The sequence below is a fragment of the Acipenser ruthenus genome, chromosome 1 (genome assembly GCF_902713425.1).
Source record: "Acipenser ruthenus chromosome 1, fAciRut3.2 maternal haplotype, whole genome shotgun sequence".
In the NCBI taxonomy this organism is placed as follows: Eukaryota; Metazoa; Chordata; class Actinopteri; order Acipenseriformes; family Acipenseridae; genus Acipenser; species Acipenser ruthenus.
The window spans coordinates 111,920,033-111,992,121 of NC_081189.1; the positions used below are offsets into that span (position 1 = coordinate 111,920,033).

Genomic DNA, 72,089 nt, shown 5'->3' on the forward strand with positions numbered 1-72,089 from the left:
AACAGAGAGACCGTTCCAGTGCTGAATAAGCGCAGACCACATTTTAATGTCTTTCCTAGCTTCTGAAGAGATATTTAAATAGGAGTCCAGATTTTTTGCTGTTGATGCCAGCGCTAGCAGCCGAGATATAAACGTCCTCCCCTGTGGAATGATAAGTATTGCAAAATTAAAGTAACCCAGCAATGAAAGCAGTGCCCGTTTTTTAATTGTTTTACTGATCTGAAAATCCTGAATGAGCAAACGAATATGGTTAAGTTTAGACTCAGGCAGGCGGGCTTCAAACTTTTCTGTATCTAGAATGATTCCAAGGAATTCCAAAGAATGAAGGGGACCGATTGATTTTTCTTCTGAAAGCGGAACGCCAACTTCAGAAAATAAGCTTTTAAGATTGGAAATCGCTTCTGCTGGTGCATCTGAAGTAGAAGAAATTACTAAAAAATCATCCAGCAAGTGGAGCAAGAACGGGACATGATAGACATTAAGAAGGATCCAGCATAATGCTTCCGACAGGGTATCAAATATCTTCGGGCTGCTGCGGCAGCCGAAAGTCAATTGAGTGGCAAAATAAAACTTCCCTTCCCAGCATATACCAAACAGGTGACGGAGAGAAGGATGGATTGGCATTACTTTAAATGCGTCTGATATATCTGCTTTTGCTAACCAGGAACCACGACCTGCTAATTTAATTGAATGTATTGCGTCTGCAATAGTGATGTAATGCAGGGAAAATTGATCTTGGAATTAATGAGTTAATGCTGCTGGTGCTTGACCCCCGTGGTGCTGATAAATCAATAATGAGACGCTTTTTTCCTGACATTTTCCTCATGGCAATGCCGATAGGATTAATTCTATATACTGGAAAAGGAGGAGCTAAAAATGGACCGACTATAAATCATTTTTAAATTTCTTTTTCGATGAGAGACTGCACTGATTGTGGATCGTGAGTTGCTGAATAAAGATTTTTGCTTTGGAACGAGGAAGAAGGAATTTGAGTAAGACCGGTTGAAAAACCATTTTTTAATCCGTCGATCAGGTAATTAAGTTACTGTCGGGATGATTCTGTAATTTACATGTTAACGCCAGGATGTTTATAGGAGTAAAGACGGTGAGCATCGGGGAAAGTCACTTGCGTTTTAAAGGGCAGATTGTATTAGAGTGAGCGTCACCGCAATTGCTGCACATGTGGATAAAATTGCATTGCCTATTCGAACAGAAGCCAGTATTGAAATTGTTGCAGATTTGTCTTCCTCCTGAAAATCTGATACTGCACCCGTATTTGTCTTTCCTTGTAGATTGATCGAGGGGAGCTGAAGAATGTATAGGATTAGGTACTGAAAATCTGTATGAATTAGCGGCGAAACCGGGTGCTTTAGAAGTTGATGCAATTGCAGCTTTAGGGCAGAGGGCTGTTGAATGAGCTGTTGAAGCGCAGACCCCACATGCATTAGCCCTTAAACCACTGAAAATTCTATTAAATAGATCTGGATCAGGTTTAGCCCAATTGACGATGTGATTATCTGCTGCCAATATCACTGCTGCTTTTGCAGAGAATGCTTTATGATACTCATAAAACAGTCCCTCCGTATCTGACAGACAGCTCCACGATGTAATATTCGTAAGATTCCAATTCAGCTCTGCGGTTAGGGTATACCGAGCATAACACATCCCTGAATATGGAGAAAGCAAGGACAAACTCCCATAATGTAAGATTTTTAAGCAGTCTGGGATCTCTGGATTTTAGAGTTACCGCCAAATCTCCACAATCGACTACTCTATGGTCCAAGAATTCCGAAGTCGTCATTAATAGTGAAACAAGATTAATGTCCTTACCTTCGAGAATGACACGTCTGATTTGTGGAGATATAGTGTGACGTCTCGCTGCAGTTGGAGAGGAGGATCCTTATGTAGATGCAGTAGCGAGGTTGTATATTGGAGGATCTGCTTCGCTGGCTGAAATTAGGGCTGGACCGTAAGAAGCTGTAGGTGGCGCTGTAGTATTTGATGCTGAAATTAATGACTGCGCTGTAGATTGTTTTCCCTGTTCCATAAGACACCCTTTTCTCTAAATCCGACAGTTGAGAACTGACCGAAGATAGAGTATCGGAAAAAGGCTGCATAAATGATTTTATCTCGTTGAATATTTGCGAGTGTTGGGTTTCAATGGCTGGCTGCTGGTTAGCGGTGCTAGTTGTGGGGGTGGTTAGATCCGGAATAGACTGCCTACTGTCTGTTTTAGGACGCTGAATGGCTGGGCGCGGTTGATTATGTTTTTTCGGAGGAAAGACTGGTTCTGCTGAGATTGAATTGCAATAGAGAATGAAATGAGACTCTCTATCAGTATCACTCCCTGCCGGAATCGCATTACCATTTTTAAGGAGGGTTTTTATCAATTTATTCATGGGCCAGTCCTTCCAAAACAATCGATCCGGAGGGGGTCCTGAGGCCGAAGACGCTTGGATCGCCGCAGATTCGATGTTTGGGTGGCAGGAACGGTAGGCAACATTTGTACTGGAACCTGGTCGAGAGCCTGATCAGGAGCCTGATCAGATGTAACTGAAATAGCAGAAGGGGAGAAAAAACGGAGACTGGATGGACCCTGGATTGAAGCTGAAGGAGAATGATCTGTTAATGACAGAAAATCCTGGGAATCCTCAGAATCCGATGACAACTGCTGTAAGTACTCCATTATTGAGGTACGGAAATGTAGATGGGTCTTGAAATCGCTTAGGTTTAAGCCAAAACCGAAAAAACACAAGACAGCGAGGTAGAGGTGACTAATGTTTAAATAAGGTAGGTTTAATTGGTGACAGCAGATGATAGGTTGTTGGTGCCTAGCTCCGCCCCCTGAACCCCACCTATAGGTTAACATATATTCAATTCTAATTGTGGCATTGAGACCGTCTTGTTCTTTTTGGGGGTCTCAGCCTCGTCCAGTGGGCCAGGCAGTGAACCCTCAAACCAAGTTAGGTTTGATGCCAAATGAATGTGTATATACAGCATACTTTTCTGTAAAATTGCATACTCCGCATTCTCTACAATAAATATTTGTACTAAAACATTTTGTGATTGGTGTTTGTCCCGAACTACTGAACTTTTAATTAAAATAAAAATAAGGGTGCATGTGAAAAAGGTCCTAAATAACAAGGGTATTTAATCAAGAGTAATTATTATGTAAAGAGGGTGATGCCATGATAAGTATGGTGAATTGTGATTTTGCCAAAATATAAATTACAATTCACCTACAACCTATCTGGCACCTCCCACCTTAATATGCAATTATTTAATTTGTACATACTTATTTTTTGGTGATATTTAGTAAAATTAAGTAATAATTTATATTGTTTTGTTAAGTAATGCAAATTTAAACGGTAAGATATGTTTACACTGTGCATTCCGCATTACAATTTTTTTTACAGGGAACACCTGTATCTGAACAAGTCACTGCCACTGAGATATTGGCTTGTCCAGAGGAGAGACTTCTTTTGAAGATGAACACAAACTTGAAAGTGGGGTTTGACACATTAAAGGAATATCTTTCAAGACCCACTGCACAGCCTGAGGAAGAACACAGAACAGAAGAGGGTATGTCAAGACCCAGTGCAGGCTCTGAGATGTATGCTCAGGAAGAGGAACCACCAGAAGATAATCCAAACTGAAATAGAGGCACGTGTTTTCACACACAACACATATGGCCAGTCTGAAAATGATGCCCAGTCACCATGTAATGCTGTTATGGTATGTAAATTGCACAGACCCAAACATTTAAGGCCTCCTACTTTCAATTATAATAAGCTAATGCTGGTGTTACATTTAAAGTATTAATATTGCAACATTTTTATGTAATGTAAAGCCTGTAATGGAGTTACAAGAAATAACTCTTATTCCCCTCTTATTTTCTCTGCAGGCTGAGACATCTTCGAATGCAATATCGTCCACTGACCAGAACTACATCCTTCTTTTAGCTCTTAAAACTAAACATCAGCTCACTAATGAAGCCCTGGAAGACATTTTAAAACTATTAAATCACATTGGTGGTGATGGCACAGTAACAGCTTCCAAGTACTATTTTGAAAAGTACTTTTCAGACTGTAAAGGGATATTTATTTAATCTGTGAAACATGTGAAATGCTTCTAGGGAACAAAGCTACTTCTGGAAATTGTCGTTTTTGTGGGAAAAATGGGTGGCTAGTCACAACATAAGCAAAGGGCAATTTTTCTTCTATATGCCACTCAAAAGTCAAATAAAAGCACTTCTAAATGACATTAGTGTACAGAAACATTTGGCTTTTCACAAAGAAAGATCAACAACCGGCAATTACAGTGACATTCAGGATGGAACTTTTTATAAAAAAGTTTTAAACAGTTGGCGTTCCAGTCTTTAAGTCCTCCCAGTATAGTGTTTGGCCTGTAGTATGTGTTCTGAATGAACTTCCTCCAGTGCAAAGATTGAAATATGTGCTTGTGGCTTCTCTCTGGTTTGGTAGCAAAAAGCCAGATATGAATCTGTATCTTCAGCCATTTGTTAATGAATGTCAGGACTTAATGCAGAGTGGGGTTGACTGGTAGAATGCAGTAATGCAAGAGAAGATCCATTCCAAAGTTGTGTGCACTGTAGCTATTTGTGACTCTCTTGCCAGACCACTTTTGCAGAATATGATGCAGTTCAATGGCCTACATGGATGTGGGTTTTGTACAGATCCTGGTACAAATGTACCAAAAGGCAGAGGGATGACTAGGGCATACCCTTACAAGAAAGATTTTGTACTGAGGAGCAGTACTGAAACCATAGAACAAGCAGAGCATGCTTTTCAGAATAAGAAAACTGTATGTGGTGTGAAAGGACCTAGTATTCTTATGTGTATCCCTAACTTTGACATTATCAGTGGGTTTATTCCTGACTACATGCACTGTGCACTTCTGGGTGTTGCCAGACAAATTAGGTTGTGGGTGGAATCAAAGTACCACAGATACCCATTTTATCTTGGTACACAGGTAGAGCGTATAGATTCCAGACTCCTTCCTATTAAACCTCCATCAAATATATCCCGCATACCACGCTCAGTCACTCAGTACAAGTTTTGGAAAGCGCATGAATGGTTTGCTTGGCTTGTTTTCTACAGTGTTCCAGTGTTAAAAGGAATTTTGCAAGAACAATATTTCTTACACTGGTGTTTGCTTGTTGAAGGTATTGCAGTCTTAACCAGTCAGAGCATTAGTGAGGAACAGCTATACCACTGTGAACAGGTATTCATTCATTTTGTAGTCCTGACTGAAAAGTTGTATGGTACAGAGCATGTGAGTTACAATGTTCACTGTACATTGCATCTTGTGAAAAGTGTACATGACTGGGGCCCATTATTGGCACACTCTGCTTTCCTTTATGAGTCATACAATGGACATTTGCTTGACATGGTTAAAGGCACTCTAGCGGTTCCACTGCAAATGTGTCGTAAGTTTCTGATGGAACAATCGCTTAAGATGTTTAAAGAAAAGTTGCATAACACGCCAGCTGAAAAGTTGTTTCTTTCATTTTGATGTAAACAAATGCCAGTTCAGGGAGCTGATGAAGTAGACAACATTACTGTGCTTGGTACGCCAAAAAGAAAAAAAAAACTGGAAAGGAAGTACTACCATGCTTTACACAGTGTTGCAGAACAGGTGCCGCCTGGTTTATATTTTAAGCAGTACGACAGAATAATTGTGAATGGTGAGATAATTCACTCTGAACAATATGGTAAACTGAAAAAGAGGAACAGTTTCACAGTTTCTCTGAGATGGGAACTTTTTCAAAATAGAGACATTTGCTGTTGTCAATCTTGGGAATGTTATGCAATTGGAATGTAATCCGAAACAGTTTCTGCAATGATGATGTATCACGCATAACTTTGAGCCATATAAAACGCATCCTTTCCAAATTTGGACACCTTGTTGCTGTAGAAAGCCGTGCAATTCAAAGAAAATGTGTACATGTGCATCTTCCTAGAGAAAGCCTTAATTATGTTTGTGAAATGCCCAATAATGTTGAGTGCTGCGAATAAACAGATTTTATTCCAAAGTAGGCAGATACAGTAAAACATCAGATTTTTAAACTTTTACCAGGAGTAAATCAAAACTTTGACTCATCCGCTAATCAAGTATAAACCTGTAGTTAATACCGTTTTCAGTTCTCGTAAAATGCCACTCTCTTCTACTTGAAAAATATTAAATTCTGAGTTGGTTTTGGCCTTTAACGGGTTGGTCAGTTTTTTTTTTTTTCTTGATTGGTTTAATTGTTTAATAAGGTGGATAAATTTATCTAGACCCCCAAATATTTTATAGACAATTTTTGTCTTGAATGAACAGAACACTGTATAAAATACCTTGATAAAACAATTGTGTAAATAGTAATATAAATTACGTAATTATGAACAGACTTGAGAACAGACATTGCTGCCCTTCAGGAATGGAGCTCAGTTACTCAGTACAATGTCTGGAAAGCTCATGAGTGGTTTGCTTGACTTGGTTTCTACAGTATTCCAGTGTAAAAATGGGCTTTTGCAAGAAAATATTAGGCTGGTATCTGCTTGTTGAAGATGTTGCAATCTTAACCAGTCAGAGCATTAGTGAGGAACAGCTTTACCACTGTGAACAGTTTTTTTTTTTTTTCATTTTGTAGTCCTGACTGAAAAGCTGTATGGTAAAGAGCATGTAGGTTACAATGTTCTTTGAGTTATACAATGGACATTTGCTTGACATGATTTAAGGCACTAAGGGGGTTCCCAGGTCTTCACCCAGTTGCAGATTGAAAGGTGTCTATAAAACCTGGTGTAGAACATATATGAATTATATAAATTATATATTTGTAAATATGTTTGATACATGTAGAATGTATAGAATACATGTAGAATGTATGCTTGTAAAGCTATGTATTCTTGCTTCTTGCTTTATCTGTTTAGAAACTAGCACCTATTGGGGAACATAATGACAACTGAAAATGAAAAGTAGTCCAATGATACCTAATATGATATGGAAAGGATTTGTTTAGCAAAAAATAAAAAATAAAGTGTTAACCTAGGTTATCAGTTTTTTGCAGTGTTATGTTTGTCAAAAATGTGCAATATTCAATACCGTTGTATCATATTGCTTGCATCCCAAGTATCTAAAGAGTTTTCAGTGCTAGGAGAAAACTTAGAATAACAAAGGTTTTAACACCTTATCAAAACAATATCAAAAACAATATCAAAACACTAGAAATGCATGTTATGAAGTATTGTTTTAACATTTTTACATAAAATGTAATACATTTTATTATTATTATTATTATTTATTTCTTAGCAGACGCCCTTATCCAGGGCGACTTACAACTGTTACAAGATATCACATTATTATTACATACAATTACCCATTTATACAGTTTGGGTTTTTACTGGAGCAATCTAGGTAAAGTACCTTGCTCAAGGGTACAGCAGCAGTGTCTCCCACCAAAATACATTTAAGATCTTTTCAGAACATATATTTCTAATATATGCAAAATACATTATGAACAAACTTTATTTGAAAATAATAGAAAAATATATTTTTTAAATCGGTGAGCCATGTATTTTTTATATGTTGAAAATATGTTGCAAGTTCAAAAATGTATTATTCATATATAAAAATTATTTCACATATATATTTTATATATTAAACCTATATTTCCTTTCCGTATGGGATGCATTATTTTGCAAAGATAGTTACTGTATATAATTGCATATCTTTCAAAATAGTGTGGATTTAGGCAGATTCTCAGAGAACCACGTTATGTTTGTCTAATTAGATTTTTTAACTTGTGATTTTAGCTGAAGTATCTTGAGGATCACATTATAGAACTCATGCTATGTTGTCAGAATTCTACAAAGTAACTTGATTTTTCAGTATGGCAGGTGTTGTCTGCAAATGTTTGTGGTGTGCTGGATGTTTTTTTTTTAACATTAAACAGTGTTTCTGTCTATTAAGAAAAAAAGAAAATAAAAAAACTATAGTTAAATATACTTTGTAGTTTGTGAATTTCCCCCTCAATGTACCATATTTCCTAATACTGTATGTGGCACCATACAGCATGAAGACTAGGTTTGAGTCATTCTACCTCTACTGCTGCTGTCTGTGCCAGGGAGGTTTTTGTACAGCTCTGTATCACTGTGTGAAAGGGAGTGCATCACTCTGCCCACAGTGGTATTCTGCATCGTCTTCACTCTGGACATTGCTGATGGTGAAAGTGTGGTCAGCTCCACTCCAGGTACCACTGAACCGACTTGGGGTTCCAGTGACAAGTGTATTTCCATCATATATTAACAACTTAGGTGCATGTCCAGGTTTAAGCTGGTACAGCTCCATATCATTATCAATAACCTGGGAGGCTTTACACTTTATAGTGACAGTTTGACCTGGCACAACTGATATGGCAGGGGGCGACTGATCTACTGTAATGTCACCTCTGGAATCTAAAAAAACAAAAGAAAGAAAGAAAATATTAAATACATAAAAATGCCATTGATTGCATTAACATTTAAAATATGGTTATTTCCTATTTTTTTGTATCCTGCTTTTTGAGAATATAACTTTGTACGGCTGATCTACCGTAGAATGATTTATATATATATATATATATATATATATATATATATAAAATAAATCCCTTACCCTTTGTCCAGACAATCAGTAAACAGACCAGAACACTGAGTGAGATCATGGTGACTCTTCTTGTGACAATGTACTGTAGCAGTGACATGTAAAACTAGGTGGGCTTTAAATGCTTTAAAGAAATCACAATACCACTTATGCAAAATATATCACATATGCAAAACAGTTGGCGGTTTCATATCTACATCTGGCATTGTGCTGGGGGATCTCAGTTCCTCAAGTCCACACTGCAAATACAGTACAGTTTAGAAAGGCCCTAGTGGCATTCTGCCCTCTCCTGTACTTCCCTTCAAAAGAAGTCTTCAGACAGGCGCTACCTCCTGTGCTCCTCATTGACCACCCACCACCAGGACAACATCAACACTCACCCTTGATGGGTACTGTAGAGCCTGCTTTGCAGACTCATAGTGCCTTAGAACTGCTATGAATGTATCTCCTGTTTGGATGCGAGGACGCTTTCATTCATGTACAGTATCCATCCCTTATTCCGTTAGACAGTTCAGCACTCACAGGCTGCCTCCGAGACTGTAACATGGTGGCTATGTATTGATCTGCAAATTAGATCTGTCGCTCCTTAGATCGGTAGAATAGGGGCATTAAGGAAATGTAAGACTTTTCAAAGACTTCATGTGGGTTGAAACACTCGTGACACTTCCAGATTCTTATGTTCTTATGTTCTTATTCAGTCTTGGAAAAAGTGACTTTATTCAGAGCCTAACAACATTGTTCAACATTACAGTTCAAACAAAACTGATGTCAGTATTTCCTGTAATTACTGTAATTATGACACAGATTCATAATAAACCTTTCTGACCCCAAGCAGTTTTGATGGGTTGCAATGTTCTACAGGACGCATTGTGCAATGCAGATTGTGCACACCATATTGGGGCTTTACTGTACAGGCTACTTTCTTACTTGTTTAGCCAGTGAAACCTCTTTTATAATAAACTGAATTGTTTAAACAGTGCCAGACTGTATCTTTCCTTTGTTTGGCTTTAGGAGTGATCTACAGGTGTACAGTCAAGTGAAAAAGGTGCAAATCAACAGCCTATAAATGAGTGCAGTCCACTGTTAATGCTGCTCATTAAATCTAGATAATATTGTAGTGATCTGCACTAAGTGTTATGTGTTATATCATTTTGTGTCGCTGTTCCGTGTTTTGTCTATGTCCTGAGTGTCTGTGCATGTGAGCGAGTGCACCTGTGAGGTGGGGGGCAGTGTGATCGAGTGGTGATCCCAGTGTGCTTGTGATTGTTGTGCAATCGTGTTGTGTTTGTGCCTCGCTCGATTTGTCAGGTCCAATAACGTGTCTTGTTATGTCTGCATTGTATGTCTGGTTATGTCTAAATGTTCCATGCTTCCGCAGGGTTTAGTGTATAAAGGTGCAGCTTGCATGCTGCTGTGGGCTGTGTTGTGGTGTGCTGACCTTGGTGAATAAAGTCCGCTGTTTGGTGAATGTGATCTTGCTGAGGTCATCTGGCTCCTTTTTATTTTCACGCGACGTTACAATATCATGAAAAGCACATTTAAACACAACTATCAGGGGGCAAATTGCAATGGAGCAAATTATCCAGGGGTGTATTGTCTACACAGTCAGGTCAGAGGGATTAAACAGTTATTGCTCTATATCATTATTTATTTCTTAGCAGACGCCCTTATCCAGGGCGACTTACAATTGTCATAAGATATCACATTATTTTACATACAATTACATTATTTTTTACACATTATTTTTACATACAATTATCCATTTATACAGTTGGGTTTTTACTGGAGCAATCTGGGTAAAGTATCTTGCTCAAGGGTATAGCAGCAGTGTCCCTCACCTGGGATTGAACCCACGACCCTCCGGTCAAGAGTCCAGAGCCCTAACCACTACTCCACACTGCTGCGCTTTATGCATCAGGAAAGAAATAGAAAAGGGACAGGTTGGGCTACTTGAAGAAAGGGATTGACCGCCACTGCTTTAGGTAATGGTGGTAATTATTTTGCAAAGATAGTTACTGTATATAATTGCATATCTTTCAAAAGAATGTGGATTTAGGCAGATTCTCAGAGAACCACGTTATGTTTTTCTAATTTGATTTTTTATAAAAACTTGTGATTTTAGCTGAAGTATCTTGAGGATCACATTATAGAACTCATGCTATGTTGTCAGAATTCTACAAAGTAACTTGATTTTTCAGTATGGCAGGTGTTGTCTGCAAATGTGTGTGGTGCGCTGGATGTTTTTTTTAACATTAAACAGTGTTTCTGTCTATTAAGAAAAAATAAAATAAAAAACTATAGCTAAGTATACTTTTGTAGTTTGTGAATTTCCCCCTCAATGTACCATATTTCCTAATACTGTATGTGGCACCATACAGCATGAAGACTAGGTTTGAGTCATTCTACCTCTGCTGCTGCTGTCTGTGCCAGGGAGGTTTTTGTACAGCTCTGTATCACTGTGTGAATGGGAATGCATCACTCTGCCCACAGTGGTATTCTGCATCGTCTTCACTCTGGACATTGCTGATGGTGAACGTGTGGTCAGCTCCACTCCAGGTACCACTGAACCGACTTGGGGTTCCAGTGACAAGTGTATTTCCATTATATATTAACAACTTAGGTGCATGTCCAGGTTTAAGCTGATACAGCTCCATATCATTATCAATAACCTGGGAGGCTTTACACTTTATAGTGACAGTTTGACCTGGCACAACTGATATGGCAGGGGGCGACTGATCTACTGTAATGTCACCTCTGGAATCTAAAAAAACAAAAGAAAGAAAGAAAATATTAAATACATAAAAATGCCATTGATTACATTAACATTTAAAATATGGTTATTTCCTATTTTTTTGTATCCTGCTATTTGAGAATATAACTTTGTACTGCTGATCTACCATAGAATGATTTATATATATATATATATATATATATATATATATATATATATATATATATATATATATATATATAAAATAAATCCCTTACCCTTTGTCCAGACAATTAGTAAACAGACCAGAACACTGAGTGAGATCATGGTGACTCTTCTTGTGACAATGTACTGTAGCAGTGACATGTAAAACTAGGTGGGCTTTAAATGCTTTAAAGAAATCACAATACCACTTATGCAAAATATATCATATATGCAAAACAGTTGGCGGTTTCATATCTACATCTGGCATTGTGCTGGGGGGATCTCAGTTCCTCAAGTCCACACTGCAAATACAGTACAGTTTAGAAAGGCCCTAGTGGCATTCTGCCCTCTCCTGTACTTCCCTTCAAAAGAAGTCTTCAGACAGGCGCTACCTCCTGTGCTCCTCATTGACCACCCACCACCAGGACAACATCAACACTCACCCTTGATGGGTACTGTAGAGCCTGCTTTGCACAGACTCATCGTGCCTTAGAACTGCTATGAATGTATCTCCTGTTTGGATGCGAGGACGCTTTCATTCATGTACAGTATCCATCTCTTATTCCGTTAGACAGTTCAGCACTCACAGGCTGCCTCCGAGACTGTAACATGGTGGCTATTTATTGATCTGCAAATTAGATCTGTCACTCCTTAGATCGGTAGAATAGGGGCATTAAGGAAATGTAAGACTTTTCAAAGACTTCATGTGGGTTGAAACACTTGTGACACTTCCAGATTCTTATGTTCTTATGTTCTTATTCAGTCTTGGAAAAAGTGACTTTATTCAGAGCCTAACAACATTGTTCAACATTACAGTTCAAACAAAACTGATGTCAGTATTTCCTGTAATTACTGTAATTATGACACAGATTCATAATAAACTTTTCTGACCCCAAGCAGTTTTGATGGGTTGCAATGTTCTACAGGACGCATTGTGCAATGCAGATTGTGCACACCATATTGGGGCTTTACTGTACAGGCTACTTTCTTACTTGTTTAGCCAGTGAAACCTCTTTTATAATAAACTGAATTGTTTAAACAGTGCCAGACTGTATCTTTCCTTTGTTTGGCTTTAGGAGTGATCTACAGGTGTACAGTCAAGTGAAAAAGGTGCAAATCAACAGCCTATAAATGAGTGCAGTCCACTGTTAATGCTGCTCATTAAATCTAGATAATATTGTAGTGATCTGCACTAAGTGTTATGTGTTATATCATTTTGTGTCGCTGTTCCGTGTTTTGTCTATGTCCTGAGTGTCTGTGCATGTGAGCGAGTGCACCTGTGAGGTGGGGGGTAGCGTGATCGAGTGGTGATCCCAGTGTGCTTGTGATTGTTGTGCAATCGTGTTGTGTTTGTGCCTCGCTCGATTTGTCAGGTCCAATAACGTGTCTTGTTATGTCTAAATGTCCCATGCTTCCGCAGGGTTTTTGTGTATAAAGGGGCAGCTTGCATGCTGCTGTGGGCTGTGTTGTGGTGTGCTGACCTTGGTGAATAAAGTCCGCTGTTTGGCGAATGTGATCTTGCTGAGGTCGTCTGGCTCCTTTTTATTTTCACGCAATGTTACAATATCATGAAAAGCACATTTAAACACAACTATCAGGGGGCAAATTGCAATGGAGCAAATTATCCAGGGGTGTATTGTCTACACAGTCAGGTCAGAAGGATTAAACAGTTATTGCTCTATATTATTATTTATTTCTTAGCAGACGTCCTTATCCAGGGCGACTTACAATTGTTACAAGATATCATATTATTTTACATACAATTACATTATTTTTTACACATTATTTTTACATACAATTATCAATTTATACAGTAGGGTTTTTACTGGAGCAATCTGGGTAAAGTATCTTGCTCAAGGGTACAGCAGCAGTGTCCCTCACCTGGGACTGAACCCACGACCCTCCGGTCAAGAGTCCAGAGCCCTAACCACTACTCCACACTGCTGCTCTTAATGCATCAGGAAAGAAATAGAAAAGGGACAGGTTGGGCTACTTGAAGAAAGGGATTGACCGCCACTGCTTTAGGTAATGGTGGTAATTATTTTGCAAAGATAGTTACTGTATATAATTGCATATCTTTCAAAAGAGTGTGGATTTAGGCAGATTCTCAGAGAACCACATTATGATTTTCTAATTTGATTTTTTATAAAAAAACTTTTAACTGAAGTGATTTTAACTGAAGTATCTTGAGGATCACATTATAGAACTCATGATATGTTGTCAGAATCCTACAAAGTAACTTGATTTTTCAATATGGCAGGTGTTGTCTGCAAATGTTTGTGGTGTGCTGGATGTTTCTTAACATTAAACAGTGTTTCTGTCTATTAAGAAAAAATAAAATAAAAAACTATAGCTAAGTATACTTTTGTAGTTTGTGAATTTTCCCCTCAATGTACCATATTTCCTAATACTGTATGTGGCACCATACAGCATGAAGACTAGGTTTGAGTCATTCTACCTCTGCTGCTGCTGTCTGTGCCAGTGAGGTTTTTGTACAGCTCTGTATCACTGTGTGAATGGGAATGCATCACTCTGCCCACAGTGGTATTCTGCATCGTCTTCACTCTGGACATTGCTGATGGTGAAAGTGTGGTCAGCTCCACTCCAGGTACCACTGAACCGACTTGGGGTTCCAGTGACAAGTGTATTTCCATTATATATTAACATCTTAGGTGCATGTCCAGGTTTAAGCTGGTACAGCTCCATATCACTATCAATAACCTGGGAGGCTTTACACTTTATAGTGACAGTTTGACCTGGCACAACTGATATGGCAGGGGGCGACTGATCTACTGTAATGTCACCTCTGGAATCTAAAAAAAACAAAGAAAGAAAATGAAAAGATTGAATACAGGAACATGACATATTTTGCAGTAATGTTTAAATTATATTTGTATTTCATATATTGGCATCCTCTTTTATAATCATTTTCTACTACTGATCTACTGTACATTGATTTAATAAGAATATTAAATAAATCCCTTACCCTTTGTCCAGACAATCAGTAAACAGACCAGAACACTGAGTGAGATCATGGTGACTCTTCTTGTGACAATGTGTGAACTGTGAAATGTAACAGGTTTGTTTAATGTTTTAAAGAAATACATGTTCCAAATACCACTTATGCAAAATATATCATTTATGCAAAACTTTGCTCTTGTTTCATATCTACATCTGGGAGGTTTACAGGTGGGGTGATCTCAGTTCCTCGAGATGTGCCAGTCCCAGTTCAAATTGGTTGGCTCTATTTGCTGCTGATGAGAACTGTTTTCAGATGGAAGATGAAATACTGGCATTTAATAAAGATAGATTGCTAACAATACAAGTCAATACAAGTAAGCAGGACACATTTCTTTGCCCTATTCAAACAACCAATTGTGTGGTAAATTACATGTGATCAACAAATAAGGGGGAGTATTATCAAAGTTTGTTTTACTGTGGCTCTTAATTAACAGAGAAAAACACAAAAAAGAACCAAGATGTTCAGATGATTCTCAAAATCAGCTTTAGTTTCATACTTATGTCTTATTTTTTATTTAATTAAATTTTTGGTATTTGTCCGCAATTACATGCAATTCTAAAATTGACATAAGATGTACTGTATACCTGGTTTAGCCACCTGGCTGATTACGTTGATGGTCCACGTCCAGGCAGACATTGAGGGCAAATAAAAAAATCTATACAGCTATAAAATCCAGTTTCAAGATAACACAAGCAATTTAGAGAAGATACAAACTTTACTCCACTTGATACCCATAATCCAATTGACCTAATTTTAATGATCCTTTCGCAACTTTTGTTTCCCAGCCATCAAGTGTTCATATCCTGATTCAATCATTTGTGCTTAAATGATTTAAATGATTCCATACATACAATGTTTGTCACTTCCATAGCAAACTTTCAACATGGTGTCTGGTACTACATTAGGTTAAAGAAAGTTCTTGCCTTATCTCAGGAAATCTGTTACAGTTACAATTCCTTGGTCATTTCACCTTGGTAGTGTCTTCTGGGTCAAAGCATGTCATTGGCTGGAGGCACGTCATCCAATAGGTGAAGCAGCTAGTTGTTTAATGACAGTAAAGAAGTCGTTGAAGAGGTGGGAACAATTTCACACCCCAGGGGAAATGAGCAAGGAAGTGCAGCACTATCTGAAAGCATGGCTTGCAAACAGAGATATGTTTAACTTAGTGTAGTACCAGCTTTTTTTAGCATGTTTACTATCACATGTTTCTTTCAAAACTACACATGTACACAGCAGAATTGCACAGCAGGGCAGATGTATGCAATTATTGTGTTAGCAGCAATCACAGCAACAGCATCCTGGCAATGGTACGGTATATCTGATTATCGGATTTTCAAAGTAATGTAAAAAGTGGTCTGTCAACATTTTATTAATGCAGAAATATTGTATGCTTGATACCCCTTCCTGTCATTCATGATGATTCATGATATACATAAGTACTGTATCGTTCTCTGTACCACCTGGTTCTTTCTTCTGCTTTTGGACAATCATACCATGAAACAGATTTGTCTTGGAAGAAAAGATAGCCATGCATTGCTGCAATACTACAGCTACTGTACTGTAATTAAAAAGAAATGCTTTGAATTTGACTAAAAGAAGTGCCCTTAATGAAAACAGCACTGCCTATTCAGAAACCTATTCAGCACTGCCTGTGAATCTCTTTAGTGAATTTGAATAGATTGAATTGACCTATTTTCATTATATATATATATATATATATATATATATATATATATATATATATATGTGTGTGTGTGTGTGTGTGTGCGTGTGTGTAAACTATGTCCCATACAATTTATTAAAACACCAGAAGCTGAATTAGATTAATAGGTGACATTACTTCTGTGGATGAATAAATACATATGGGGCCTGTTTTTATTGAATAACTTTAAGAACGATCCATGTAATTAGCATGACCTTATAGATGAACAGCGAGCGGTTACCCTTCATTTTTGAGGTATTATTAAGCTGTTCATTTTTATTTTATTGGACTAGTATTTCTCTTTTCTTCAAATGGTACTGGGTTATTTTAACAATCCTATTTTAAGCCATGCAAATTGTAAGGGGAAGCCCCATTATGGTTATAGCTCAGTAACTTGGCATCCCTTCAAACAGGTGTTGATTGCAGTCTTTTCCCCTGAGGACTACAGGCAGGATATGGAAACTGAACTGTGTGTTCTGATGCATTACACACAGCACGCTCCACTGAGCTGCAGGTCTCTGAGCTGAGCTGCAGGCCTCTGAGCTGAAAAATGTGAATAATTCTCTGGTGCACAAATCACATTTATATGCAACTCAATACAATACATAGCTGCTTATTATTTCAGTAGAATTATGTATCTAAACAAAGCTTGCTATAAAAGGTCTACTTATCCAAGGGGGAATTCTCATTACAAAAAAGGTTTGAATCTCCCATGATTTTGGTTAAATATGTTAAAGCAATGTTGTACTGTACTTGATTTGACTAAGATAAATACTTCTAAATAAATAATTACTGTATAGCAAAAACAGTTAACAGGATTTTGTAAATTTCGTATAGAATGCAGCTGTTGCTGTTCTGAAAGAATACTAACAACACATATCAGCTTTTAAAGTAATACCGGCAATAAAACTAGAAATATATATAGTCAACTTGCAACAAAATGTAGATATTAGTTAAAGGTACCTTTAATCAAACCCCTACTATCAGTGGTACATGCTTTAGTAACCCTGGTCATTTGTGGTTTTGCTTTGGGATATACACTTACCTTCTAGACATTACTTGCTTTGTTATTTAAGTAGCAGTCCCTAAAATCTCGCCATTCCAGGTAATTGATGTCTCAAGTCTGCTTGTATGAGTATTGCTATTATAAAAAAATAAAATCACTTTTTTAAATATTGTTATTGGCAGTCATATATATCTGTCCAAAAGTATTAGAATATAAGATATAGGTTACAATATAAAGGCACAAGCCACAGAAGTCCATCCACATGACATCTTTTTTTGTATATAACTTTTTTAGATGTCACATCTTTATTCGGCTTGTTGTTGTTTTTGCACTGTACAGTACATGTGAAATGCTTTTGGATTTCTTTTTTGTTGAAAAACAATCATATATATATATATATATATATATATATATATATAAAACACAACTGGGATTCAAACCAATGGACTTGGTCACTGCTTTAGATCAAATCAGGAATTTGTCTTCTCAAATTCCTGATTTATGAATATGTTAGATTATTACATAGGTAATTTCAATCATTAAAAAATGGAAAAGTACTACAGAGTTCAAACAAAGTGCATTCCCTAATTCATCTCAATCCATACAAGTATGCTGAGTTTCATGATCTGTCTTTATATATTAGGTAACACTTTACATTAAGTGTCTCTAATTACGGTACATTTACTTAGTACTTCCACATAATTACAATGTTATTATGCATATTTATAATGTACTGAATGTGTAATTATTGTTGCATGATATAGCCTAATCGTAGCCCTAACCCTAACCCTAACCCTAACCCTAGCTCTAAACTGTACCCTAACCCTAACTCGAAACCTGACCCTAACCCTTTTCTGATACAATTGTGTACCAACATATAGTGTGCAAAAAGATTTAGAATTTGTTGTAGCTCTGCATGATAGCGTTGTAATTCTGTGTAAGTACACATGCATTTGCTATGTACTGTAACTACTAGGTAAATACACAGTAATTAGAGACACTTCATGGAAAGTGTTACCATTAAATTAGATTTGTTTTGCTTCTTCAACAACAAGAATAAGAACAGGAAGATTTGTTTCCACATTTTGACTGCCTAAATCTTCTAATAAGCACAGATCTAAAAAATAGTTTTGTATTCGAGTGTTTAGCGCTCCTCTAGAATAATAATAATAATAATAATAATAATAATATTAATAATAACAGAGTTGTAACAGCGGGGCTAGCTATGACAATAACCTAGATTTCCCATAGATTTCGGTCCTGTATAGGTACAGTAGTCACTGTTTAAAATATAGACCTAATTTATGCTGTTGACAGTGTCAGGAAAGTATGGTACAGCATTGTCAAAATGATGATTAACCATAATAACGCACATGCACTGTATGAGAATGGGTAAAGCATAGTAAACTGAAAAATGACACATGTATTACGGTAAATGCTGAGTAGTATTTCAGAGCTAAGATCTAACAGCAGAAAAGTGGTTCATTACTGTCATGTGTGCATTCATTAGTACAGGGGGTATGGGCCAAATGAGCAAACTACAGAAACTGACATCTGTCCAGTAGAAACAGGTGCATCTTGACTATTTACAAAATGACTAATTTGGTCTTTTTTTTTTCTCAGTACGCAAAAAAAAGCTGCAGAGGATCTTAAACAGAGATTCATTGGTGTGCTCCTGCTTCACAAAACAAAGCTTACAGTCATTATTTCATTTTAAATGTCAATGACAATGTTAAAGAAAGAAAGAACAGGACACACACACCATAAGAATGTGGGTGAATGACCCTGACACCAGAGTAATACATCTTACAGCGAGACACAGGAGACGCCACCCAGACTCAGCACAGGAATATAGCCCTTCTAGATTGCTGTGTGTTTCTTTTACTACAGTATAGAGACTTAAAACAGTATTTAATTCACCAAAACAAACTTCTTTAAACAGTTTATTTAAATAATGTAACTTACCAAAAAGCTATAGCTTGTTATGAATAGGGCCCATAATTGATATAAAAAAGGTAAACAACGATTAAAAAACAATTACATTCAAATAGTGCACATTATAAATTAGATTATAATTCATAGGGATGTGCAAACGGAAACTTGTATACTTTTTTTAATCTTTTTTTAAAGTTCCACAGTTAGCTTACAAATGCTGCTGGGCAACCCTTTCCAGGGAGGCGCTGGATGCAATGGATAATTGATGTGCAATGCATTAGCCCTCAAATCTGTAGCCTTAAATTATTGGACTAAAGAAATGCCTCCTTTTCCCAATCTGACTTAATCAGGACCTAAATATGCATTACAGGTACATGAAGCAGCACCAACAGGGTCATGATCAGACGATAGCCCTAAAGATAACATAAAGATTTAAAAATTCGTTTTTCAAAGTATGTTTTTTTTTTAAATAAATAAAATACATATTCATGACAAATGCTCTTGTTGTTGATTTCTTTAACTGTCAAGAATGAATGTTGCTCTATTTTATTCATTTATCATTAAAAAAAATCAGAACTCACTTTGTAAATTACATTCAAAGCATTCAATTTTACTATGGAAAAAAAAGGATTCAACTGTGGAACTGTCCCTGGAATAACCAGGATTGGCAGAAACTGGAACTGAATCACAGGCGACCACAGAGAATAAACCCTGCTTGTCTTTCCACTTGTCATACAGTACTAGGGTACCCTCTGCTGGCAGCTTCCATGTATGCGCTCTTCAGGTGTTCAGTAATGCAGGGGTTTTAAACCTTTTTTTGAAACTGCACCCCTTCTGTCTGAAGGTTTCAGCTCAAGTACCCCTTTACAATTTTCGCTCTACTGAATGACACAACAGTTGCAATAAAATGGACAATAATCTGATTAACAGATTTATTTTCCTCCCCGCTTATTTAATAAACAATGTATGTCACAACAGTTTGGGTGACAAACTGCTGGTGTAGGACAAAATAACAAACAGTAGGCTTAATTCTTAAAAATCGTAAATACAAGTATTTAAGATACACAGAATTAAAAGACAAGTAGTTAGTAATCTCTTTGGAAACAGTAGTATTCGCTTTCTATTCGGTAAAGTTAGTATAAATACAAAATATTGTACATTGTAATGTTTATAACGTCAAAGTTTACTTCCCATCTCCGCATAATTATGTGCCATTTAAAATTATTACCTCTAGATAAAACTATAATAACTACTAACTATGATAAACGTTTTTAGCACAGGGATTCGGTGTAACTTTCTGTCGCTTTGCAAGTAAGCAATTCACGCTATTGCTGTTACTAAAATGCTGCCGCGCCAAATAAATAAAACAAAAAGCGTCTGCTAAATGACTAAATAATATTAATAATAATTAGTATTCAATTATACAACACGTTGAAAACAGCAAAGTCCATGAGCAACACAGCGCGCGCTCCATAGGCACAATCGCAGACGTCTGCTTCACCCACCCTAATGGAAATCCTGTCCACTCAATCGAAATCACGCATGCGTAAATACTGACGTTTAGAGATACTATATAATACTGTTTAAAAAAAAAAAAAAAAAAAAACTCACTTGCATTTCTGAGTTGTCCTGCGTACCCACTATGACCCTTAGAAGTACCCCCGGTTGTAAACCCCTGCAGTAATGGTTTTCAGCTCAATCCCTTTGGGTTTGTAAACTTCAAGGTACAATAATATGTATTATATATTAATACATTATAACAATCCATATATAAAAGTATTATCTTGCTCTCCACATCAGCACACGTATAGCTGCTGCAGTGTTGAAAGAAAATTGAACTGGTGAATGTATCTTTTTTTTTTTTCTTAGCCGATCAGATTATTTCAGCTTCACTCTTAATTATTTAATCAGTACTTTATAAACTGTTATCAGCCAATCACAAACAGTTATTTCTAGAATAATGGAGTAATTAGTAATAGTAAGGTAATCAAGGAGATGCACTTGAATGACATCTGAAGCCCATTACTCTTTTTGAACAATGGTATAGCTCCTCCGTCATCTATTCTGCGGGTTCTGTTTCGGCTCAAGGGGAATTTAGAAATCGGTGTTTTTCCTCGAGCTGTGTGTGCCTTTATCTTGGATTTCCCCTTTTCATTGTTCTGATAGTTTGCTATTCCAATATACAAATAGACAAAACTATTATTTTGTGAATTCTGAATGTCCCAAGGAGAATTTCATATTGCCCTAGATCCCATTCTGCCCTGTAACATGCACTTATGCACATTCTTCCTTTGTTGACAGAATTACCTATTTCACTGATAGGATCGACTCAGGGTTGACAATAACGTTCTCCCCTCTGGCTTTTACCTGAAAATGAGATAGAAATAACATGCAGAACCACTGTAGGTAAGGTTGCTAAGTGTTTTCAAAACCTGATTTTGACCACCAACATAGTTCAAATATTCAATAGTGAGGCATTAAAATGTTGGACCATTTTCTCTCTTTTAAAATATACACATATGCAAGTGACCCTTTAAGATACAAGGGACATATGTGTCCCACAAATACAAATGATGCTAACTTTCTTATTCTTGCAATGAGGTGCACGAAACAGTGTTTAAAATGTACTGACAGGTTGGATCTGGTCATCCAAATTCTCAGTTTCCTTGTGATACTTGAGTCACTCTCAATGTATTTTAAGAAGGACCTCAATTCCTCTTATACCTTAAGGGGCTATAAACTATTTTGCGACCTACTTCTTTTTTTCTCTTTTACTCCTTTTCAAATGACTGAAAAGGTTTTTTTCACAAATATAAACATGAGAAAGTATAAATAAATGAAAAATTTCCATGTGCTCCCTTCCCTGGAGTGTTTGGAAGACTGAGCCAATGGATCGACTGACGTGACCCAGTATCAAACAGTTGTGTTAAGCATGTTCCCCAGGCAATATTATTGCTTCAGTTGGCACCCTATCTAAGGAATAATATTTATTTATTTTATTTATTTATTTCTTAGCAGACGCCCTTATAAATTACCCATTTATACGGTTGGGTTTTTACTGGGGCAACCTAGGTAAAGTACCTTGCTCAAGGGTACAGCAGCAGTGTCCCCACCTGGGATTGAACCCACGACCCTCCGGTCAAGAGTCCACAGCCCTAACCACTACTCCACACTGCCCTAACCTCTACTCAGGGTCTAACCCATAATACTGTATGGGTTAGACCCTGAAGCGCTCTTGAATCTGATAGGGTAGGTAGCACCAACTGAAGAGAATCGGGGAATTACTGTCTCACACCTCCTTCCTGCAGCTACAATAAAATTAATTAATGACATTAATTAGGGTGGAGTCAGTCTCACTATAGCAAAGCACATTTTTGTCATGTGACTCTTTGCTTATATTGTTTACTTAATGAACCACGGGACAATCATAGCAGTGAAAAATTGGTAACGTGTAAAAAAAAAAAAAAAAAAATCTTTCCCTTACCATTCACACTGTATTTAGCTGTCGCGCTGGCGCTCCCTCGCAACAAACTACAATTCCCACTATCCTTTACGGGAAGAGGTCCTCGCGGGGCAGGATTTGCTGCTGCCTTATTAAGTCCTTCAGAGTACTGCACATCTAAGAGGAAGAATATTAGAATTAGTGAAATGATATATTTTATTCATGATATATTGTTGCTGTACGAAAAAAAATCTCTCATCAGTTATTGTTATTTTTTATATTGACATTCAGGCATATTGATATCCCGCCAATTCACTGTAAAGTGTAGGTCCCGCTCTTACCAGTGTCATTGGCGAATGACCCAAGATGTCTCACAGTAGGTTGTTTGCCCGTTTGCTTTGTAAGTATTTCAGGTTTCTTTGAACTTCTGTTTGCATGATTGCAATTCTCGCGGTGGGATTTGCTGCTTTAAGAAGTATAATGGTTGACAATATGCATAATGTTATATGTATTTCAACTGCGTCTACACTTCGTCCCATGCGTAGTAGCCTCTCAATGTTTTTTTTACTTCAATTAGGCCAGATTGAATTTTGACCAGGTGCTTACTTGTCAATGCAATCTTAATGTGTTGAAAATGGTGCGGTGTATAGCGTTAACATGTACAGTGTATGTATTTAAACAAAAATGTATATTGTGTTAGTATACGTCACCATTTTGTACTGCTGATCAATCATATAGTAAACACCTGTTTAAACTATAAATGTCTGTAATATTAAACTTGAAATCAATGCACATCGAATGCACTATTAACAAAAAAGTAACTTTTGCCTTTTAAGTTTATGATTTATTATTACATTAAAGGTCATTAAGTGAATAGTTAACACAGTTAAATAAATTACTGGGTTAACTGCTGATGTTCATGCGCGTGAACTTTGGACTGTTCTTGTAATTTGATGTAATAAAATGAGACCCCAATAAAGTGTGAAATATATATAATTTTTGTTCAAATTGACATTGACAGCCAGAAAAAAAAGGTTTGCAGCTAACTGCAGTAGAGCAGTAGAACTTAAAAGTAACTAACAAACTGCACACTTACGAACTGCAGCACTTGAAACTGGAAACGGGGCTCCTAGCTGCTGTGCAAGACTGTATAATGTAGTGGTCCATCGTGGTAAAAAGTGCTTCACACTAAACTGCAGCACTAAAACACTGCCATGATGATCATGAGTCTGTAAGATTTTGTAAGTTATTTTTTTTTTAATTTTTGGTTTTCTGTGGTGAGCATTTTTACATGTATGTTTATAGTGAAAAATGTATGTGCCACCCCCCACGCAGTTATACACTGTATCTTCTTTAGCAAAACTTTCATAAATTCATTGCCTCACAACCAAGTCTTATTGCTTCGTTTACTACAGGGAGGTTCAGAAGTCACAAATAAGTACTGTGTGTAACACCGTGACCTAACAGATGGCCACAGAGAAGGTCATGGTATGTTTGGCAAGTTGCATCATAGAGTACTTGCTCAATGTGACTATAACAGTGCCCCCATGAAGTAAGAAATAGCCTACATGCACCAATGTACAGTTTGGTCATGTTGTTTTGGTATAGCTTTTCATTCAATATCATTTTTTTTTGCCTCAATAGGTTACATATGGCTGTCTCGAGAGGAGATCTAGATATAACATTATTGTATTCAAGACTGTTTTTGGTAATTTCACCAGTACTTGCATATTTCTAGCTGTATTAGTGTAGTAAATTGAGCCTATGGTTGTGTTACCTTGAAAAGGTACTTGTATTGTCTGATAATCAACAGTTAGTTATATGTACACTAATGTAGAACTGCAACATAAAACAAGGCCACTGTTGTCGATTGTTAGTGACGAGCAGTGTTTTATTTGAAGGAGGAATATGACTCCTGAGTTTCTCTGGATTTCAAATGCCATGCAGCCCTTATTTATTACAGTAGGTTTCTGAAAATGAAGCTGACAGTTGCACAAATCTATTTGTTAAAGGAAGGACACGCAGGTTATTTGCTTCACAGCCTCTGGAATTTGAGCCTCACGTGTGATAATTAGATGCTGGTGTTTCTTTGAAAGTTAGATATATAGCCTTGTAAGCCCTTAACCCCTTTACAGCCAAACGTTTTTGCTACTTTATTACAGTATGTGCTACCTTTAGGAAGTATTTTTTCAGTAAAATTAAAAAAAAAAAAAAAAAAAAAAAAAAAATATATATATATATATATATATATATATATATATATATATATATATATATATATATATATATATATATATATAATATACCATAGGTATGCTGGGGTAAATTTAAAGGGATTTTTTTTTTTTTTTACAATTTAACATTCATTTTTTAATCTGTAGTCACTATACTCAACATAACCAACTTCACCACACAATAAAGTAGTAGACATCTGCAATTAAAATGTCAATTTAAAAATAAACATAGTTGCATGTCCGTACAACAATGTAAAGGCTCTGTCTGAATTGTACCCAGTTCATGTTTTTATGCACTCTCCCTAGTCTTGTGTGCAAGAATGTCAGAGCCGTCCTCAACTCTGTCTTGAGATTCTTCAGGACCTCTGTACAGTATCTGGGTTACAGTCATACCCTGCCCACGAATCGGAATTCAGGAACTCCTGTAGCACTTCCCCATCACTGCAAACGCCATGCCAGGTTTTATATTACAGCTCTGAAAGAATAAATAGACAAATACATACATAATTCCAACCAGCTGCTTACCCTAATGACTGACATGCTTTACAGCCAGTAAGGTGCTTGACCACGAAGGCACTGCCGAGGTGAAATGACCCAGGAAGTGCAAGTGTTTCCAACTTCCTGGAAGGGAAGGCAAGCAAACTGAGAGCTTGTTGCACAATTGAGACCTGTGTCGCTAATGGGTGTGCAAAACGCAGGACTTATGGGCTTTGTACTAACTACAGTTACTTTACCACTTTTACAAGTACATTGAGGATTAGGTTATATAACCAGCGATCGAACTGCAGTGCTAAGAATTGAAATCGAAAGACCCGTGGAAGCTTTTCTAGATGGATTCCGACCTAATCCATTTATTCTGTTTTCTTACATCATCTCTTTTTAAATCTTGAAATATTGTTTCTTGTTCTGTGGTGAAGGGATTTCAGTGTTAAGAGTTTAAGCTTTAAAATCTCTCTCTCTCTCTCTCTCTCTCTCTCTCTCTCTCTCTCTCAGCAGTAGATTATTTAAGGGACTTGCACAAAGCTTCTGGAAACTTACTTGTATTTGACCTGAAACCATAGCACTAACAGCATTTTTAAACTATTCAGTCAGGTGCTATACATGCAGTACAAAAACAGAAATATAAATCTATCTAGTCTGTGTTGTTTGCGTGTCATGTTTATATTATATAATTTTGGCATGGGTATAATATAGTCCTAGGCGCTTTGATAGCTAAGAATTTAATTAAATTCCCCATTGTAATCATACTTGTAGGTTATCATTTCCCTCTGAAATATGATTCGACACATTGTGTTTACCTGATCAGTCAAGAGTGTCGCTTCCCTTGCTGAACAGAATCCAGTACAGCTCTTGTGCCTCTGCAACTCCTGTTAAGAATGAGCACAAATGAAAGTAATGCTCTGATTTTTTCTTATTTGCAGTGCAGCAGAGCGGAGTAAGGCACTGCTACACCGGGTCGCGAAAGCACCTCTACATTAACAAGGACACTAAGGTCATTTGCCAGGGCTTTACTGGGAAACAGGTTTGTATTTTTGCTTTTTACTTTGTCATGCTGTACAAGTCAAGCAATCCAAATAACATTTACCCGTCTATGGTGTGAAGTTCCTGAAACGGAAAGGGTTGTATAAGTAAAGCTGGCTAATTATCATGCAATTTCTTTAGCTGAACAAAATATTATTCTTGCAGTAACTGTTTATTGTTTACAAGGCGATCACCAGAGTATGTATTAGTGGGCTATTCACAAAGGGATTTTTTTGTGCTCACCCTTCAAGGCCTTTTTTTGTCAATCAGCCACTAAGATGCATTGACTCCAACTACACTGGTGGGGTGAAATGACCTAAAATGTAAAGCCGTAACAAACTTCCTGGGAGGCAAGCAAATTAAGAATTTGATTTAACCTAATGTAGTACCAGATGTCATATTTTAAAAGGTACATATGTTTGTTAAAGTGCACATTTCTATAGTGAATGGAAATGCACTACTGATCATTTTTGATGAATATCAAACTGTTTTATTATTGTAAATTAGACTTAATAAATAACTCGAAATATGACTTTCTGAAAAGGGTCAGCTGTGGTATTATTATTATTATTATTATTATTATTATTATTATTATTATTATTATTTATTTCTTAGGAGACGCCCTTATCCAGGGCGACTTAAAATTGTTACAAGATATCACATTTTTTTTAGATACAATTACATTATTTTTACATACAATTACCCATTTATATAGTTGGGTTTTATACTGGAGCAATCTAGGTAAAGTACCTTGCTCAAGGGTACAGCAGCAGCGTCCCCCACCTGTGATTGAACTCACGACCCTCCGGTCAAGAGTCCAGAGCCCTAACCACTACTCCACACTGCTGCCCCTGTCGCTATCTGAACCCTGATAGTCCGAACTAACCTATAATCCCATCCATGCTATTTTAAAGAAATCCAAGCAAACTTCAGAAAAGACTAAATCCTCTGAATTGCACTTCAAATGAATTAATTTGGATCAAAGGCAGGGTTGGGTTGCTCTGCCTTGTAATTGTAACCTTAAATTAGCATTATATAGTCAATATCTAGATGCAATGATTAACCCCAGTGTTAGAAAAACATTTCAACATGTGCTGTAATAATTAACCAGGATTGTCAAAAATGCATTGTGACACTTTAGAGCAAGTCAGAATCTCACGGGACAAAAAAACCCGCAAGCATGCCATTCTGAAATGCCTCGCTTAAACAGTGCCCAACTTGCTGGAAATGTTGTGCAGTGATTTTTATATAGATTTTATATATTATGTATTTTTTGTTGCGACTTTATGTGGAATGTAATAAATGAGAACCAAAACGGTGAGTTTTTGTCCCCATTCATTTTACAACACCATTTCCATGTTTGTTTTATTTGAAGTGTTTAAAATTAAAATTAAGTTTTACGTTTGCTCATGTTATTACTTTATGAAAACGTGTCGATGGCCATTGTTTACTGTGAAGAAACGGCAATGGCAAGGAATGAAGAAAGTACAAAATAAATAAAATGCGGTGTCAACGTTATGTACTATTTATTTTGGGAATAAACAAAACGTTTAACTTGAACTGCTATTTGGCATCCTTTGTTTTGTAGTTTAATTCGCGGGGGTAAAGTAAGCCCTACACAACGTATTCTTTATTCCTGGGATATTTTTCTGCTTTAACGTGTTACATATTATAAGGTCTTGCTGTAAAATAAAGGAACACACACAGGCCACGGCCCCCGGCCCCTGCTGCTGTGCTGTCTCTGTCTGCATTCTGAGTAATAGAATGTCTTTTGTTACTTTTTGAAAATGAATGAATGTCCGAACGAATATTTAAATTGAGCGAATATTCGAACGTGAAAATCCTGTGGTTGTCCCGGCACTAATTTGAAATGCATTAAGGTGAGTAATAAACTGACTCCATTGTGATTTATCAGTTGGTTCAAACAATTTAACAGCAAATGCTGGAGTTTTTTTTGTATAATTCTGTGTAAATAAATATAAAATTATAAAGGGGCAACAATATTAATCCAGAAGTAGGACAACAGGTTCCGCGTCAGTCGCATTTTACTGTCCTGTGTTAATAAAATCAATCCCCATTTTTATATGTAAAAAATGAATGCCCTTACCCATCACACGCGGTTTCTGTCACCAGTTTTCTGATACAAAGCCCATCTTTTCAATATTACAGTTTATTTGATTATCTGTCACGGTCTGGGTTGTTTTTGGGGGGGGGGGGGGGGTTATATATATTTTTGTAATGCGCAAATCTTTTATTGTGCTTCCTCCGGTTCCACCTGATAAAAAATGCAGCAACAACAAAGCGAACGAGACCAGCTACTGTAATGTAAAAGTTCATCATTAAACAGTTTAAGATACTGTGATCTTTATTTGCTTTTGTGTATTTTCATTTGCAAGTGAACTGTTAGGTTAGGGCCTTATCGAGCACTGACTTTGGATACCGTTATTCTGGAGACTTTTTCTTTTTCTTTTGCTAAATTGAATTGCCTTTTATGTTTTACGCAGTTCTGTGCATGGGTAACATTTTGATTTAAATATGCTGTTGGGTCGTTAATGGGAGAATTTTACATACTTTTAAATCTAGTACGTATTGTAGCAGTATGTACTGTGTTACATTTTTGGCAAGTGATATTTTCAGAATCGTGTGTAAGCCTACTTATTTTCAAACAGTACTTTCAGCTGTGTATTTTTGACATCTTTTTTTGTGTTCCCTGAAAAACGGACGAGGGTTGGAAAGGGCCAAAATGAAATAATCAGATATGCATCATCGTCAAACAGTATTTAAAAGATTACATTGTTCTAATGTTCCTGATATGAATCTGGAGCAAGTTCCAGCGACGAGGGGCATTATAACTAAATGCTCTGGCTCCGACTGAGTTCAAACTAATTTTAGGGACTGTCGGAGGATTAACATTTTCTGATCTCAGGGAATGACCAGGGACATATGGGGTCAGCAGATCTTGAAAATATGAAGGTCCAAGACCATGTAAGACCTTATAGGTAATAAGGAACTTTATAATAATAATTATAATAATTATAATTATAATTATAATAGCATCAGTAATAAAACAAACTTGATTGAGCTGCATGCAGTAATGGTATCAATTAAAGATGTGATTAAAATCAAGACTAACTAAAGCCCCTTTCACTGGCACTCCTACCCATGTCACAATCCTGCGTAGTGTGAAGTCACATATCTGGGTCATACCCAGGTTAACCCGGGTCACATCAACCCACCTCAAGATGTGGATCAACACGCTTTGACCTGGGTTGAGCGAGACAAAAGCTTGACGGCCGTTCGTGAGCCGACGCAATAACAGTGAGTGAAGGTTTCACTTCCGGAAGGAACATTTCTGTTTATTCTGTTTAGCCATATTTATATTGCTTGAGACACAGCATGAGGCAGATTGCAGCAGGGATGAAAAAACATTTCCTCTAATCAACGTTTGGGCCAACGGTTCAGTCCAGAGAAGCTTGGATGGAAGCGTCAGTAATAAGCTGCTTCCGGGGCATTGATACACGCATTGTTTTCTTGCGTCTGTCACCCAGGTCAACCCTGCTTAATCGAAAGCAGTGTGAAATCGCGTAGCTGACCCGCGTGATGCCGGGTCCTGCCGAGGTAGGTTCTGACCCGGGTAGATCATGCCAGTGTGAAAGGGGCTTTAGATTAAAAAAAATAATAATAATTGCAAGATTTTTTGCTATTAATTTTTTTAATCACTTGCCAGCCCTAATATATAATGTGTGTGTGTGTGTGTGGGGGTATAGATAGGGTGGGATACATAAGTGGAAAAACATGATTACCGGTACTAGTTTTGAAAGTGTATTTGTTTACATTCCAATCCAGCGGTGTGCTGCTGAAATTCAGAATAGAGCTGTGCTTCAGTGGTTCAAACAATACTAAGACAGATACGCATTTTAGAACATCTAAAATGTCTGAAATAAATAATACTGTATTTCTATTGGCCGCTCTGTGTGTCAATCACACGGGTTGCTCGACCAAGGCTGTTTGGAGACAATTTCCATAATTACCTGTGAAAACAGCTGCTTTTCTATTATGACCAATTCTTCAGTGGTCTCATTACACCTTACTAAGATGAATGCAATATCGTTCTTTTTTGTTTTGTCAGATTTGAAGGCTGTGGTTTTGGACTGTTTCCTACCTGGTGGAATTGAACATATTTTATTGAAGTGTTGCTGAAGACCATTAAGCTTTAATAACCTTTTAATTTCTACTTTCAGAGGGTACAGTCCAGCTCCTCTTTAGAGATAAGCCTAATGTTCTCTGTTCTCTCCCTTTCTGTGCTGTGTATTAAAACATGTGTGTGCAGAATAGTAACAATACAGATTCAGAGTTCTGTCTGAAACACAAGCCTTGTAATGTTTTCTCTATTTGATTTCATTAATATTTAATGGAGCCTTGAAATGTGTTGAACCATCTTTCAATGATGCCTGTAAGCAGATTTAAGTAAACAAGACACTTTTTGAGAGGATTATAGGAGCAAAGCTATTTTCAACTGCTAAAAAAATGATTAAGTTAATTTCGTGCCAGGTTGATGCTGCCTATCAGTATTGAATGTGTTCCATACAGTACGTGCCCTGCACATTAATTACATGGTTTCTTTTGGTAAAAAAAAAAACAACATGGCTCTGTTTTGCTTAATCTGCTGTTTGTTCATTACAAACCAGTTGGCAATAATTCAGACATGTCACTTTTTGTTTAGTTAGTCTTGTTTTTGGTACTTTAGTAAAGCAGTAAAGTTAGTTATTCATTGCCAGTTTGCATTAAAACATTGATTATGTATGTGGTTATGCTAGTACGGTAGATAGCGAACGTTGACACGTTGCTAGGATACAAACCTTGCAGCCTTTGGATTCACTTTAGACCTGTCACGCCAGTTAAAAATATTGTGTTTACATTTTCCTGATTTTCAAAAATTAAAAGCTACACAATTTAAAAATGTTTTAAAAAAAAAAAGGTCATTTCTGTGGATTTCTGTGGTACAGGAAAGGGAGGATGGGAAAGTGATGTGTGTAAATGTGTTGTTTCGTGTAAGATGATAAATGCTTTTGACAAAATGTTAAGTAACACGTGTATTTCAGATCGAAGTAACAGGCCTCTATTGAAGTCTTAAACACGCATGTTTTTTTTCAGTTAATTGAATCAAACCTAATCGAGTTCTCATTTGAATGTAAGTTGTGCACTGTTTTTAATTATTGGATCTTATGATAAAAATCCTAATGTTCTTTGACTTTTGAAAAATAAAATGTTGTTGATGCATCAGTTTATTGTGGATAAATGTGAATGTGATAATCGTTTAAGAAATTAGGGTGCTGATTGCACCACTAACGTGGACCCTTATGAATTGATTGTGGCCGTTCTATCTGTCTGTTACAGTTTACGTGGCGAACAAGATAACTGCATTGATTTTCACCAAAATTGTGTCATCCCTAACCTCCTTTTGACATTTCAGATTGTATTTAGCTGTAATCCAATACACTCTCTTGATTTTATAGAAATATTTTAACCTTTCAGGTATCGTATGATTATCAGGCGATTGACGAGACTCTGTAAGTGTGTGCACTGGTATAAAGTTTATTTGGTGACTCTCAGGTACAATGTACCCTGACTTCTTCTATTTGTGTATTTTTTTTCACCAGGGGACATTTCACAGTCAGCAGTCTCTGGATTATGGCACCCGGCTAGTTGGAGGAGTATCCCCTGGGAAAGGGGGTAAAACTCACCTTGGGCTGCCCGTCTTCAACTCGGTGCAGGAGGTAAAGGAGAATTTGTGTTTTTTACGGTGGAGATGCCCAATCTTTTTGTCTAAAAGAGCTATATCAATGACCAGAGTGCATTTTTGAAAGATGCTACAGTTTGCATAATACTTTACTACCTGCCTTAGTTAAGCTGTGCACACTTCATCTGCACTGGCAAGTTGCTGCTGCTAGCACATATAAGTATAGGGTAGATGTGTTCTTGCTGTTGTGTTTTATATATATATATAATGAGAAGCGTCCCATTCACAGTGCTTGAGGATGAAGACCTTCATTTAATAAGGAAGGATAAAACATGGACAAGCACAATTCTAGGCTTCCACGTGTTTTTTCTGCCAAATGCCCGAAGGCTGTCTCTGCAAAGTGAGGGCTGCTGATCCTTCCCTATGCATCAAATCGCCAGTGGCTTTTTAATGAAGGCAAGAAAAAGAGAATGCATATTGAAAGCTGGCCATGGGTGTTGCTTGATTCCTTGTGTCCGTGACTTGCATTCATTAACTGGAAAGCCCTTGAAATGATACTAACATTATTTGTCATACCCAAGGTCACTAAAATGGAATTTTTCAAAATGCAATGACAATATGTTTTTTTTGTTCAGGCTAAAGATGGAACTGGAGCAGATGCCACTGTTATCTACGTGCCCCCTCCCTTTGCTGGCCCTGCTATCATAGAGGCTATTGATGCTGAGATTCCACTGATTGTGTGCATCACAGAAGGTATTCCACAGCAGGACATGGTTCGAGTAAAACACAAACTGATCCGCCAAAGTAAAACCCGTCTCATTGGCCCAAACTGCCCAGGAGTTATCAATGTAAGTATATGTAATATTATTATTATTATTATTTTTATTATTGTTGTTATAAGGTGTCACTTTATAACACAGAACAGGTTTTAAGGCAGTATGGTCATGGCTCCTGTCTAAGACGTTCTAAAGGGGGAGCACCATTGTTGCTGTGATTTAATACTTCAATTAACATGATTGTTCATGCATTACATTATTTTTTCTTGTATAACTCCAGAGAGTAATGGATACATTACTTAGGCTGGCTATTTGCTTGTTACAGTGGAACAATATTGTTCAAATTTATTTACAATTTCAGTATTGATTTATTATTTTGTTCATGTCCAAAGAAATACATATACTTGGCAGGCTACTGTAAGGCTAAATAAAGAATTGTGTCAATGTTTTGACCTGCACTTACCAAGTTTAAATTTGACTGTTTCGACATTGCAGTCCTGCACAAATCCACTCAAAACTGCAGACCAATAAATTCATTTTCTGAAGGTAATGTTTGCTTTTAGTTGAGAATGGACATCAGATAATGGTATCGTCTTACTAATCCGCGATCATTTTCTTTTATGTTTTTATGTAGCCTTCAGAATGCAAGATTGGTATTATGCCAGGACACATTCACAAGAAGGGGAGAATTGGTAAGCAGATTCTAGGGTGGATACATTTTACCCTGTTTTTTTTAAACTGTCCATTATATTCTATTTTTGCATAGAATAATGACCTTTGACCTTTTTGTTGACTGAACATCTCCTGGTTCCAATGCTTCTGTCTTTTTTTTTTTTTAATGATTTAAAATGAAGTGTTCCTGTTTTGTATTTGTATTTGATTTTTAAAAAATCCGGATACGTGTGCATTTTGGTTTAAAATGTATCTGATCTCATTAAGACCTCACTCCTAGTTTTGCAGAAGGCTGAGTTACCAATTTACTTTTTGAATGTATATTTGTAAACCTACCAATTGTAACAATTCTTTTTTTTTTTTTTTTTCTTGTACATTTTGTAAAAAAAGCACACGCATCATGATGCTCTGAATTAAATTTAGGTTCTTTTATGCAGTAATCATTAGTAATTAAGTAATTGAAAAAAACGGTTGTCAAATTTAAACACAAAATAAAAAGAATAACACACATTTATATAACTCCGTTTTACTGTCTAAATCACTGTGCTGAAATAACATTTTGTACACATTAAAGTGTGTCTGTATGGATCACACAACTCGCTCTGAACTAGCGTCACGCTGTAGTTGCCGAACATTGGGGTCATTGTTTCTCAGAAATGTGTTCATCTAGACAATGTGGGGAATGTTGAATTTAAATCAAGGGAAGTAATGTTAAAACTTTACAATGCAATAGTAAGACCTCATCTAGAATATTGTGTTCAGTTCTGGTCACCTCATTACAAAAAGGATATTGCTGCTCTAGAAAGAGTGCAAAGAAGAGCAACCAGAATTACCAACTCCCCAGTAATGTTGAAGCTGACACCCTGGGATCCTTCAAGAAGCTGCTTGATGAGAGTCTGGGATCAGTAAGCTACTAACAGCCAAACGAGCAAGATGGGCTGAATGGCCTCCTCTCGTTTGTAAGCTTTCTTATGTTAGTAAAGGACAGCAGTATATGGCCCGAGTCCCATCCCTGGAACTCAGACATGACAACTGAGATACTAATTTTTATCTGGCTCTTATAGCAGATTAAGTTTTTTAATAACAGCAGCAAATGTATTTTGGTGGGCTTGAATGGAGTGGAGAGAGGTAAATTGTATTGATTTTAAAATATGAATTATTAATTTTTATTTTATTTATGTATTTAGTTTGTTTTTTTTTGTTTTAGGTATTGTATCTAGGTCTGGCACACTGACCTATGAAGCTGTGCACCAAACCACACAAGTTGGGCTGGGGCAGTCTTTGTGTATTGGTAAGTTGGTTGTGATGTATTTATTTATTTTTTTTAGGTAAAGGTTTCTAATAATGACCTACAGACACAAGAGAGACGTTTACTGTTTTTAACACGACCTTGATAAAAGTGTGATCAGTTGAGAGAAGATTTCAGGGGCCTGTTCATTTTAAAAATATATATATACCTGAATGAGAATTTCTGAAACCCAGGACTGGGTGTAGGGTCTGTAGAAGGCTGCATGTGTTTTAATAATTCTGTAAATATATTTTTTAGGAATTGGTGGAGATCCTTTCAATGGAACAAACTTCATCGATTGCCTTGAGGTCTTTCTGAAGGATCCAAAAACAGAAGGAATTATCCTGATAGGAGAGATTGGAGGGAATGCAGAGGAAGATGCAGCCGAGTACCTCAGACAGCACAATTCTGTGAGCAAAGTTTCGTACTGAACATGTAGTACTGCAATATCAAGGAGTAGATACTCTTGTGAATAGCTGCAGAAAGATCAGCTAGAAACGTACCTGGTGCTGTAAAATGCTCTAATACAGCCCAGGTGTGACTTCTCCCGGTGGGGTATAGGTTGATCAAATCGCCCAGTAAAAAATGTTTTTACTAGTTTTGCCTCTGTACTTGAAGTTATAGGTGAGCAATTTTATTATTGAAACAGTACCATCCAAACTCAAACCACATTCTTGGACAGGTAGATAAAATACAATGTGAATTTTATTGTTTTTCTAATTAAAAAAACAACCTTTAAACAAAATACAGCTGCTTCTTCAGAGACCGCTCAAAGCCTGCAATAAATCGTCATTATTAATTGTGCCTATACATATCTTGGTAAGGAGAAAAAGTACTTGTACATTTTGTTCAATGCATTTATATTGGAAAATTAAAATGTTAATATTATAACCAAAGATGATTTATATGTAACCTCAATCTTCTCATTTAACTTTTTGACCTAGTGCAGTATTATATCTACATGATTATTCTTAGTGCCATTAACAACAAGGACACTGGGAATTGGTAGCTATACAATCCATACATGCTAATCGCTTATTGCGTCTGGTTAACCCTTTGCAGTCCATTTATTCAGCGCGTCTCAGGCGCGTCAGGTCCAATTTATTTTCACACTCAGTTTATTTTAGACGCGCTGTTTAAAGGTTTTTTTTTTTCACAGGTTTAAAAGGCACTGCTTATCAACAGGACACTCAGTACTGCATCTCCAGCCCCGCCCCACCCCTTGCTAGCTGTATTTTTCACATACCTCTTCATAGTTGTGCATACTGATAAATCATCTCCTGATCACTTGTTTTATCACCAAACTCCTCAATAATGTGATCCAAGTCATTATTTTATTACTGTAACATCTCAAAAAGCTCTGCAAATGTCTGATTCTTTGAGCGCTGGATGCAGAAGCAGCTGTGTTGTTTGTTTATGGCCATGTTATCTCTGTGGTGCCGGGGCTATGTGTATTGCTTAGATCCGCCCCTTTTATTTTCGGCTCCTATCGGTCTCACTCGGCCATTGAATAGTTTTCTCTGCTTTTTCAGGAGAAAAAACGACTAGACCCGTGCTTTACGTCTTTTTGATGTCGGACAGGAAAGGGAACATTGTAATGTCTGTCCTGGTCCAACATAGGACCGCAAAGGGTTAATGGAAGTGGTTTGAAAAGGACATATTTTAGCTTTTGTGTTACCGCTCCAAGGAGAATATACTGTGTAGGGTGTGTATAAAACAGTAATTTTGAAATCTTTTACCTACTGTACATTAATAAAAATGTATACCATACCTCTGTGATACACAGCTAGCAGTACATGTTTTCCTAACCCCCCCGCCCCAGTTGCTTCAAATCAAGGATGTGTTAGAGTATATCTGTCTTTGTTTTTCAGGGTGCTAATGCTAAGCCCGTTGTGTCATTTATTGCTGGTTTGACTGCCCCCCCGGGCAGGCGAATGGGACATGCTGGGGCCATTATTGCAGGAGGGAAGGGAGGAGCCAAAGAGAAGATTGCTGCTCTGCAGAGCGCTGGTGTGGTGGTCAGCATGTCTCCAGCCCAGCTTGGCAGCACCATGTTCAAGGTAAGAGCAAAGTGGATTTGCGTTCAGCACAATCAGATTTCCAGATACTGATCATTATTTTCTATTAACGCTGGCATATTACAGAGGACCGGGATAAAGTGGGGGCTCCCATATGCATGCCAAACATCAAACCAGCCATAGTTGCTTTGGCTTTTCATTTTTTATCCATTCTTTATGTAGCAATACTATTGACAAAGATGTACACCCCCTTGCTATATTTCAAACTCTCCCTGCCCCTGCTCTCTTTTTAAGTGTGTCTGTAAGCTCCAAGTCTTGCCACTCCAAGTGCTTTGCTTTACTCCAAGAACTAGAAGTCCTCTGGGCTCCAGCATTTCATGATGAACTGAAGTCCCAGCAGCACCTGTTCATGAGCACTATTAAATCTCAGCTGGATTACCACTGAGCAAATGTCAAATCGCTGAACATACATTACATTTCTTTAATGAACATATTCAATGATACAGTTTGGTTATCGTGTTTTTTTTGTTCAGTAATAAGCATATTATGTTGATTTCATGGACAAAAAAATTACAAAAAACAGTGACTTGTAATTAACTATTTTCCATCAGCAGATGGCAGTAAACAGTCATAGAAAATCATTATAGAGAAGTAAAAAAGATAGTGTTTCAAAACAGTTCTAACCACAACTCAAATATTGGAACACTGAATTGGAAATTTGATGCAGAACATCTTGGGAGATGAGAAATGGTGCTGCTTTTATGCAGGTTTATATTGATAGTGAGTGAGGTGTGTTTGACCAAAAGAATTTCAACTGAAATCATTGATCACTGATATATTGTAATGAAAAGATTTTAGAATTCAATTTTTACAGAAAATAGAAGATTTGTGGTGATAAAATAAATTATTTCATAGAAATAGGCAATTGACACTGCATTTACTGCTTCAATTATTGTTATTGTTGTGTAAATTGATTGTCTCTCACGGTTTATTACTTACTGGGTTTCAGTCATCAGTCCAGCCTAGGACACTGCTATGGTTAAAATACGCCACGTTTACTATTTATCTACTATTAAAATAATAATAACATTTAAAACATCTGTGTGTAATTGTATCAACTTGTCAATAGGATGCAGCAACTTACCAGCACTTGCAAAAAATAAAGCAACAACTGGAATGGACTGACAAAACCACTGTTATAATCTTTGGTTTTCATCTGAAGAAAAATACCAAGATTAACTTGGGTGCCCAGAAAGTGAGATCAAATTGTGGTTTTTCACCATGCCTGTGGCAAATCCTGAAATCACAAAGTGTACTTCTGCACTTCTTGAACTCCTCCAAAATCTTTTGAAACTTTGCTATAGAGCAGTTCTTTAACACAAAGAAGTACACCTGTAAGACATGTGCAGACCCAATCAATTTTCTTGCCCTCTGGACTGCAGCATGATGCAAAGGAAAGTAATTCTCTTTGTGTGTGTGTGTGTGTGTCTCTCTTGCAGGAATTTGAAAAGAGGAAGATGTTGTAAATTTCTTGCCATGAAAACCACACCTGTCTCTTGTCTACAGCTCTACTCCGAAGAGGCTGCATTTCTCTCCAAGCCATATGCATATGGTTTAAATATATTTTATTTCAATCTGTACGCTATGATGTACACCTGAATAAAAGCAATTAAGTTAAACGTCTTGTCCTTTTTTTTTTTAAAGTTGCATATTATTACAATAAAGATCCTCTTTGCAAAATTGTATTTTATATCTGACATTCTAAATAAAGAACAGGTGTGCGTTCAGCCTGCTCTAGCCATCGGGAGATCTCTCTTAACACAGCATGCCCCCCCCCCCCCCCCCCAAAAAAAAAGCTATTGGTGAAATACACGGTTTTCCTGAACCTACTAATATTTTATGGATGAGATATCCTGCTGTAAAAATGCTTTTATATATATATATATATAAGGTAGATAGGTGGATATGAATAATTTAGTGGTTTTAACATTTTCTATTGACTGACGAATCATCTGATCTATGATTGATTAATCGCACCTTTTTGCTATAAATTATTGTAAATTACCAGTAGCACTACAACCTATTATACTGTATTTTGACATGTATTTGGTATACTGTAAGCTTTCAAGTTTCAGACTAACAAGTGTTATTTTTTTAGGTTAGCTGAAGAGAAATGTCATTTATTGAGTGCTATTTTATTTTAGTTAGCTAAAGAAAAAAAATACAGCATCACTGTTCATTTTCTGATACGGTTTGAAAGAATTGCTTTGAATAAAAAGAAAAAATCGGCTTACTTGCAACTAAGATGATATGATAAACGTGTAGTACTGCCAAAAAAGTAAAGCACCGATGAGCAAATGTTGCTTTTTTTTTTAACCTTTCATACTTTAAGTACTTAATTGTGCTGTTTTGAATAAAATGATAATTGTATGCAGTAGTTCTGCATAATTGGCAGTTTAAATGTCATACTCCAAAAGCAAATATTTCCAACTTGGTGTCTAATTTTAAAAAGAAGAAATAAATAGGCTCAATCGGAATACTTTGAATGACCATCTGGTCTAATTCTAAGGTAAAACTAAATATTGACAAACATTTCAGCTGGTGCCTGCAGTATACAGTGCATTTCAGTATACAGTGCATTTCAGTAGTGCCTTCAGTATACAGTGCATTTCAGTAGTGCCTTTTTCAGTATACAGTGCATTTCAGTAGTGCCTTTTTCAGTATACAGTGCATTTCAGCTGGTGCCCTTTTCAAAAAAAACCCTTAAAGATTGTCATTGTATGATGTTGCTTACTTTAAAAATGTAAATACCACACATTGGAGGATACATGTTCAGTGTTTTATTTACGTTTATGTTTTTAAACAACAGTATTGCAGGCAGCTGGGCTGCCTTACTTTAGACAGTGAAATCACTCACTTGTTCTGCGTTGGAGCTGGAGCTGCTTGTATAGGTTTTTTCATTATTAATTTGTTTTTTCATTATTAATTTGTTGAACTCCTTTGTCGTTTGAGTGCATTACCCTACGCCTCCACACCGGTAATTATTAATGAAAGCAAAAGTGTGATAAAGCTATTACAAAAAATGGAATTGCGGGATTAAAAAAAACAAAATCAATCCTTAAATCCTGGTATTGGGAAGTGTCTGGAATTGGATTCCCTACTCCAGACCTATTGAGTGTGTTCACATCATACTGCGAGTGCCCATCAACAAGCGTTAATGGTCTTGCAGCTGATTAACACAAACAGACTACTGCAATAAATACTTTAACATGGAAGCATTTTGCTAAAAGTCATTTTTGACTAAATACTCCCTTTCTACTTTCTACAAATTAGCTTTTGGAAATATTCACTTCTAAACAATGTGCTTATTCTGGCTGGATTTGATACCGCACAAAACATAGCATTTTATATTGTCTCAGCTCAAGTGTTCAATGATAAAAAGAGTTCAATAAAAAACAAAACAAACAAACAAAAAGCCTTTATTTGTAACTTAAAAAAATCTCCTTTCTCTCAACACTTCTGCATTGCTTTTGTTGAGAATTGCTCTTTGAATTTGTTTTAAGTTGGAACCTTAGTTTTGCTTTTCAGAAGCATAACCTGTTTTTGGACTCTTAATTTGGACTTGTTTCAGCATAGTTACTGGAGTCTGGATTTTGAACTAATTTTACATGACATTTTTAGTTGGAACATTTGCACCATGGTTAACTACCATATTCCTTTGAATTTAAGACATGCTTTTTAAACCATTTTTTGCTGCTCAAAAATAGCCTGCGTCTTAAATTAGTGTACAGTATAGTGATGCATGTATTAAAATCACCAACAAAAGACGTGACTACCCGAGTACACAAACAGCAACGTGACTGACTGCCGAGAAAAGACAATAAAGATATCTGCCCGAATAGCAAACAGCAACGTGACACTGCTGAGAAAAAACAAACCCAGCATCCTGAGGAATTCCAAGAGAAACATTTACAATTTCAGCATTTCTAACAGACAGTACCAGTTTGGACAGATTGGAAATGCTGATCAGATCCCTGTTTTTCGACTTGCCAAACAGTGATCAGTGCTGCTGTGGATGCTGGGTTACATGTTGCCTGATGCCGTGGAGTGTTGTGTCGTGCTTGCTGTTGTGAGTGGTGCCGTAAGTGAGTGGTGGCATGTGTAAGACAGAGACGCCATCTTAAGAATTATACAGTGCTCAGCAAAATAAACAAGCTCCATGGTTAATATATAACAACACTGTTTCGTTTTGAGGTATTTTTGTAAATGCATATTTATTTGATGATTTATTTTTTTCTCAAATTAAGGGTGATTAATTGGGGCTGCGTCTTATATTCGAGGGCATCTTAAATTCAAAGGAATACAGTAATTGTATTTTATTTCTTTCGTTTTTAACAGCAGTTTTCCATTTACAGTACTTAATCTAGTAATTACAAAAGACCATATTCAGTTGGGGGTACTGCTGATTTAAATGATATTATAAATGAATTGTTTTTGCAACACATCCTGAAATAACTAAATTTGGTTCTAATTTTTTTTTCTTGTGTTTTTATATTAGTTGAGTCAGTCTCTGAGTTAAGTTAGTAACTTTAATATTACCAAATAAACACATTGTCCCTCAAACCAAGCAGAGCGGTCTACATCAAATCACACAGCTTTATGCCAAATTAACACAATTTCAGCTTGAAAGAGTACAGTTTCAAGGATACCTCAAACACAATTTACTGGTTCCATTCAGTGGACTTTAAAAGTAGGGGAGCCATGCCCCCTCACTTTTTGACAAAAAAAAAAAAACCTTACTCCCCAATTTCAAATGTGCCTTCGACGGCTGAAAACATACCTATGATCATCACGGTTAGCACATAATTTCCTAAAAATCGTTGCTACCCCCAGACCCCCCAACTTTTAGAAAGACTCCTGCGCTGTTGGTTTGCATGTTTAAGAGACTCCAAGAAATGAAAATTAACAGCTAATCAATGTATTTATTTGATCTTTTTTCAAAAAAGCTACTGTAAGAATATAAGTTTCTGATCTTTCAGAAAAGCTACTGTAAGAGTGTAAGTTTCTTCCTTCACAAAGAACATAATCACTAATAACATCCATTCTGCAGTCATGATTCACCCCAAGGTAAATATTTTTCAAAAAAAAAAACCCCAAAAACACTGGCATCTGGTAACAAAGAATGAAGATAATTATTCGATTTCTGCTATGGTAACAAATGATGGTACGGCTTTTAAGTATCTTTCTTTAAAATAAAAGCTTTCTGTTTTTTACTGAAGAAAGTCCACCGGCAGCTGTGGATTATTTGATGACTGTGTAATGACCATAAGGCGTCTGCTAAATAAACGAATAATAATAACAAGGGGAACACAATGTTGTTCAAACATTCAAACATCATTTCTTATAATAGCAACTACAATGTATACTATCCATATTTTTATTTTTTTAAAACCATGTAGAAGGTAGTTACAGATAATCTCTTGCATTTGCAGCATCCATAGTGTGGATTAAAAGTCCACGCTAAGAAAATGTGACCTGCTGTTGTAGGGGAAAAAAATAGGGAACACAAATCTTTCCTCTTTATGCATTCAGCCCAAACTCACACATTGCCCAGCTACACTCAATTACCACATGTTTTCAGTTTGAATGAACAGAAAACAACATTACAGATGACAGTGATGTAATATGTAGTGGTGTAGGATGGTTTGAACAACAATGGTATATTAAGTCATATAGTAAATTAAGTGGATCCTTGGATAGGTAATCACAACTTCTCTGGTAAAACTATAACAGACAAACATTTCAACAAAATGTACAAACTTTGCAATTTGATAAGTCAGATCCAACAGCTTTGCAAATATTTTGTTGGCCAACACTGAAGAGCTTATGCAATAAATACTATTCATCTGCCAAACATCCTACAGTACAGTACTAAATATTAGTGGACTGCTATTTAATAGTATCAGAACTATGGCACCAGAGTCAGGTGGGATCTGCTCAGTGTGGACCCGGCGTTCATTGTTAACAAAGAAGAATCCTTGTTTTCATAGGCTGGGTTTGAAAACTTGCCCCATTGAGAGAATGGACTGCTGCAGTATTGAGGGATGCAGCATGGAGATCAATAGCTGTGCTAATCTTTGCACTATTTGATTATGTTCACCAAAAGCTCATTGAAATGTTATCATTTCAATGAGGGCGCACCATTTCAAATGCTTTCTGATTACAGCACATACTGTAGTTGTCCCTAAAGACCTCAAACACCTTCTGGTTTGGCCTGGGGGTGGCTTGCTGTGAGTTCGTTGTGCTTTCACAGTGTAAAATTTGGGCAACCTGAATTTAAACATTGCCCACAGAACACATCTCCCTCTACAGCAGGAGTCTCCATCCCCGGTCCTGGAGAGCTACTGGATCTGCTGGTTTTCGTTTCAACTGAGTTCTCAGTTACTTAATTGCACTAATTATTAGCTTAATTAGTCAAGATTAACAGGTGTTCCAGATCTTTAGCCAGTGATGATGTAAAGACACATTGAAAACCTGCTGGATACAGGCTTTCCAGGAGCAGGGGTGGAGACAGCATCAGTAATGACAACACTGATGTGCTGGAATTTAATTTGGGGAGGTCTCAAGTCATATTCGGCCATCCTCACTCATGAGTTAAATACAGTGTCATTTCTCACTCATGAGTTAAATAGTGTAATTTATATAATTTACTTTTTAAAAGCAGTAAACAAAGGAAGAGCATATTGTTTTTTGTGGTCGATTAAACAGGATGATTTTACTTTGAGCCTCTGTGTTTTGGTGAAATCGCTATTATACTGTGGCCTGAAGATCAATTCAGTGAATCTTGAGGTAGGTTTCTGTGACAAAGAGAGAATGAATTCTTGTTTTAGATCTCCCTTCCGACCGGTGAGGGCTGTGGAGAGGAGGAACAGGCAGAGCCACGGTGCGCAACGTCATCAACCCAGACGGGGAGCGCTGTGGCAATCGCGCATTGGTCAACGGCGATTGCCCACGCTGCCCAATGGGAGCGGGACGGAGCGTACAAAAGGGGGCGTGGCCCGGGGCTCTGTTCCTTCTGGCAAGGTACGGTGAGAGACAGAGAGAGAGAAAGAAAGAAAACAGTGGCAACTCAAACGGAGTACAAATAAAGAGGGGAAAAGAAATAAGAAGGACGGTTGGTTGGCCCAGAGGTTCCCTGTTAACCCCCTTGTTTTTATTTTACTTATTAGAGCACTAACGGGACGCTCGGGAGCGAGACGGGAGGAGCGAACCCGGAAGTGCTACGCTGGTCCTGCCCTGTTTTACCTCAGGGGAAGGAGGAAGGACGGACGATTGTTTTGTTTTGTTATTTTCCGTCCTCGTTGTTTTTGGTTCGTTTTTGTGAAGTTCTTTTTCCTTCCCCCCCCTGTTCCTTTTGCTTTGTGGTTGCCGGGTTACACATCGTTGTGTATCCCGGCTCCATTATTATTTCTATTGTGGCCAAATAAAGCCGGGCAGCAGTAAAAGTGAAAATCGAGACTGGTTTCTTTTATTTCCCTATCACCCACTCAGCTACCTGTCACACGTGGTGTCAGAAGTGGGATGGACCCCGCTGCTTTATCAGCGATTTTGGAGGCGTTGGACAGCCGGAGGGAGGCTGAGGAACGGAGGAGGGAGGAGCGGTACACAGCCCTCATCGAAAGGGTCGGGATGGGGATGACGTCGGCGGCAACCGGCCCCGTGATGGTGGCCCCGAAGGCCCGGGCTCAGAAGATGACGGCGGAGGATGACCCCGAAGCCTACCTCGTAGCCTTCGAACGGCTGGCTACCACCGCAGCATGGCCCCGGGAGTACTGGGCAAGCCAACTTGGCCCCTGCTTGATGGGAGAAGCGCAAGCAGCATACCGGGCCATGACTGATGAAGACGCCAGCCAGTACGAGTTGGTGAAGCAGGCTATCCTCCGCCGCCTTAATATCACGGGGGAGACCCACCGAGTCCGCTTCCGGGAGTTCCAGCGACCAGCAAACACCCGGCCCAGGGTGGTGGCCCAACGATTGTGCGACCACATGGCGCAATGGCTGAACCCCAGCCAGAAAACTGGGATCCAGATGGGGGAAGCCATTGTAATGGAACAATTTTGCCATGTGGTCGGGGCGGAGACGCAAGCGTGGATACGCCGGCACAATCCCACCACTCTGGAACAGGCCGTGGCCCTGGCGGAGAATTTTGAGGACTCCCTCGTGTCCGCCCGCACCACGTTGCTGGACTGCACCCCTCCCTCCTCTACTAAAGGACCACCACCGAACCTCGCTCCCGGACCACGACCCAGCAAATCACCAGCCCCGTCGGGTCATCCAGCCCCCTTACCGTGGAGGCAGAGGTTGGCCCCCAGCTGGGGTAGAATGGCTCCCCCTGCCCCGCTGACATACCAACAGCGGGACAGATACGTACCACCCTCACCCTCTGCCCCTCCAATCTGTTTCAGGTGCCAGCAGTCGGGACACATCGCGAGATACTGCCCGGCCGCTATGGAATGCGATGTGGCTGCGTGTCACCTGGCGTCTGAGACGGGTAAGAAATGGGGAAAGGGTCGGGAGGGCCCGTGTATTGTTGATGTGGCGCTGGGGAATGTGAGTACCCACGCATTAGTGGACACAGGGTGTGAGCAAACTCTGATTCGAACAGCTCTCCTTGGCGGTATGTCGTGGCAGCCACAAGGCCAGGTGGCGATCTCCTGTATCCATGGGGATACGGCGACATACCCCACTCTAAAAGTATACTTATCGGTAGGTCCGATAAAGCGCCACCTAGTAGTGGGGGTGGCCGAGAAGTTACCACACCCAGTTATTCTGGGTCGAGACTGGCCGCAATATAAAGATTTACTAAAAGTATCGGCAGCCTCGACCACACGTGTAAACACGGCAGATTCCCGAGGAAAGGAAGTCATTGGTACCGTTTTTCCTTTCCATGCCGAACTGTTTTCTCCCCTTTTCCGTCCTAGGAAAACACGTAAGGAGAGACGGAAGGAAAAGTGGGAGGGCGCATCGATGAGACACGGCTGGGGACTGGCGGGGGAAGGTTCTGATGGTCCCAAACGCCAATCGAAGGGGGTGGGGACACAGTGTGACCGGGCGGGCGAGGTTACTGGACCCTCGAGGGCAGAGACTGCTCCAGCCCCCGTCGATATCCCGGACGTGTGGGCCTCAAGCGCGGACCTAGTGTGGGAGCAAAACAACGACCCCACACTGGTGCACGCTTGGGAACAGGTCCGGTCTATTGAGGGTAAGGATGTTGATGGCATTGGGGCGCTGGTATATCCTCATTTCGTTGTAGAGGGGCACTTGCTATATAGAGTAAACCCCGCCCCGGGCACAGGACAGCCTGTCAAACAGTTGATGGTTCCCCCGTCCTGTCGACCAGAGGTCATGAGGCTGGCGCATGACGTCCCCTTTGCAGGACATCTTGGTGTTGACAAGACGAGGGACAGGATACTGGCTCGATTTTATTGGGCAGGGCTCTACACCGAGGTGGCGAAATATGTAGCTACCTGCCCGGACTGTCAGAGAGTAGCGCCGGGTCGAGTGCGCCCCGCCCCTTTGGTCCCACTGCCCATTGTCTCCATTCCCTTTGAACGCGTTGCAATGGACATAGTTGGGCCAGTGCTGCCTTCTGATTCCGGGTACACACACATATTAGTAATGGTGGATTATGCGACGCGGTACCCGGAAGCAGTTCCGCTGCGGTCCACTAGTGCCACTGCAATTGCGAAAGAGTTAAGTCAGATTATGGCTAGAGTAGGGATCCCAAAAGAAATATTAACTGATCATGGAACGAACTTTTTATCGAAAACGCTACAGCAAGTGTATAAAATTCTAAAAATACGTCCCATCAGGACATCGGTTTATCATCCCCAAACGGATGGACTGGTGGAACGTTTTAACCAAACTTTGAAGCAAATGTTGAGACGGTTTGTGAGTCAGGAGCAGAAACATTGGGCTACTCTTCTTCCTTATCTCCTCTTCGCAGTGAGAGAGGTGCCTCAGAGCTCAACGGGATTTTCCCCCTTTGAGCTGCTGTATGGCCGGCAGCCACGGGGCATCCTCGACCTGTTGAGAGAAGGTTGGGAAGAACACAAGGGCTCCTCTAAAAATGTAGTGCAGCATGTGCTCCTACTGCGGGATCGCCTCGATTTAATTGGTCGATTGGCTCAAGATAATCTTAGATCGGCTCAACATCGGCAACAGCAGCATTACAATACTAATGCACGAATTCGAACCTTTCGGCCAGGAGATAAAGTAATGCTGCTTCTTCCGTCATTGGAGTCGAAACTGTGTGCTAAATGGCAGGGGCCATATGAAGTGATACGGGCTGTAGGAGTAGTGAATTATGAAATTAGACAGCCCGATCGCCGTAACAAAACAGAAATTTATCACGTCAATTTATTAAAGCCCTGGAAGGCAAGGGAGGTCTTATTCATAGCCCCAGGCGAGGTGGAGGATGACTTAGGACCCTGTATAGAGGCCCCTAGCCCCAGCCAGATTTCAATGGGGGAACAGTTACTTCCAGATCAGCAAATAGAATTGCGTAAGTTGATCGGGAAATTTGGGGATGTGTTTTCTGATGTGCCCGGCAGAACTAACCTTACCAAATATGCTGTTATTACTCCGCCAGGGGTCACTGTTCGGGAGAGGCCCTACCGGATCCCAGAAAGCCGGCGGAGTGGCGTCCAGAACGAGGTGAGGGCGATGCTTGAACTTGGGGTCATTGAGCCTTCCAGAAGCGAGTGGTGCAGTCCCATCGTTATAGTGGCCAAAAAGGACGGCACTAATCGCTTCTGTGTTGATTTTCGAAAGGTCAATGCTATCGCCAAGTTCGACGCCTACCCCATGCCTCGGATCGACGAACTCCTCGACCGACTGGGAACGGCCAGGTTCATCTCAACTCTGGACCTGACGAAGGGATATTGGCAGATCCCTTTGACCCGTGATTCATGTGAAAAAACTGCATTTTCAACTCCGGATGGGCTGTTCCATTTTAAAACCATGCCGTTTGGGCTACATGGTGCGCCCGCCGCCTTTCAGAGACTGATGGACGAGGTGTTACATCCCCATCGTGAGTATGCAGCAGCGTATATTGACGATGTGGTTATATATAGCTCCACCTGGAGAGAGCATGTAATTCGACTTGAAGCCGTCCTTCAGTCTCTAAGGGCTGCCCGGCTGACAGCTAACCTGAGGAAATGTGCGTTTGCTAAATTAGAAACGCAGTATTTAGGATTTATCATGGGAAATGGACGGGTGAAACCTGTAGCCACCAAGGTCCAGGCTTTGGTGGATGCAGCTGTCCCCAAGACCAAGTCCCAGGTGAGGTCACTATTGGGATTGGCTGGTTATTACCGCCGCTTTATCCCCGAGTATGCCACCGTGGTCAATCCCCTGGTGGACCTCACTAAGAAATGTGCGCCAAATTTAATCAAGTGGTCAGAAGAGTGTCAGGGGGCGTTTGAGACCATTAAACAAAAACTATGCCAGGCTCCTGCGCTGATAGCACCAGACTTTAGCAAGAGATTCCTCCTCCATACCGACGCGTCAGAAGTTGGTTTGGGGGCGGTCTTGTCCCAGAAAGTTAACGGGGTGGAACACCCCATTCTCTACATCAGCAAAAAAATGCTTCCTCGGGAGCGCAACTACTCGGTTGTGGAGAAGGAGTGTTTAGCCATTAAATGGGCAACTCACTCCCTCAGATATTACTTACTGGGACATTCATTTGATCTGGTCACGGACCACGCCCCACTCAGATGGTTAAGCACTATGAAGGATAGCAATGCTCGAATAACTCGGTGGTATTTGGCATTGCAGCCTTATATGTATCATATGGTGCATCGTGCGGGGAAAGATCACCAAAACGCGGATTATTTTTCCCGGGAGGGGGGAGTAATGGGGATGGTAGGTTTGGCCGAGTGTTCCTTCGGCTCCACTCTGAGCGGTGGGATATGTGACAAAGAGAGAATGAATTCTTGTTTTAGATCTCCCTTCCGACCGGTGAGGGCTGTGGAGAGGAGGAACAGGCAGAGCCACGGTGCGCAACGTCATCAACCCAGACGGGGAGCGCTGTGGCAATCGCGCATTGGTCAACGGCGATTGCCCACGCTGCCCAATGGGAGCGGGACGGAGCGTACAAAAGGGGGCGTGGCCCGGGGCTCTGTTCCTTCTGGCAAGGTACGGTGAGAGACAGAGAGAGAGAAAGAAAGAAAACAGTGGCAACTCAAACGGAGTACAAATAAAGAGGGGAAAAGAAATAAGAAGGACGGTTGGTTGGCCCAGAGGTTCCCTGTTAACCCCCTTGTTTTTATTTTACTTATTAGAGCACTAACGGGACGCTCGGGAGCGAGACGGGAGGAGCGAACCCGGAAGTGCTACGCTGGTCCCGCCCTGTTTTACCTCAGGGGAAGGAGGAAGGACGGACGATTGTTTTGTTTTGTTATTTTCCGTCCTCGTTGTTTTTGGTTCGTTTTTGTGAAGTTCTTTTTCCTTCCCCCCCCTGTTCCTTTTGCTTTGTGGTTGCCGGGTTACACATCGTTGTGTATCCCGGCTCCATTATTATTTCTATTGTGGCCAAATAAAGCCGGGCAGCAGTAAAAGTGAAAATCGAGACTGGTTTCTTTTATTTCCCTATCACCCACTCAGCTACCTGTCACAGTTTCACTTTCTTATTTTTTACTAAATGTAATTTCTCCATTTTTTATTTTGATGTGATAATTTGTACATATAGTAGTGGGTTTGTGGCAGGACAGACACCGACATGTAAATGCATATATATTTGAGTGCAAACATTATTGTATAAGTCCCTGAATTGTATCTGGACAATTGTTTTGTTTTTGTTAAATAAATGTGTGCTACACAGTAGAGAGTGACAGGGGAATGAAACTTCAGTCCTGTCCCATCCTGTCCTTTGAAAAATGTTCCTGTCCCATTCCATCCCATGAGTCACCATTTCCAATCCTGTCCCATCCTGTCCTGTCCAAATTTTTCCTGTCCCGTAACTTTTTTTTTAAAATTCCTGTCCCATCCTGTCCTGACAAAAAAAATCCTGTCCCATCCCGTGAAAAACAGAGATCAACCTTTATTTGGAGGTACAGATATTTTCGTATTCATGTATGTTATAAAATTAGGATTTATAGGATTTTGCATTAAACACTACCAGTATACTACTAGTAATTTGTTTTTATTTTTTGTTTTTTCAGAAAAAAATACAGTGCAAGCACAGGGTCTTTATAAGCACAATGTGCAATATAATGATGTAATATGTAAATTCGGTAATATAAAAACAACTGTTTAGAGTTTTGTGCAGCAGTTTCAGTTTCTAAACCGGTTACTAAGCGACCCAGAGATTTTAGTATGTCAATGCCACAATAAACTGTCAGTGAAATACAGTACTGTATTACGAAGGATTCATTTATTAAAAAAATAAACAACAAAAAAACACGGTCTTGAAATAATATTTCATAAACATTCAGGGAGTATCCATCATGTATTTATTTATTAAAAATCGTAGTATTATACATACCCCTTCAAGGTAGCGCCGTAGCAGAACCTCCAAAAAATAGCAGCTGCTACGGCCAAATCGTAGCCTTTGACATCTCTGCATTATGATTTGCACATCCTTAATATACTGTACATATGTATATATAGAGATGTTAAATACATGCCAGTAGCGATCCACAGCGTTCAGTTATTATGCTAGTATCAATATTGTTAACTAAGGACTGACATAACTATACAATTATGGGTAATATGAAATATTTTAAGTATCAATCTATGTTAAATGTAAGGGTTTTTATTAACCATTCCGTGTTGCCAAGACGCTGATTCTCTGCAGACATCTGCTGTCCCTCTGGTCCGTCCGCGTTGGTGTTGTCGGAGTCTCTCTCCGAGTTTGACCCTTCTGATTCGGAGGCATACAGCTCGAATTGATATGGGAGACAATCCCTGTTTTCTCTCTCTACATCAGATCCATCACTACATAATTCACATTCATAAGAGGTGTCTGAAACTGATAAAATGAGGCTACTCTCACTTTCACTGTAGCTGTCATCCATTACTGGCAGATGTAAGGAGGTCACAGTCTCCTGGCCCCAAACCAGGAAATGGAGATCGCCCTCTGTGTATTTACAGGTATTATTTGATTCACAGGTATTATTTGATTCACTGTAGCGCGATTAAACATAATTTGGTAAAATGAATGTGATTATATGTTCAAGTGAGACCTGTTAATATTATTTTGTATGTTTATGGTGACAGTCAAGTTCCATGTCATAGGCTCTTACGACTTTAAAGAGCAAAAAAAACACTCTTCCTGTCTGCTGGTGGCAGAGTAGTCCCGTTCCTTCCCATTCCCGGAAGCTTCAATCCCGTTCTTGCCTGTCCTGAGAGCTTTATTATTTTTATTTCCCCGTCCTGCCCGTTCCCGTGAGCTTCACTCTTGTAACATCCCATCCCGCAAAATTTAACACCATTTCTTCCAAGTCCTGTCTTCATGTCACTCTTTACTACGCAGTCTCCCGACTCTTGCCTCTCTTGTTCCCACCGCTAGTCTGCCTGACCACAATGCTACCCTTACACAGAGTTCTATTGTAGATAGAGTTTGATGACAATTTTTTGCTAAGAGGTATTCAACCAACCTTTAAGACTGTTAGTATAGTCTACCTAGTGTATGCACATTTAGAGGGACCTCACAACTGCCTAATAGTTGCACCATATCTTAAAGGTTAAAAATGTTCATATGAAATTAAGTTTGTCAGATTATAGCCAAATACAATGCAAATGCAAATTCAAGGCAGTTACCATGTTCACCTTGTAGAGAATGATAATGGGACAGACAAACACTCATTTTTGGAAATGAGGACCCTAAAAAAATAATATCCGCAACAGATCAAACAAATATTCTTCTAGTAAAGTTTCAATTTAAAACTCCAAACTTTAGATTCTGCTACATTTCCTGTGTGAAGCTGCTTATACATAGGGTTATAAATTCACTTTTTTTTCAGAATAAAAATGTAAATTCAATTATAAGTTTGCAAGTATCTCTAACATGTTTTCAACAGAGGTATTGAAAAAGCTTCAGAAGGATTTATATATTTTTTTTGCATTTCCAATTTCCTAGTTTTTAAGATGATTGAATGTGATTTTACTGCAAATGAAAATGTCTTTTTTGGTATTCAAAAATAATAGCAGCAGAAAATGAAAAAAAAGATAGATTGAGACGTCTTGCTTTCCATCCTCCATTTATAACAAAAAAATGGATCAGGGATATCAAATTCTCAGTTTCAGTGGGGATATCGTATTTGTACAATACTTTTGAGGATGTGGGTACAATATATAGGAACAGCAGAGATACAGTTCAGGGCTAACAAAGTCTCTTGGCTTGGGATATATGACTTGGGGGTCATCTAGCCAACGTATTGTAGAGTGCTGTATTTAGGTAGTAACAGGAGAGATCTGGACTGACTATCTGGCCACCCCAGTGTATAGGATAACTGAGCGTAGGTCAGGGGCCTGTACTGACTGGCATAGCGGCAGTGGGGGCACTGCGTAAGCACCACTTTTGTTTTGTAGTTTTATTTTCCTTTTTTCTTTCGCCTTTTGTTTTCATTATTATTTTGAGCACCTGTGAGTGCGCCAGTTTGTTTTACTGTTTACCAGTATTGGTATTACTGTGGTCCTGTGTACCGTTGCCGGTTCTCAGGCCATGGACAACAGCGCCCTCTGCGGGCTAAAAGAAAAATACTTCAAAAATAATAAAACTGGGCACCAGTGCGGTGTTTTCAAATAAAACTTCTGTCTCCAGTGTGTGTCAGTGAATGCCCACCACCCTTCCACAGTACTGAACAAGCTTTTGGGAACATACTGATGCATTAAACATAGGGGGGCTCATCAGCTCATTCATTCTGCATTGTAGGATAAGTTACAACAATGGGTAGAATTGCAGAGAAGCTTTAGTTTAGAAGGCAGGTGAGTAATTCAGTCAGTGGTAACCATGCTATCATGTAGCCTTGTTTATATTATATTTATTGCATTTATATAGTGCTTTTTATATAAAAAGTATTGCAAGGCACAGTACAGTACATAGCAGAAAATAAGAGCAAACCACAATACATTTGTATAGCATGTCACACATACAACTGCCACAGTCAGACCATTTATATAACAGTATACACATAATAATAAAAAAGCAGCAATTTTAAAGTTACATTAACACCCACTAAGATAAGCAAGCCATTTTAAAATAGTGTTCCCATATCAACCTTCACAAAATGCACCCTAATTGAATAGTATGTTACAGACTTGCGCCTAAAGTCAGACTTGCAATTTTGGGCCTCTGTTATTCCGTGATAAAAGATCTGCTTGTGATTGGAATACAGGACAAAAAAGTCTGAATACATCTTCTTAGAGAGGGAAATTTGACTTTAGCTCAAGCTATAAAGATCTGCCAAACATCTGAGACAGCAAGAATTCACATGAAATCTTTTGAAAATGAAAAGGAAGCAGTGGTAGATGCCAAAAGAGAGCATATACGAGTACATTTAAAGCTAGCAGCCCAAAAGAAACAGATAAATGTGGAAGGTGTGGAAATAAACACAAGCGGAAAAAGTGCCCAGCTTGTGGAAAAATGTGCTGAAAATGCGGGGACAAAAACCCCTTTGCTAAATAGTGTTTCTCAAAAACAAAAGTGCAGCTAGTTCAACACGAGAACGTGGCGACTCGAGTGAGGATGAGGACGACATGTTCTTTATCGCATCAGTCACAGACAATCGGGGAACGAAGGATGAATGGATTGCAACCCTGGAAGTAAATGGATATATACCGAGCATCAAAAGAAACTTATCACTATTATAACACATTTATTTTCGAAAAAATAAGGTATATAAATGATGGACATTGACAAAATGTTTTTGGTTTCTTTTTAATCACTCGATCATTCATCCTTGACCATGACATGCTTGAGTGACCATGACTGAAGCATGTGCACTTAATGACTTAATTAGTGAGACAGTTGATTGGACACTGGATATGGAATGATTTCAGCTGTTGAATTGCAAGCTTGAATAAAAGCAATAAAGAAAATCACAGAAAAAAAACCCAATATGCCACGTCTGTCAAGAGAGCAGCGCCTTCGTGCAATCGGCATGTTGGAGGCTGGACTGGGCAGCATAATGTGGCTCGCCATCTTGGGTGCTCACAGCCAGCAATTTCAAACCTGGCGAGAGGTTATAACCAGACACACTCTGTCAATAACAGGCCACGAACTGGGAGACCAAGAGTCACAACACCTGCCCAAGATCGAAAGATCATTTTGCAGCATCCTCATGAAGTCAATTGTTATTTAGCACATTAAACAGTCACTACACCTGCTCTAAAGCAGAGTTTGTCATTTTTCGATCACATCTAGTGAATTTGATGCTCAAATATAAGTGAGAAGTTTCTTTTGATGCTCATTATAGAACTCCATTGAAAATGGACACAGGAGCGCTGGTGAACATTCTGCTGATAAGAAGCTTTTTGCAATTAAATCACAGGCCTAAACTTTGAAAGAAGCTGATAAACCTGCAATGAGGAGCTCATTCTCACCAAAGGGACGTGCAGAGTTAAAGTAATTGTACAAGGAGAATGGCAACCTATTTGAGGCTTACAACATGTGAAAAGCTAGGTCTGATTAAAAGAGTTCATGGAATCGGTAACGCTGTTGTTACTGCTAACAGCAAGTCAATTAACATAGAAATGCAGGGAAATGTGCCTAGAACTTGCAAAATTGCCAGGGACTTTCCCCAAAGCATTTAATGGAATTGGCTGTTTGCCAGTGTAGTACGAAATACAGCTGATAGACAATATGGAGCTGGTTATTCACCTGTCAAGAAAAGTGCCTGTAGCCATTAAAGAAAGGTTATGTAGGGAACTAAATAAACTGATAGATAAGGGATTCTAAAGAGAATCAAAGAGCCGACTGAGCGGGCACATTTGCTGGTCATCGTTGAAAAAAAGAACGGAGACCTAAGACTCTGCATAGACCCAAAAGACTTAAATAAATGGATTAAAAGGGAACACTAACACTTACCAATGAAAACAAACTTCACTAGCACGATGGCTGGTACAAAGTTTTTTTTTTGAAACTCGATGCATCTTCAGGTTTTTACCAGAATCCACTGGGCGAGTGCTAAATGATGTTCACTGAACACGCCTTTTGGCAGGCACTGCTTTCTGCGTTTGCCGTTTGGAGTATGTTCAGCTCCAGATATATTCCACAGAACTGCACAGCAGTTATTTGAAGGAATTGAAAACATGGGACTTTTCCTGGCAGATATCTTCATATGGGGAAAAACTAAAGCTGAGCATGACGAATGACTGCGCAGAGTGCTAGAGCAAGCACTTAAGTCCGGCTTGAAATTGAACAGTGAGAAATGCATGTTTGGGGTACGAGAGTTAACCTTCTTAATGAAATGCCTGACCCAAGCAACACTTACAGTGGCTCTCAAAAGTATTCAATAAGCTCTGGTGCAACCAATTGTCCTAGAAGTCACGTAATTAGTTGTGTGCAATTAAGGTGTTTCACATGATTTCAGGTTAAATACACCTGTCTCTGGGAGGTCCCACAGTTGGTTAGTACATTTCCTAACAAAAACTACATCATGAAGACGAAGGAACATTCAAAGCAAATCCGGAATAAGGTTCTTCAAAAGCACCAATCAGGGGTAGGATAAAATAACATTTCCAAGGCATTGAATATCCCCCCGGAGCACAGTAAAGTCCATTATTAAGAAATGGAGAGAATATGGCACAACTGTGAATCTGTCTAGAACAGGCCGTCCTCAAAAACTGAGTATCCAGGCAAGAAGGGCACTAGTCAGGGAGGCCACCAAGAGGCCTATGGCAACTCTTCCACGGCTGAGCTGGGAGACACTGTGCATACGGCAACAATAGCCCGGGTGGTTCACAAAACTGGCCTTTATGGGAGAGTGGCAAAAAGAAAGCCATTGTTGAAAAAAACTCACATCAAATCTCGGAGTGGAACCATGAACATGTGCGAGAGTGGAAAGAACTGAAACAAATTCTCACTAGAGAATCTGTTTTGAAATCGTATGACGCAAGTAAGCCATTGAAAGTGTCAACAGACGAATCAAATTTAATATGGGAGACACGCCAGCACGCATATAGTGACTTATGTTAAGTTTACAAAAATATGATCTGACATTTGAGTTCACACCAGGAACACACTTTCCAGTGCTATCCAGAGCTTATCTGCAAGTTTCAGCAACCAGCTCCAGTGAAAATGACGTGGAGATCCACATTGACACAGTAAGGGCACTGCTCCCTGTTTCAGATGAGAAAGGGCAACAGATTGCCTGAGAAACTGCAAACGCTGAGAGACTAATCGAAAAAATACAGCAGAAAAGTCAAGTGCGTTTGAGCAAACCATACCAACACTTCCCACCTCTATGAGATCTGCAATGGCACATCTAGCACACAAGGAACATTCAGGTATTGAAAAATCACAAAAGCCACTAAAAGCCCACAGCAAGCCTGCAGCACATTTGGAGAAAGGTTGGAACCAACTTGTTTCAACTTAAAGGTAAAGATTATCTGTTAGTCATAGATTACCATTCTAACTACCCAGAGGTGAAACCTCAGCAAAGCAAGTGATCAAACAAACAAAATTGATTATCGCAAGACACAGACTACCGACAACAGTAATTTCAGATAATGGACCACGATTCAGCAGCCGGGAATTTCAAGCATTCAAAAAAGAGCACGGATTTGAACACATTACATCAAGCCCTCTATAGCCCCAGTCAAACGGACAGGCAGAAGAGAGAGTGCAAATAAAAAGACTATTTAAAAAAGCAATTGAAAATTCAGAGGATCCCTATCTTGCACTTCTCGCTTCCAGAGCAGCGCCACTTGAAAGGGGCAAATCGTCTGCGGAACTACTGATGAACTATAACCTTCAGACTGCCAGCAGCAAGACATCTGCTCGAACCGCGGAGCACAGAAAGGAACAGGAAGGTCACACACCCAGCGCCGCAAAGAAGGAAACAGCTCTATGACCGATCCACACAGTCCTTCAGCCCGCTGGCCGAAGACGATATTGTAATAAGAGACACTGGGAAGTGGGGATCTGTCACATAAAAGTCATAAAAGAAACGACCCCATGATCATATCATGTAGTTACTGAATAAGGTCAAGTGCTTCGAAGAAACCGGAGACGCCTTCTAAAAGCACCTGGGACCTTTAATCCACCTAGTTAAGAGGAAACCCGTCCAAGGACTGTCACATGGATCACGCGAAAACAACCACAGGTCCAGAGACACATCACGCCTGTGTCAGATAGCAGCAATTTAATTCCAACCACTGAAAATAAAGGAAAGACAGACGGCAATATTCATTACAAAAACCGAAGAGACTGATTGAGGAATGCTGAGCCTTTAAGAGGATGTTTCATTACAGTAAATGAGAATGCTTTTGTTTAATAGCAAAGTTAAGTTAACAAAACAAATCGTATTTGCATTTACCAGTCAATACAGTACAACTGTTATAATATTACCTAGTTGGATACAATGCTTTTGTTTAAGAAAGTGAGAGTACTGATGAAATACTTAAGTTACTGTTATACTAAACAGCCACTAGATGGCAGTGTAACATTATGCTGTATAACAGTGTGAATGTACTAAGAGTCTTCAACAGTCAGCGTGGTGTGCAGTCACAACAATACAGCGATGTTTAGTTTTGGAGAAAGTGAGTTAGGGATGGGCAAATCCAAAAATTTGCGAGTCGATTCCAGAATCGATTCCTGATCTAGGAATCGATGGAATCAACTTTGAGAATCTATTCTGAATCATATAATTTTGATTCCGATTCTTAAAAAAAAAAAACAACGTGTAAACTTTAAATATATAAATATATAATATATAAACTATATTTAGAATGTATTTATATTTTGTTGTTATCCACGATACTGTACTACAGCAGTGGCTTACCATCATTGTAATGAACAATTCTCAATTCAATAATGTAAACCAGTGGTTCTCAAACTTTTCTGTTCATGGACCATCTGAGTTTTTTTTTGTGTGTGTCGGCAGACCACACAATAAACAGTATAGCTGACTGAAAAATAATCACATAAAAAATAAAAATAAAAAAATCACTATAATACTAAGAATAACCGTGGACTTACCTTTCTTTATTTTAATGCCTGTTTCTGTGAGCAAAGTTATTTTAAAATTGGAGTTTTAAGAACGGTTCTAGTTTAGTTTTCATAACACAAATTTACAGAGAGGGAAAAAAAACTGATTTATTTGTTTTATTTTTAAATTGATAATTACAGCAGAAATTGATTCATGTGAATTACTAATCTGTCAAGTTACAATACACCCATGAGGTCCCAGCACAGTCGGAGCGGAGCTATGAATCTCCAGCTAGAATCTTTATTTATAAAATCGAATGTTTCGATGCTGCACGCTGATTGGCTGTTGAGGATTTTTTTTACCGTTAAGTTATATACTGTAACTGTACAATGCAAGGCACAACTTATTTTTGCAGAAGCACAGTTCAATTAATAAATGATCAATACACAACATATTAAACTCGCAATAAATATACACATTGTTGTGAGAGGTCTTTTAAAAATGAGTGACATTCCTTTTGTCACATTTGATCTTTTCAGAGGCATGACAGTGGACAAGTGGTTAGAATTACAAGAAAAAATACAACGCAAGAGACACAAAGATTTAGCTGGTGTTTTTATTGATTTGATGAAACATAAATAAATGGTAATCGACTTAAAAACAGTTTGTCTTGAAAATCTAAACGGTCTGTTACGATAATGTATGCTTCAGTGCGTAATTCGGCTGGTCAGGAGTACTCAGTTTTGTTATGTTAGCCTCTGTGCTGGTCTCCGTGAACCCTGCTGACATAAACCGCAAAGCTAGCCTGTTAGTGACCAAGCATTTAAAAATGCCAGTCATGTATTTTTGTATTCGCGTCTCCAGGTCAGCGGTAGTAATGCGTGGATAGTGAACTCTGTCTTTGCCTTCGTTTCTGTATCTTTTCATTATCAACAACAATACATGACTGACATGTTTAAGTGCTCGGTCACTAACAAGGCTAACATTACAGGTTATGTCAGCTCTGTTTACGGAGAGATTGAGACCAGCACGGGAGGTTTCACTCATTTTAGTAAATTACACAACAAATGGAAAGGATGAAAACCTCCAGCAGTTTAATACATGAAAACTTCCTGGTAAAGAATACATTTTAGACAATATATATATATATATATATATATATATATACAAGTAGCTTTTGAGTTAAGGTGAAAGAAAGCAGTAATTATAGAACTGTGGGTAGTCAGGATTTATGCAAATATCAGAATTACAAGAGCCAATCAAATTGCATGAAAGTCGCCAAAAGGCTTCTACATTCACGACATTTTAAAAGTCAAAGCACAGTATCTGCAGACATGTTTCGCCCTGTTTGGGGCTCATGAGTGCTGCGTAAGTACAATTTGACTAGTGAAAAGCTCAGGAGAGTAAGTAAATACAAGTATCTTTTTTTTAAATTTATTTGAAGACAAGGATTGAATGAGCATGGAGACTGGACCGCTCCCTCAACCCATTAACAGCTGTCATGAGGCCCGCACACATACCTGTGCAATCACTGCTCTGTGGATAAACAGAAAACATCTCCAGTGCTGCCAATCCTATACCTTCCATTAGAACCAAAATTCTTTGAATAAAAGGAAATTCTTGCACATACTCCAAGAACAGTGATTTGCTATTATAACATTGTTATGTGGCAAGCATTTAGTTTTAATCTGCGTTAGCGAATTGCCATAATAAAAACTGCCAATGTAGTCTGAAGCTTTTTTTGTGACTTCTTGTTTAGTTGTACAGCATGTACTTTGGTGTCCTTGATCTGAATTTTTTAATGCTTCTTTTATTGACAGAAGGCCAACATTGCATGACAAGTATTCTTATAATGTGTGCCAGGGTAGCAGTGCTTGAATACTGTAATTGTACCAGCAGGAAAACACATTTCCCAGCACGGTGGTGACAGGGAAAACACATTTCACCGCCCGGTGGTGACAGAGAAAACACATTTCACTGCATGGTTTGACAGAGAAAACGCATTTCACTGCATGGTTTGACAGAGAAAACACATTTCACTGCAGGGTGGTGACAGGGAAAACGCATTTCACTGCATGGTTTGACAGAGAAAACACATTTCACTGCAGGGTGGTGACAGGGAAAACACATTTCACTGCATGGTTTGACAGAGAAAACACATTTCACTGCAGGGTGGTGACAGGGAAAACACATTTCACTGCATGGTTTGACAGAGAAAACACATTTCACTGCACAGTGGTGACAGAGAAAACGCATTTCACTGCATGGTTTGACAGAGAAAACACATTTCACTGCACTGTGGTGATAGGGAAACACATTTCACTGCATGGTTTGACAGAGAAAACACATTTCACTGCACGGTGGTGACAGGGAAAACACATTTCACCACACGGTGGTGACAGAGAAAACACATTTCACCGTCCGGTTTGACAGAGAAAACACATTTCACCGCACTGTGATGACAGAGAAAACGCATTTCACTGCATGGTTTGACAGAGAAAACACATTTCACTGCATGGTTTGACAGAGAAAACACATTTCACTGCACGGTGGTGGCAGGGAAAACACATTTCACCACACGGTGGTGACAGAGAAAACACATTTCACCACACGGTTTGACAGAGAAAACACATTTCACTGCACTGTGGTGATAGGGAAACACATTTCACCGCACTGTGGTGACAGAGAAAACACATTTCACTGCATGGTTTAACAGAGAAAATAAATTTCACCACACGGTGGTGACAGAGAAAGTGTCTTAAATTTCTCTGTCACCACCGTGCGAGAGAGAGAAAAAAATCTTAAATGGGTTTTTGTGTATTGTTGTTTTTATTTTTCTGGAATCTGCTCATCTCAACCCCCAGTTAGTTTTATGTGTGTTGCGGCTGACTGTGGGGTAGAGCATTTTATCCCCAGCAACTGGAAGTCCCGCCTGGTTAGCACCACAGCCAATGGCAGTATAGGCAGGACTATGTAAGGGGCTGGATTTGAGAGCAGAGGAGGAACACGGAAGACAGGAAGAACCAGAAGGAACCAGGAGGAGTGTGTGCAGGCAGGGCGCGCAGCCTTGGGGAAATATACTGTGGAAGATTTACTGTTTGGAATAGTTTGGGAAAATGATTATTTGGCAACAACAACTTTGTTGTGGGGACGGACTAGCACTGGGACCATAGTCAGGAACGGGTTTGGAGTTTTTTTCTTGTTTGTTTTTGTTGTGTCGGGACAATATAGGGTGGTTGGCTGTATTTATTTTACTTGTTTTGTTGCGTTTTTTTCCTTATTTCTGTGTAGCTACTGTATACTATCATTGGTGGGTAACAATCATTTTATCATTTAAGGATTTCACAAACACGTTTTTTTTTTGGATTTACAACAGCGATTTATTTTTGGACACTTGTTTTTGTTTGTTCTTCTTCATGGAGCAAGGGACGGGTGTAACTGCTCGGGGTCCCAGTGCTTAATCCAGGACGTTTGGGTCCCCCGTGGATCCTTGATAGGGGGTGAATAGTTTTTACTTGATTTCTGGAAGAGGGGAAAGGACAATTAATCATCAAGTTCCATGCTAATTGTTTTGTCTATATTGCTTACCTGTACTGGCTGGCCCCCTGCACCCCCCGTTAGAGTGTGCTTGAGGCCTCCAGTGGTTCACCTACCTTGCCTTTAGGTTTGGAGTCCAGTTTCCAGGTCGGGTCCGGTGGCGGCAGACGAAATCGGGGTGAGGTCCAGGAAGCGTGGCGAGAGAGAGGAGAGAAAGACGGGGTTAGAGACTGGTCGAAGGGAAGTGACCAGAACCTTTGGGTGGAAGGTGTAGTTTACTTACCTGTGTGTCAGTTCCTGACAGCTCTTTTCTTTGCCCCGCTCTCAGGTCCTTCGGAGGCGGCAGCCGATTGGCAGTGAAGAGATCCAGTAGGGGGTGACGGCTCCCGCATCAGTGGGAGGAAACAGCGATGGACCAAGCGAGTCGGGGGAAGCCTTGGGAGGGCGGGGTCTACCCCCCCCCCCTTGGACTATTTCTTTTCTTCTTTGTTTGTTTTGTCAAACAGTAATTGTCGGTGGTGCATGAATAGTTTTTTTTTTTTTTGAGACCGTGACCAACAGGAGGGGACTGCCTAGTGTGTGGAGTTTTCTTTTGTTCTTTTTTTTGGCACTCCCTTATGGAATTTTAACTTCTTTTTCTTGTATTTTTGTGTGGTTTGGTTTTAGTATTTTTTTTTTTTTTTACCATGTTGAGAACAATAAAAATTGTTTTACCAGACGTTGCTCCATTGTGTGTGTGTGTGTGGGGGGGAACCCGGGGAACAAAGAACCTACACAGGGAATGGAATAACTATTGACTTACCAAAAACAAGTGGTGTAGTCGTCAGCTACATAGGTACACTAGCTAGGTTATCTCAGGTCACCCTACCCGTGACAAAAACACATTTCACCGCACGGTTTTGACAAAGAAAACACATTTCACTCCACGGTTTGACAGGGAAAACACATTTCACCGCATGGTTTGACAGAGATAACATGTTGCTGGTGACGTAAAGCCAGTCAGTAGAAATACTACCTGTGTCCCATATGGTGTTGACATCTTCAAGGGTTTCATTCATTGTAATATGTATGAAGTTTCTGTGATTCAAATCAGTCTTTGATGCAGTTAAGCTTAAAGGTGTTAGCCATGTAATCATGGGAGAGTTGATTAGACCATTCCTGTCAATCACAGAGTGATATATTTGACACCCATTGCTCTGGGAGCAGGTTCTGTTAAGTCATTTGGCCGTGTGGGGTTGTGAGAGGTAGCATGCATTCCAGAGTGATGTACAAGAGTGATGCAGACAACTCGCAAGGTTACATAACCAGTCTTCATTTAGCTCTACATGGCTTAATAAACACACAAACAAACGTGGGATTCAGTGTTGCCATTAAATCTTAATCTCTGTGATTCCCCAAATATTATAGGAAGGATATTACAATTAAAACCAATCCAAAAGCAGACGGTTGTCCTTGAATGGGAGGTTGCACATCACTGCTGTGGTTTATATATACAGCAATACCTTGTTATATATAACGAGCTTATTGCTGTGACGCAGTCTGGTTTGATACGGTTGTGATGTGCTGATTCTTCCATTTCCTCTTCCTGAACTCAAAGGCAATAAGCCAAACAGCAGAACTTTGTTCTACTTCATATTTTATAGAGCTGGGAGTGTTTGACATTATAGAGTGAAATTAACATATTTTGCGACTGAGTTTGTCTTACTCCAGCTGAGCTGACATCCTCAAATATGTGAACAAGGCCTTGTTAATGTGGGCCTGTCTAAAAAGCTTCCGCCTTGAAGAAGCCAGATTGTTTTTTATTATTTTTTATTATTTTTCTAACATGAATAATAAATTCATGTCCAACTGTCTCTTTACCCTGCAAACAAGGTATTTTCTCCTCCATTCAAATAACCAGCTAATTTAATGTAAACATTGCATACAAAATAAATCTACTACAATTTAGTATTTCTTTTTTTATATATAGTTTTTCAGGTATCTGAGATACAATGAAATGTAAAGTAACCTCATGTAGTTAAAGCGTGTTCTAATACTTACTGTTTCTATAGGTTTAACCTTATTATTATAAAATGACTTTTCCTTTCCTCTATGCTTTTTGTGAGGCACAGCAGAGGTATGGATACAACCCATATTCTGAACAAACACTTCAGAACAACACACATATCCCTTCAATATATCGAATTTTGTGCTATTTTATGTCAAATAAAAAATAAAGAATTTAAAATTGCATGTGGGATAATGTTCTTATCAGTCATTCATAGGTTATGAGACTTAGGTTTTAAGAAATGGAACACACTCTTTGAGTACCTGAATATAGAATATTGAATAAACAATATGATATGTTCATAGAATAACCATGTGAAAAGCACAGGGAAACTGATTTTAATGAATCTTTGAGTACAGTACCTCAGCTCTTTTACATTTTATTATATTACTTAACAAAGAGCTTCAATATCTGAAGTATTTATAAACTACTTGATATTGAGAAATTAACATTTCAAGTGGAAAATTAACATTGAAGCATGCTTTATGAAAGTCTTAACACATCAAATTATTATTATAAATATCAAAAAGCAATGTAAACCATTTCAACACAAAAATAAATGTGGTAACTAGATATTGGGATTGTGGGGAAAAGGCTATTGCCGTTTGTTCTGTTTGTAATTGTTACTCATTTAAATTGTAACAGGTCTCACTGCCAATGTAAATAATGTATTAACTGTGTGTTAAAGTCGGTTTATGAATACTGGGTGAAGTTTTGTTGAAAGCCCTTTTAGCCAGGCATGCGCGACTCCGATTTGCAAGAGTGTACATTTAAAGTTACATTACTGGCAAACCCTCTTTATAAATACGGCCCCATCTGTGTGTCCACATAAGCATATACTGTTAAGTGACATCATTTCAGAATATTACAGTTCGTCAGGGTTTTTTTTAGGTTAACCGCTTTATTCATAATATGTCATTGACTACATTTTCAAAAACTGTCACAGGTTGGAATTTGTTTTCTTCAGTTCAGTATTAACAGGTATAGATCTAACTTTGGCCAGACATACTTCATTTTCATATGGCAAAAAAGTCTACTAGAGTTTACAACAGTTTCTTGAATGTCAAACTATTATTTTTTATAATTTTTTTTATTAACAAATTTTGCAAGACATTCTTACAATAACTGAAAATTTGTGAATAAGTCAGGATATTAAAAAAAAAAACTAAAGTAAAACATCCAGCCTTTTTAAGAAAACACATCTTATTATGTTATACAAAATGAAAGACATAAAAAACACATTACATCTTAAAATCATGAAAATATGTAACTGCCCTGAAAACAATTGTTGAACACTTCAGTACTTCTTAAATACCTCAATACCGCTTGACATTTAACTGTTTGATAATCAACCCTGACTTATTAAGCCCGCTGCACACAGCCCGACTCGAGCCGTTCCGACTCATCTCATCTGAGTATGCACAGATTTTGCGATCAGTTTTGCTCAGTTTTGGTTTGACGTCACAGTTCAGTTTCTTTACGACTGGGTGTCGCACACTGCTAAAACCGAATTACTGACCACAACTAGATCCTGGTGATTACTATGTATGCAGATTAAATAATACTGCCCTGTACAAATTTTTGTATTAACTTAGCCCAACATAGCAACCCTCATATGCATGGCATCGTATGCTGATTATTTAGACGGTGGAGACAGCGCCTCGAGGCAACCAAAAGAAGCGCTTAGCCTATTCATTTAGCTATTGACCATTTACACCGTGCAAACGTTTCAGGCAGTGTTTGACTTTTTGTATAGTTTGTCTACTACACTTTAGCCTGTGGTAAATATACGGAAGCCCTGAACCGCAGATGAAAAAAAAAAAAAAACACACAGATTATCTTGTACGTACGTGAAACTTATCTCGTACGTACGTGAAACTATCTCGTACGTACGTGAAACTATCACGTACGTACGAGATAATATGTGTGTTTTTTTTTTCATCTGCGGTTCAGGGCTTCCGTATCAATAAAATCTAAACTGTTGATTTTTTTATTTGACTTTGGCGTTTTTTTTCTCAGCGTGTGGATCTAGGGGCTTGTGATTTGTGACCTATTGGAGATCGACACACCGGTTACTTCTGTTTTGCGCAGTAAGAAAACATACGCTGCCAGTAGATTGATAATAAAAAGGTAAATTGATAATTTACCTTTGATTAGTAAACGCCTAAAAAACGATTCAAATGTGCTCATATCTGGTATTTTTTTTTAATTCGGGATACTCGGAGCAATTCAAGACTAATGTATTTTTACCTGTGGAACTAAAGCTGTCAATATTCCGCCATCTTGTATGAGAAGTTACATAACAAACTAGGTCACTTATACCTGCTTCATCATTGGTTGACACTCTTATGACTAATCAGGCTCAGTCAGTCTCGGTCGGCAACCGCCGCACACAGACAGACTGATCACATCTGAACGAAACTCCGTCTGAAAAAGATTCAACATGTTAAATCTTCAAATCTGAAGACATCCCGACTAAAATCTGCATAATATTGGTTTTAAGTGCACGCACACTGATACGATTCATCCAAACTCTGTACGGCCAGTTGAGATGAGATGAGATGGGCTGTGTGCGGCGGGCTTTAGACAACTTGCATAAAACAATACTGTGTAATGGGAGCAGTGACTCCAAATTACCTTGCAAAAAAAAAAAAAAAAAAATAGCATCGAATGCATTCAACCAATTCCAGGGCCAATAGAGTGCTAAAATGATTCAGGATTAAAGGAGCTGCGGTATGTATTGTGGCACTGAGTGCCAGCTGTGAGGATCATTATACACTCCTCTGTGTTGTGTGAAGTAAACCAATGCAAATGAATGTGCATACAAGTAATGCATTCAGTACATGATTCAATAAACCTGAATAGTGCATGAGGCTTATCTTAGCTTATACATTCATGTAATGGATCTCTCTCAGTACTGTCAGACTCAACATGACTGACATCAAAGCTGGATGAGCAGCAAAAAGACTGGAATATGTCTTTGGCCCCCTAAGGATAAGCACTATAGTTTGGAAGCTTGATGTTCTTTACCAAGATAGGACACTGTAACTGCATGTTACATCAAGGCAAAGTTACAATAAATGTTCCAGACAGGCCTCCCTAAAAACATTGTACCAAAGCTGCTGGTGATCCACAATTCAGTAGTTCTGATTAGTACCACGGTACAACCTTTCCATTTTAAACCTCAGTGGCTATTTGTGACTCACAGTATTCAATATAAGAATCTTGGCTCCCCAAGTGGCTCACTTGGTAAAGGCACGGCTGTGTGGTGTAGTGGATACAGCCAGGGGAATGCAGGGGAGCGTTCTGGCTGAGCATCGCATTAGCACTGGCACTTAGGGAGGCAAAACAGGCAGGGCTTTTTCTCCTTGTCGAGCTACTGCGGATCCTACTGGCCAGGACTGTCCTCCAGAGCCTGCTAGCTCACAGACAGCCGCTCATGAGCTCCTGGGTGGTGTAAAGAGGCAATTGGTTTAGATGGCTTATGTTACATTTTTGCAAGTGGGTCATGACAGTGTGAAAGACTGGACAAGGCACACCTGTTTACACTTGAAAACTGCACAATGGTGGCTGAGAGTGTCTGCCGATTAGTAATATCTCAATTAGTAGTCAATTCAGAGAATCATCAAGTGGCACAGCCAGCATTTCTCCCTAACAGCAATACCAGAGTGCACAATTATTCAATCTTTATTGAAGTGATAATTTTTAAGCAAATTCTTCCACAGGCCCCTTTATAAATTAAGGAAGAAAGTGAGACATTAAGGATAAAGGATGTACTGCCCCAGAACAACTAAACGTCTGTCGTCAAGTGATCTAGAGATTAGAATTCCAATGTAACACAAAACTGAACGCTGCCTATGGGTTTCCTGGAAATATACAGGGGCAGCAGTGTGGAGTAGTGGTTAGGGCTCTGGACTCTTGACCGGAGGGTTGTGGGTTCAATCCCCAGTGGGGGACACTGCTGTTGTACCCTTGAGCAAGGTACTTTACCTAGATTGCTCCAGTAAAAACCCAAACTGTATAAATGGGTAATTGTATGTAAAAATAATGCGATATCTGTATAATGTGAAATAATGTATAATGTGATATCTTGTAACAATTGTAAGTCGCCCTGGATAAGGGCGTCTGCTAAGAAATAAATAATAATAATAATAATATTAGAAGCCTGCATGGTGGAATTGTACAGTCTAGTCAATGCAAAGTGATTGTAGCGGAATGAAGGTTAATTTTCCACTGTGTATCTCATTTAATCAATCAATCAATCAATCTTTATTTTATATAGCGCCTTTCATAGTGGACCACCATCACAAGGAGCTTTACAAGATACAGTAAAAAAAACAATGCATAATACATTAAATGCAATACATATTAATGTCATTCATAGATTACCTTGTCCCACTGAACTAGGTTTACTGTAGATGTCACTTTGAGAAAGAAAATATAAATATTGGCATCCCAAACCTCAATTAAAAACAAAGGCTGTCATTAACTCTGCTGGCAATTAGTACAGCTGGCCACGGAATCCTGAAAGTTCACCAGTATTAAAGAGGATAACTCACGGAAAGAAGTTACCATATTGCATCTGGCTGTGGATTTGGCAGACTGGGAATCATGTGGAAAGATCTCTTAGGAAAAGCCTGTTGATGATTCTGAATCACATGGTGTGAAAGGGTTGGCTTGCGGGGGTTACATGACATAACAGCGAGTCCAAAACTGCACCGACATCACCACGAAGGACATTAAAGTGCCGACCATTACAGCGACTGCCCATAACAGCGCTGCGACATCACCGCGCAGAACTACAATTCCCAGAAGACTCTGTGAAGTTTACAAAAGCGTCACTTACCAGGAACTCGGACACCCGACGCAGTCAGAGCGGGGTTTACCACAGGTTTTCTGATTGCAGAAGACTATAGTTATTTTTTTTACTGTTCCCATACATAACTAGACTGGTAAATCCGATAAGTGTTTCCACGAGCATTGTTTATGTAGTTGGGCTGCATATCGATTTTTTTTTTTGTTCGCAGAATGATATTCAACACGTGTTTTGATATATATGTATTTGTATATGATTACTCCTCCACAGGACGTCTGGGATTGGGGATCGATACAAGGACATGACGTGTTTGGATTTTTTTAAAAATATATATTGTGTACAGATTTGTTTTTTAAATAAAGAGTTTAACTTTATATTGTTGTCCTTGCTTCTCTGCCCTGTCGTATCCGTACTGAACCCACTGTTTTCTTTCTAGCATGACGCTTTTATCAGCTAATTCCCCTTTAGGTACTTGCTTGGCACTTAATTTGTTATTATTATTATTATTATTATTATTATTATTATTATTATTATTATTATTATTATTATAGTACTTCTGCTAATCAGGGTCTGTGCACTATTTCCAATAAAAGGGTCTATTATTATTATTGTGCATTCATATCTTTATTTGAGTGAGCCTTCCACCCTCAAGGTCTCAGCGTATATTGCAATTGGCCAATATCCACAGTTGTTTGTCAAAGATATCCCAATGTATGCTTTTGTTACACATTAAATGGTGATTTCTTGTTTCTTTGAAGATATATTTATTCAGGACTACAAGAGCACAACACAAACAAAGCAGTACGGAACTGTAACAAGCTCAACTGATGTTTTTTTTTTTTAACTGTTTTGGAGAACAGGGAGATTTTAGGAATGTACCATCTACATAGATTTACCATAAATAAATAGGTGTGTTTATAGGAATTTACTATATACAGTACATGTATTCAACATTAATTTTAGAGTGTTACACTTCCATAAATTAGGATTTGTAAACTTTGGACGACCACTATATGCGCACACACACACGGTATAAATATATTCTTTAGCAGCTTACAGGATTACATTTTTAGGTGCCCTTCCAAACGTTTCTACATGTTGTGGCTGCGCCGCACAAAAGAAACACCACAGGCAGTTTTGGGGCCAAAATAACGGAACAACCACTGTTTATTTCTTCATTGAGAAATGGATCCTCTGAGAAATGAGATGAGGGGCTGCTAGTAAACAAAGAGAAAACATATGCACATCCAAAGCCTTTCAAGGTGCAGGGTAGAAAGATTTTAAAGTTAAACAAACATAGTACCCGCACACTTATATATTATGCTTCAACGTGTTTATATGTTTTATAATACCCATGATCAACGTTTCGATCTGCAAGAGATCTTCATCAAACCTGGTATGTAACTGCTTTGCAATTGTGCAATACGAGTGTCCCTGACACTGCTGAGTCATATTAAAACCTGCATACTGAGGGGGGCGGGGGGAGTTCCTGGTAAGTGACGCATTTGTGAACTTCGCAGAGTCTTCTGGGAATGGTAATGGCAGAGTCTTCTGTAATGGTCGGCGCTGTAATGTCCCTCGCAGTGATGTCTGATACGGCTTGGGTGTGACATCAGACCAGGAAGGAAAATGAACACAGACCGTACTGGGGTATGGAAGTGCTGATATGCACGTTTATTACAAACAAAAGATTTAAACAAAACAAAACACTTATTAAACAAAATGGCACAGTGGCCAAAACAAACAGACAAACAGACACGGAACAAAACAAGTATCGTGCCGGTCTAAAAAAACAGACATGGAACAAAACATGTATCGTGTTGGTCTAAAACTAGCACGAGTAGCAATTATTATATTCATGGTTTCTTTTGCTTTACCTCTCGACTTGCTTTCCACCTCTGAACACACTAACCTTGATGAGCAGCTGATCCGGTCTTTATATATACCTGACCATCTCCAAATTGATAATTGTTTAATTAATTAATTTGGAGATGGTCACATTATGCACATGTTAAAATCCCCCATCCATGCTGTAAAATAATTAACAACAAAACAATTTTCGAACAAAGACAGTACCTTTAAATAATAATACTACAAATACAAAATAACACAAAACAAAGTATGCACAGGGGCGGGGATTAACCCGTCACACATGGGTTATGTGATTGTTGATGACATCAATAGATTCTTATTTTCATAGAGCTTTTATGGTAACCAGTTTTCCATTCAACAGATTAAATCTAATACCCTATACCCTCTACCTAAATAATACACTATCAACACATGCTGAAAACCTGGCGGTGAATGCCTTCAATGACAATGCTGTATTCAACACATGCTGGCCTGGTGGACATTCTTCAAGAATAATGGGCCCTTTTTACAAAGCTTTAGCTGTTTTTTCAAGTCTGTTATGATGGATTCAGTTATGTTTTCTATATAGGAAACTGTAAGCCCTCCTACACAGGCATTTGAATGTCAAACTTTATTTATTCCATCAAAATAAGATTTCAAAAACATGACTCAATGAGTTAAGGTTTGGCTGTAGTAACATGTACAATGATAAACTTTTTATAAAAGAAACAACATAATATTGAACCTTTTTCTTTAATTTCCTTGAGAACTTGTTATAAGCTTCTCTGACAAAGCTGTGCTTTGTAATACAAACTCATACATGGCCATTTCTAGAAGGCACTTAAGCATGTGTTTTTCTTACTCAAAGTATTCTTTATAAAAGATACTTTGAAAATACCAATTTTATGAAGTGGTTATTTAAAAAATAGTACATCAGAAATGCAGCTGTTCTTGCTGTGGAACTGCGATTCTGTCGCTTCGAAAAATAAAACTCCCACGCTGAGAAAGAAAACTGGCACAGGAAAAGGAAAGATTAGATAGTGGGACTTTAAGACACCCTCTGTAAACTTGTAGTCTCAGATGAAGAGAATTAATTCAAGAGTATTAAACTGGTCTCTTAGATCTTTGAATGAATTAGTGGTTAGTTTATTAACTGTTAATAAATAGCTTACTAACATGTTGGCCCATTTGTTTTAGTGATTGCTGAAGGCTGGTTAGTTAAATATATAGTGCCTTGTTTAGAATTTTCATGCATTTTCATGATGCAATCCAAGCGTGCCTATGGAGAGCATGATTGTAACCAAAAGGTTTTACCCTCCAGCATTTCCCCTAATATACATATAGGGATGTGTCAGTACTGTTTATTGCATTTGAATAGAGTTTTAGCTAGCCCTGCAGGATTCATGATGACTGTGGCCTCACTGATGGACTCAACTCCCTACAAGGCTGTAAAGAATGAATTATGTTGATGACAAGTTGTAATGCCAACCTACAGTTTAGAGCAGATGTCAAGAACAGCAGCTCTCATTAAAGCTACCAACCCTCCCGATTTTCCAGGACAGTCTCCTTTTTAGGGAGCACATCCTGGTGTCCCCACAGGTTTAGTAAAATCTTACTTTGGTCCCGCTGTTGGGTAGTTTTCATTGTCGATGTTGCATCCTCAAGAAAATCAAGCAGGTTAGTTAAATGCTGACTTACATTTTGAATTACTTCCTGTGACAGGAATGCAGAGCGGGTGACATCACAGACCAGGACGGTGACACACAC

At 38.7% G+C, this 72,089-nt stretch overlaps 3 protein-coding genes and 1 gene segment (V, D, J or C); 3 read left to right on the top strand and 1 right to left on the bottom strand.

The window, feature by feature from the left end:
- Nucleotides 1-716: 716 nt before the first annotated feature.
- LOC131739643 (uncharacterized) lies at nucleotides 717-8,171 on the top strand. Its single transcript, XM_059034140.1, has 3 exons — nucleotides 717-2,673; nucleotides 3,417-3,735; nucleotides 3,905-8,171. Exon 3 carries the CDS (start codon nucleotides 4,576-4,578, stop codon nucleotides 5,533-5,535), a length of 960 nt encoding a protein of 319 aa, XP_058890123.1. The 5' UTR covers nucleotides 717-2,673; nucleotides 3,417-3,735; nucleotides 3,905-4,575; the 3' UTR covers nucleotides 5,536-8,171.
- A 5,810-nt stretch (nucleotides 8,172-13,981) lies between these two features.
- LOC117963300 (immunoglobulin kappa variable 3-15-like) lies at nucleotides 13,982-14,621 on the bottom strand. The segment is given in 2 exon segments: nucleotides 13,982-14,373; nucleotides 14,547-14,621. Coding segments are annotated over 2 exon segments (357 nt in total).
- Nucleotides 14,622-22,930: 8,309 nt separating this feature from the next.
- Nucleotides 22,931-38,595, top strand: LOC117420651 (succinate--CoA ligase [ADP/GDP-forming] subunit alpha, mitochondrial). The gene is made up of 9 exons (XM_034034161.3): nucleotides 22,931-23,067; nucleotides 26,323-26,423; nucleotides 32,083-32,199; nucleotides 32,798-33,010; nucleotides 33,573-33,630; nucleotides 34,818-34,901; nucleotides 35,157-35,308; nucleotides 36,770-36,958; nucleotides 38,416-38,595. Exons 1-9 carry the CDS (start codon nucleotides 23,034-23,036, stop codon nucleotides 38,440-38,442), a joined length of 975 nt encoding a protein of 324 aa, XP_033890052.1. The 5' UTR covers nucleotides 22,931-23,033; the 3' UTR covers nucleotides 38,443-38,595.
- Nucleotides 38,596-45,495: 6,900 nt separating this feature from the next.
- On the top strand, nucleotides 45,496-49,928 carry LOC131739730 (uncharacterized). Its single transcript, XM_059034143.1, has 2 exons — nucleotides 45,496-49,114; nucleotides 49,261-49,928. Exons 1-2 carry the CDS (start codon nucleotides 45,596-45,598, stop codon nucleotides 49,516-49,518), a joined length of 3,777 nt encoding a protein of 1,258 aa, XP_058890126.1. The 5' UTR covers nucleotides 45,496-45,595; the 3' UTR covers nucleotides 49,519-49,928.
- Nucleotides 49,929-72,089: the final 22,161 nt, after the last annotated feature.

Excerpts from the sequence above, each read along its gene's own strand:
- LOC131739730 (XM_059034143.1), top strand. The coding sequence starts at position 45,596 with ATGTCGTGGCAGCCACAAGGCCAGGTGGCGATCTCCTGTATCCATGGG. Across the intron at positions 49,115-49,260 it reads GCTCTGTTCCTTCTGGCAAG|AGCACTAACGGGACGCTCGG; the intron begins GTACGGTGAGAG and ends TTTACTTATTAG.
- LOC117420651 (XM_034034161.3), top strand. The coding sequence starts at position 23,034 with ATGTCTCACAGTAGGTTGTTTGCCCGTTTGCTTT. Across the intron at positions 23,068-26,322 it reads GTTGTTTGCCCGTTTGCTTT|TGCAGCAGAGCGGAGTAAGG; the intron begins GTAAGTATTTCA and ends TCTTATTTGCAG. Across the intron at positions 33,631-34,817 it reads TCACAAGAAGGGGAGAATTG|GTATTGTATCTAGGTCTGGC; the intron begins GTAAGCAGATTC and ends TTTTTGTTTTAG.
- LOC131739643 (XM_059034140.1), top strand. The coding sequence starts at position 4,576 with ATGCAAGAGAAGATCCATTCCAAAGTTGTGTGCACTGTAGCTATTTGT.